The 72,089-nt window shown below is 36.9% G+C and overlaps 2 protein-coding genes and 2 long non-coding RNA genes across 5 annotated transcripts in view; 2 read left to right on the top strand and 2 right to left on the bottom strand.

Annotated features, from left to right (window-relative positions):
- LOC147761449 (uncharacterized) overlaps nucleotides 1-2,553 on the top strand; it is a 4,409-nt gene extending 1,856 nt beyond the window's left edge. The window contains exon 2 of the long non-coding RNA XR_015334409.1: nucleotides 2,322-2,553. This is a non-coding gene — a long non-coding RNA (uncharacterized LOC147761449). The remainder of the gene's footprint in view (nucleotides 1-2,321) is intronic.
- Nucleotides 2,554-5,279: 2,726 nt separating this feature from the next.
- Nucleotides 5,280-28,402, bottom strand: LOC106177856 (uncharacterized). 2 transcript variants are annotated; one of them, XM_087013738.1, is made up of 6 exons: nucleotides 28,288-28,402; nucleotides 24,393-24,477; nucleotides 9,228-14,019; nucleotides 8,750-9,008; nucleotides 7,901-8,150; nucleotides 5,280-7,457 (listed from the first exon to the last, which is right to left on the bottom strand). In XM_087013738.1, exons 3-5 carry the CDS (start codon nucleotides 13,276-13,278, stop codon nucleotides 7,901-7,903), a joined length of 4,560 nt encoding a protein of 1,519 aa, XP_086869864.1. In that variant the 5' UTR covers nucleotides 13,279-14,019; nucleotides 24,393-24,477; nucleotides 28,288-28,402; the 3' UTR covers nucleotides 5,280-7,457. The 2 variants fall into 2 exon arrangements, with proteins under 2 accessions (XP_086869864.1, XP_086869865.1); XM_087013739.1 differs by lacking the exons at nucleotides 24,393-24,477; nucleotides 28,288-28,402 and having other exon boundaries at nucleotides 9,228-19,129.
- A 6,495-nt stretch (nucleotides 28,403-34,897) lies between these two features.
- Nucleotides 34,898-36,063, top strand: LOC147761448 (uncharacterized). The gene is made up of 3 exons (XR_015334808.1): nucleotides 34,898-35,100; nucleotides 35,322-35,551; nucleotides 35,711-36,063. It is a non-coding gene; the product is annotated as an uncharacterized LOC147761448 (long non-coding RNA).
- Nucleotides 36,064-44,419: 8,356 nt separating this feature from the next.
- On the bottom strand, nucleotides 44,420-45,878 carry LOC106166304 (uncharacterized). Its single transcript, XM_013544831.2, has 3 exons — nucleotides 45,364-45,878; nucleotides 44,825-45,092; nucleotides 44,420-44,666 (listed from the first exon to the last, which is right to left on the bottom strand). Exons 1-3 carry the CDS (start codon nucleotides 45,794-45,796, stop codon nucleotides 44,426-44,428), a joined length of 942 nt encoding a protein of 313 aa, XP_013400285.2. The 5' UTR covers nucleotides 45,797-45,878; the 3' UTR covers nucleotides 44,420-44,425.
- Between the last annotated feature and the right edge of the window lie 26,211 nt (nucleotides 45,879-72,089).

The raw sequence follows: 72,089 nt of genomic DNA, 5'->3' as shown, positions 1-72,089 counted from the left end.
AACTTTCAAAAAAGAAACACAGGACTAAAATGCAGCCTGAGTTAGAAAAGCAGTCTAATTGGCTTCTTTTTCTGGAAGTTATACATTTTAGTGTAATATTCATTATCTTTTTGGCATATTCATTGTGGGACTCGGAGCTCCCATGGACATGAAGCCAAATGGTAATCATATTTTCTACATGTCCATCCTATTTATATTCAATAAACAAAAATTGGTGATAATTATTCTCTAATTTATTATGTAATGTTACATCAAAATTGACAACAATCTTTTTGCACTGCTACTGCAAACATTATGAAAAGAAAACTGTGCCACTTATTATAATTTTAACCTTACAAGTACGATTTTTAGGATTGGCCTTCAGCTCATGAGAAAACCAGCTCTATTGGATTATCATGTTTATTGTATTTATGCATTTTTTGTGAAATTTTCATTTTTCTCATTCTGGCACTTTCTAAGTATAAACTTGAACTCTGATGGGCCTGGAGCCTTATGCTTTTACTTTCGTCTGTGTGACCTGTTGTGCATAAGTTGATGTTGACTGTGCAGTTAAACATAATGTATTATTGCATCAGGATTGGTAGTCTCCTATTTTGGGCATTATGGTTTTGTGCTTTTCTTAAGGTGTGACTTATGGGCCTGAAGACCTTTGAGTGGGTCAGTCTGTAAATTACCCTTGGGTATCACTAGATTAATTTCAGTGTTATAAAGTCATTTGCTTTAATAGGCCATTAAATGAGATTACGTAAAGCACACTCGTTGATATTTCCCTGTAAACTCCCAAAGGTAAAGCTCTCTGCTAGATTAATAATAAGGAAGCAGTGATAATTATGCAGGTAAATTTTGTTTAATATTTAAATATATATATATATATATATCAAACTGGAAGATTAAAAGTTTGAATAGCATCTTCATTGGAATTATATTTACCTCAAGCTCTGCCAAGGAGGTTATATTTTCACCCCTGTTTGTCTGTCATCCACATAACACAAAAAAGTTATGGACCGATTTTGCAGAAATTTTCAGGAACTGTCGGAAGTGGGCCAAAGAGGACAATGATTAATTTTTGGTGGTGGTCCGGATCAATAATCAATCAATTATCAATAATAATCAACAATTGCTGCCTTGGCAGAGGTCTGCACTCTCAAAGTGCTTTTCTAGTTTTGTTGTTTTCCTTTATAATTTTTTCTCAAACACTTGCATTTGTGACTTTTAACTCTCATCTGCCTGGGGCTCTGCACATTTTCTGTATTTCTACATAAGCAGTTGTATTGTTTTTTATGTCTTTAAACATTATGTAATATTATTTTATGCACTGTCATCATTTTTCAAATATTGAGACTTTCATAATGTGAATTTGAACTCTTATGGTCCTGAAACTGTAATCTTATTGAAGGGGTGGATTGAGACCATCTTCTGGGTCTTCCGGAAGACAGTCAGGTTATTAAGTTTATATTGACCGGTATCTATTTTTTTCTGTTGGAAGACCATCAAAATGGAGGATGGATCAACATAGATACTTTGTAATACTGTCAGAAAATATCTCTGGGTCTGCTCCTGTTATTGACCATGTTACCTGTTGTGCAAGATTAAAATTCAGTGTTGACTGACAGTGCTATTATAAGCATTATTTATTATTGCATCAAAATGGACAAAATGACCTTTTTTGCATCTTTATTTTCTGTTTTTTGTCTGTACATTTGACAGCTTTGCTGCCTTGTTTATATATGTAACTAGAAAAGCACTCCGAGAGCGCAGACCTCCGCCAAGGCATTGATTTTATTATTATTTTTGATTATTGATTGATTATTGATCCGGATCACCACCAAAAAATAATCGTATTTTCCTTGGCCCACTTCTGACAGTTCCTGAAAATTTCATTAAAATCGGTCCATAACTTGAGTTATGTTGATGACAGACAGACAAGCAGGGGTGAAAACATAACCTCCAATATCTTTTAACCTTGAGCGTGTATACGTGGGTTTTGCCAGCTTCAGTTTCCTAACAGCTGGTAAATAACTAGTCAAGTTGAAGAAAAATATGTAGTATGAAAATTATTTACGAGATTAACTTGCAAAACTGATATTCTTAATTGATTTTATGTATCTTTTGTAACTGTGTTATCATCTCAATAATATTAATAAGGGCTCTACCTAGAATACGTGATTGTTCTCACAGATATATGACTAACAAACGCTGCAGACAGAATTACATGTATATCGACTATGGTACTATCGAATATATCGTGAGCGAAACACAAAGAAGTCATCATATATGTCTTATATAATGATCACTAAAAACAATGTTTTCTTTCATTTCAGGTAGGCGGGGTTATTGGGAAGGTCCCCTTAACGCCTTGCAGCGTGCGCCGTTGACGACATCAACCACGTGACCTGTGCTTTATAACCGCTCTAACATATTTTACTACGTGCCTGGACGACATTTCCGATGAATAGACAAATGCAAATTTAAAACTTAATCTTATTCTTCAAATTTCTCACAAATACTCTTCAAAATTTTGTCAGCGCTTAAGAAATAAAGCATAACACCTGTCCCAAGTTGTCTTTTTATCTTGCATATTAATGAAAACGTATTGATGAATGTTTAGGGCATTTAAAACATGTTCATGCTCACATTGTGTTTTGGTTGTTGTATTTCATAACAATCAAGCGTCAACTCGTTTTTAGTAACACATGCAATTACAGATTCTAAGTTAAGTTTAGTTCGAGGGTCATCATAAAGATGGTGCCACAACTGGAAATAGCATTAGAGCTAAGGGTACAATATATTAATCATCATCATTTTTGGAAGATTTTCAGTGCCAGCCCAAAAATAACAACTTCAGTTCCCCCATTCTTAATTTTACAGAATTAAGTTTCAAATTTTAACAACTTTCACAAGTGATCAGCATCTTCTCAAAGATGGACCCGTCTTTATGGTGAATCAGTTTTCACGTAATTTAACTTTTTGAGCAATTTCAAAACAAACAGATTCAGAACTTTGCTTATCTTGAGTCTTAAAGTTTATATTAGCTTTGTTATTTATATGTTGAGTTGGTTCCGCACGGTGTAACTGTCCTGTTTATCTAGAGCGTTCCTCACAACCTGATTCTGCACCCCCGTTTCTGAATTATGGACCCTGTTGATGAAGGTTACACCATTTATCGACCCGTTTAATTATTTTTGAATTTCACTTTTGTTCTAGATAAATATACTGTTTTATTGACTATGTCAAGCAAAACACGACTGCAAACAGGTTGCCAACATTTTTCATCCCAATATATATTTTGCTGAAATCCAGATGACGTCATATTTAAAGTCGGTGACCACTATCATCTTGTCGGTCACCACTGTCACTTTCGCGCGCATTGAGAAAAAAAAAACTGCACCATTTTCTTTCTGACCAGCCAGTCTTTAAAATCCTATTTCTTCACGAGGGTCTGGCTTTGAACGACGTCCTGAAATCGTGAAACCTTGTACGAATTACCATCGAACGTTTTGAAGGAAGACTCTTAATTATCTTTTTCTTTCATCGAGCCTTGAGGGTATTGCCTCAGAATAAAAAAGTAGTCAAACTTGTTGAATTTATCAGTTTTCAAAGTTCTTCACGTTCTCACGTGCTTTTTGGGGCTTTCGTTTTCCTGAGTCTCTCGTCTTTGCACATTGCATCAGATGGCATGTACAAGTCACAATCTACCCCGGCATCAGCACTAACACAATCTACTCAACTTTACGATTTTTAACAAAGTATGCAACATTGTCCTTCATGAGGGTAAATTAAAAAATTACAGCAGTATAATTTAAATGCAGTGCTGAATGTACGTACTGAACTTACATGTATACATGTACTGTAGTGTATCTGTGGCGGGCTGACGTACAACCTTTCTAAACGTAACTCAACGTGACTGGCGGGTCGCACCTTGGCTCAGTAAGACCCTGCTTAACTTGGTTGTGACAACAATGGACTTCAGTCATGCGCTCAAGACATGTTCTCGACCGTTTCATCACGGTCTGTATTCTCAACCGCCGGAGGTAGATTTGTCGCTGAACATGTAGTTGACGTCCTTAAAAGCAAAGAATAATGTTTTCTTTTTCGAATTTTTTTAAAACAAACTATAGCTCTCGCAGTACTAGTGTTTGTGGTCTCAGTTTTCCAATGCAAAGGTGTCCAGGGAAAGTGTGGACCACGAGTGCTATAATATTTGTTTTCCATGACCCTCTGTTCTTCAACTATTTAAAACATGTTAAAATGTGTTAATTATCTATTTAACGTAGGGCTGGATTTAGTCTCCATTGCAACCCCCAGAGCAGTGAAATAGGTCAACTTGACAAACATCTTATTATTTGATAATGTGATTTGAGCGCTTCGTCGGTAAAATATATTCAATTTTGGACTCAAGAATTATCAGCAGCTTCATTTAAGGTTGTTATGGTAAATGTAGATAAACAGTCCGATTATAGAATTTTTCCATCGACCTTTTCGCTTAAATTTCAGTTGAGCTAGTCACATAGAAATCGCAGTATAGGTTTCAGACATGCAAAAAAGAGAAAAGCAAAAACATATAATTGTATACAATATATTAGTCCTTTATTAACACTGACAGTCAATGTGACTAAAATAAGAAACAGCTTATCCAAATCATTTAAAATACTTTCAATGGCGAATATATAAAACACAATTCTCTTTGATCCCAAAAATCATATTTCCACTGACCAATGATAAAATTACTAATAACCCCAGCCATTTTACAATATAAAACAAAACTACCCACTTCTATCACACATCTCGCTTGACTTAGAAGTGCGACACTTTTTTTATTAATAGACTGATAAAAGACCGTATTTATAAATTTATAATTAAGCCTACTACTTATTTTCATGCTCTGAAAGTCAGAATAAAATGCAAATACGGATTTATATATATATATATATATATATATATATATATATATATATATATATATATATATATATATATATATATAATTGTATTTCATTTTGTAATGTAACTATTATGTCAAAATAATATGCTACTATGCGCAACTGAACATGTACATTAACATCTTATTGTGAATCAATTTAAATAAAAACATATACAAGTATATAAATAGGCCGTAACAGTGTGCACGGAAACCAGGAAAATGTGACTATGTACTTTCCAAATTATACATCTGGTTGTTTTCCGGCTGATAATACATGTGAATATCAGTTTTACAAGTCGATGCTCTGTTTACAAAGTCAGCATGCAAGAGGGCACTTTATGTGGCACGATTTTAACTACTGCGTCACAATGTGTTCAGTCGATAATATAACGTACATGTATATGTTCAAACTCGTTATACAGTGTATATAGTACCACCACTGTCATAGTCAGATGATACAGTTATGTACATTCAAAACGTAGGCCTATTATATACATGTAGTATATATCTAATCGTTTATAACAGTGTTGTGATACTGATTACAAAGAATAATATGCAACAAATAACCAAACAGTCCTCTCTAAATTTTTCAGCTCAAAATTAACTCATGTATCTTTCAATCGTTATATTGCTCGCATACTTCAAATAAATTGTCACTACTTGTGTAGGTACACTTGAACTTACATTCTTATACTTCATGCGGTAATTTAGCTACTGATAAAATGTATATGTGCATTACTCAGTCCACTAGTTACTGGTTCTCACTTAAAATGCACTCCGCTATAAACACTCCAACAACGTGGAACAGGGTCTAATACACACTGCATGTCTTAGAGCTGGTAAGATACATGTAACTTCAGTAGTCGGGACAGGCTGAGGCGAATTGCGGAGGGGGCGGGGGGGGGGCGGGGGGGAGGGGTATCAATTTCTACTGTGTGCCACGTCTGCGCCTTGAAATACCACGCACAATATTAAATTATGCCGATACTTTTTATTGAGAGCAAATTAGTTTTTTTTATTACTTTGAAGCTTAGATCTTAGTTTGAAGGGTCATCATGGAAAAACTGGATTCCCCCCCCCCCCATCCCGGACCCCCCCTTTGAATCCAGTCTCTACTACTTAAAATGAAAATATTTGTGTAAACGCTAGTTTCATTATTTCTTAATCTTAGTAAAGCCTGTGTCCTTGCTAGGCTTAAAGTGGATGTCCTCTACTTAATGAGGTGCCAAAACTTTTTTAAAACTTAAGCCTTTGACTTAAGTTTTTTTTTTAAATTGTCCCCTGCAATCTTAAGCAAACGGCGTGGGCCAAACCTTATAATCTCAAAATTTATGGCATTATAACCCCTCTATATAAAATACATGGAGTATGTGAGGTTAGAAAAATAAGCTAGCATAGTTTATAAACGGAGTATAAGAAAATGCTATCTAAATACTGTTCGTCCATGCCCGTGGTTACATGGCCTTTTAAAACACACAAAACATACAGTATATAACACAAATATCAATCCCTCTGTTAAACAATATATATTAACTTAAGTGATGGGAATGTGATTTTTTTTCACAATTTTATTCGACGCACTGATCCGAAAGACATTAATTTAGCAGAAAAATAGTTATTGGAGTTCACTCTGTTTAAATTGCAAACACACTTGACAAAAATTACCCCATTTCACTAATTTGCTGCAAGAGATTCATTACAAATTTTAAATGACTGTACAATATATACACGGTACATGTATGGCATTATCTGCTAACAAAATGCTATTTTGTTGTATACATATTATATACATATTATACAGAGTGAACTTCAGTCTACCTGTAGTATCAATTCTGTTATGTCTACAGATATATACATATTATATACAGTAAACTTCAGTCTACCTGTAGCATCAATTCTGTTATGTCTACAGATATATACATATTATATACAGTAAACTTCAGTCTACCTGTAGCATCAGTTCTGTCATGTCTACAGATATATACATATTATACACAGTAAATTTCAGTCTACCTGTAGCATCAATTCTGTTATGTCTACAGATATATACATATTATATACAGTAAATTTCAGTCTACCTGTAGCATCAATTCTGATATGTCTACAGATATATACATATTATATACAGTAAATTTCAGTCTACCTGTAGCATCAATTCTGTTATGTCTACAGATATATACATATTATACACAGTAAATTTCAGTCTACCTGTAGCATCAATTCTGTTATGTCTACAGATATATACATATTATATACAGTAAATTTCAGTCTACCTGTAGCATCAATTCTGTTATGTCTACAGATATATACATATTATATACAGTAAATTTCAGTCTACCTGTAGCATCAATTCTGATATGTCTACAGACATATACATATTATATACAGTAAACTTCAGTCTACCTGTACAGTGCCAGTAGGTTGTAGTGTCACGGTAGGTTGACGCAGTAGGTGACTGCAATGATAGGCTTGTTGTGTCCATCCCCGTAACGGTATAGGTACTGTAGGTAAAACTGTAGTGAAGACTGCAGCGCCCCTACAAAACAGAATAAAATGGTATATTCTGATACATTAACAGCTGCCTATATCTAACTAGAAAATGCTCAGTGATCTCATTTATCATATATTATATTTGACTTGCTTTAGAATGCACTCTTTGTTAGCTGTCCACTTTGAAATGTCTTATCTGCTGCTCAACAATATCTTACCAACAAAACATTTTCTTTAGTAGGATGTAAGCCCTGCGAAGTAGCAGTGTTAATAATACATCAGCCTTCTGACCAGCTTATTGTTTTAAGCTAGATCTACTTGATATTATACAAGAGGACACATTAGTAGTGTTCTTCTCCTTTTTATTATTACTGGAGTTGGATGACTTTAAAAAATCACTTAAGGAAACAGTATATACAGGGATTAACAACAACAACAACAACAACAACAACAACAACAACAACAAAGTCTTCAATACCAAAATCCCACCTAGTATAATTCTTTCAGCCTTGTAGTCTCATCATACAGAGCATCCCGGAATTCACCAAAGGCGCGTCCTGCCTCCTGGCTATTCTTGTTTTCCCTTAACTTCTTCACTAGTGCTGATACTCTCCACGACTTGTCTGGTTCACTCATCACTGCATCAATATCTGGTTGTGATAGAACATCTTTTGACTGTAATCTCTGCAGGTGTTTTCTGAAGTCATCTTCTGATAGCATCACGGCCATGTCAGGTAATCTGAAATATCGAACGTTTATTGTTGGATCAGTTTTTTTGATGTTAATAATAATTCATTTGTGTTTTTCCCCTTGAAAATATCAATGTGTCTTGCATAACATTTATGTAGTACAAATTATGACAATAAGGCGATCAAAAGACATGGACAATGAATCAATTTAAATTGTGTAATCCCTTATGATAAACTTCAGTTTATTCCACAACACTGAATAATAATTCAGGGGAATACTCAAAATGGAATAGTTTTTTTTATAATTAATTGTTGCAAATATTACTTTAAATACTTGGTTCTCCAAAATGTGTCAAACTGCTTAAGTCATTCCACAATTATTTTTCAAGTTGCATGTACTCATTAACAGGATTTTATGTCAATGTTGAAAAGGATTTTAGGGGCCATCCAATAGCAGTTGCAACCTGAATTGAAATATTTATCAGGGAATTTTATGTTATTTATTTGACAACAATCACTGGACTTATTTTAGAAAGCAGATAAAACAACTTACCACAGCTCAGGTAGAAACATATATACATCTATATGGTGGAATATAGACCGAGTATATCAATTTAAAGTAAATTGGTATTAAACACTCTTGCTTTACCTCAAACGTTGAACAGTTTCAACATGGCCATTGTCATGAAGAGCACCACAGAATATGTAGAAAGCGGAATCATGCTTTCTCCGAAGAAATCCAATAAGTCTATCTTCTTCTCCCAAAACCAGGTCTGCCTTCTCTTCCTCTGTTAATACACGAGCTTTAACGAGGCGACAGAGTATATTAGTACGGCTGCCTCGAACATCATCCACAAGCTGTACGAGATGTTTCTCAAGGGACGTGTAGTGAAGGTCTGTCATTTTCCCTTCAAATATGGAAAGAGAAAAGAATGCTTTTAAAACGCCATATGTATGACAAACGGTCATATGGTGATATTCGTATGTGTACAGTCTGTTCTTAAATCTTACTCTCTGTTCTGCTCTTTGGGTAAAGGTAACACCAAATTATACATGCCTTATGCGTGGTAAAAGTGTACAGTGTAAATGATAAGCATTAATAATAATAAGTATCAATATATATTCACCTCTAGTCACTGGATAGTAGTAGTCTGCAGAAGCCATGCACTCTGGTTCTTCCTCTGGACACGGGTGGTAAGGAACTGGTGCTTTTAAGGGAACACTCAGGAGAGATACAGGGGTGTCAAACAGCGTTGGTGGATTGTTCTTTTCGTGGATACAGTGCGGACACACCAGGAATTCATCCCAAGGAGAACCAGGGCATTCTTTTTCTGCCACAGAGAGAAGATCCCGAAATATATCCAAACTGTACTTCTTCAATTGAATGGGATGATTGCCACGTATGGAGAGTCGAATAACTCCATTGGGTGGCGCACCGATAACTTCTCTTTCAAAACAAATTCGAAATTGGTTGTCAAGCTTTGCATAGAAACCATCTTTCCAGTCTCTTCGCGATGCCTTGAACTGCCCCAAGTGGCCATGGAGATGCACTGCCGCCATTTCATACAGTCCAGTGGGACAGGTGACTGGAAAATGAACCTCTAATGATATCTGAAAGTCATCTCTGGATGGAACAGCAGGCCAACTGGAAGAAATACCTTCAGGTCGATCTTCTTTCAAAAGCCATGGGAAATGGTATTGATCTCCATTAGCATCTTCCACAATGTAACAAACCTCAAAGTCTTCAAACAACTCTAATATGGCGTCAAGACCATGTTTTCCAAAGTTGAATCTCCGCCACAAACATTCCAACATGGTCCTACTGATGATTCCTCTTTGCAACACATCGTTCTTGGCAGATTCAAATTTCTCCCAGCTGAATTTCTTGTTGAAAGGGTCGCTATTATATTCAAGTATGGAATCTATATCATGACGAAGAACTGCCTTCAAGATATCAATGAAAACATCTTGTCTGTGGAATATAAAGGTCTTTAACACTGGCTTATCTCTAAACCAAAGAACAGCACCGGTGGCATGCAAAAAACTCACTACGTCTTTAACTCTTTGAGCATCATCACCTCCCTGCATTTGTGATTGTGTCATCTCCGCCAGGGAATCCAGTGTTAGGTAAGGATCTTGTTCATTATGCTTTGCTGTCTCAATGTGCTCCACCTTCTGCAGCCAAGACTCTGGCAATATGTAATTCTTTTCTCTCGCTTTTCTTATTAGCTCTTCCTCAAGCTCGGCTATTCCACTGGCATTTTTCGAACTGATAACAAATACATGTTTGGCAACACGTGGTGGTGTCTCATTCAGCCTCACAATTCGAGCCACCTTTTCTTTGTATGGATTTTGACCGGATTCTTTGCTTTTGCTTCTCTTTTCTAATTCTTCAAACCTTGTTCTAAAGTAGGATGCCATATCACTTAAGTGGGAACTTAGGGCAGATAAAAGCTCCCTCGTGCTTGTGTCTACTTCTTCTTTGCTTAGGCAATCAGCATGTGTACCCACAAGAAGTATAGCTGAATCCGGTGCCCTGATGTAAACGTTATCTATCCAGCTTCCGACTGCTTCTTGGTACTTAGAAGACAATGTCTGAAGATTAAACACTATCAGTGTTATTGCTTCTTTGGTGACGAAGAAGTTATGTGCAACTTTATAAACTTCATGGCCCCCAAAATCATTGATGTTGAGAAAAACATCTTCCTTTGGTGACCACGCAATCTGCTCCATGACGTGGGTTCTGTCTGCCTTTGTCGTCAAGAAAGGCCTGCCAGATGTCAAGGTTTTTACCAAACTAGTCTTCCCTGCACATGTTTCACCAATAACTTGTACTTGTAGTCTAAACGATGATGTTGCCTTGGTTTTGACTAAATCATCAAAATACCTCTTGACAGCTGATGCCCCTCTGTCTGCTACTTCTTGTGGTGGTTGTATTAGTTTGTTTACTCTCAAATCAAAAATCTCGAGTTGAGACAGGAAACGTACATCAGGGGGCAGCTGGTCCAATTTATTTATATGCAAATAACAACGTCTGAGCACTTGTAGTTGTTTAATCCCTGGTGGGACTTGGCTGATTCTATTACTGTCAAGTTTGAGGGTCTCCAGGTTCACCAGCTCACACAATGACAGTGGGAATTCTTTCAACTGGTTCTGAGACAGGTTCAATTCCTTCAGATTCTTTAGTTGTGTTATCTGAGGTGGCACTGTACTGATGCTGTTGTTGCAGAGGTTAAGGGTCTCCAGTGTTACCAGCTCACACACAAAAACTGGGAATTCTTTCAACTGGTTCGAAGAAAATATTAATTCCTTCAGGTGCTTAAGTTGTGTTATCTGAGGTGGCACTGTAGAGATGTTGGTCTTTACGATCGCAAGGGTCTCCAGTGTCACAAGCTCACAGATTGACATTGGAAATTCTTCCAACTGGTTGATATGCAGATCCAATTTCTTCAGATTCTTTAGTTGTTTTATCTGAGGTGGCACTGTAGTGATGTTATCTTCAGCGAGTTCAAGGGTCTCTAGTGTCACCAGCTCACACACGGACATTGGGAATTCTTTCAACTGGTTCGCAGACAGGATTAATTCCTTCAGGTTCTTAAGTTGTGTTATCTGAGGTGGCACTGTAGTGATGTTGGATTTTGAGAGGTGAAGGGTCTCTAGTGCCATCAGCTTACACACTGACATTGGAAATTCTTTCAACTGGTTCAGAGACAGGCTCAACCGCTTTAGATTCTTAAGTTGTGTTATCTGAGGTGGCACTGTAGTGATGTTGGATTTTGAGAGGTGAAGGGTCTCCAGTGCCATCAGCTTACACACTGACATTGGAAATTCTTTCAACGGGTTCAGAGACAGGTCCAACCACTTTAGATTCTTTAGTTGTGTTATCTGAGGTAACACTGTAGTGACCCTGTTGCCCCAGAGTTCAAGGGTCTCCAGTGTCACCAGCTCACATACTGACATTGGAAATTCTATCAACCGGTTGTTACACAGGTTCAATTTCTTTAGCTTCTTAAGTTGTGCTATCTGAGGTGGCACTGTAGTGATGAAGTTGTCCCAGATGTCAAGGGTCTCCAGTGTCACCAGCTCACACACTGACATTGGAAATTCTATCAACTGGTTGTTACACAGGTGCAATGCCCTCAGATTCTTAAGTTGTGTTATCTGAGATGGCACTGTCATGCTGTATGAACTAGTGAGGTCAAGGGTCTCCAGTGTCACCAGCTCACACACTGACATTGGGAATTCTTCCAACAGGTTGTTACACAGGTTCAGTTTCTTCAGATTCTTAAGTTGTGTCATCTGAGGTGGCACTGTAGTGATGGTTGTTTGAGAGAGGTCAAGGATCTCTAGTGTCAGCAGCTCACACACTGACATTGGAAATTCTTTTAGCTGGTTCCCAGACAGGTTCAATTCCCTTAGATTTTTAAGTTGTGTTATCTGAGGTGGCACTGTGGTAATATTGGACTTAAAAAGCTTAAGTGTCTTGAGTGTTTTCAGCCTCAACAGTGACAGTGGAAATTCCTCTAACTGGTTATTAGACAGGTCTATTGCACTAAGCTCTATGAACTGTTTTATCTGTTGTGGGATTGTAGTAATATTGGCACCCGCTAAATTAAGGTTTTCCAAGGTTTTCATCTCTAAAATTGTAAAAGGGAATACTTGTAAAGGATTTTTGGAGAGGTCTAATTTTTTCAAGTTGCACAGTCTTTTTAAATTTGGGCTGACTGTAGTTATTTTGTTGTTCTTTAGATTGAGTTCTCCCAACTGCAGGAGGCTGCATACTGGTGGTGGTATCTCTGTCAGCTGGTTTCCGGATAAGTTAAGCTTTCTCAAATGTTTGGGCAGTGTTATTTCCGGGGGCATTAAAGCAATACCGCAATTGGACATGTTTAGCTCTTCAAGTGTCTCCAGACTAAATATTGTGATAATGTGTTCTTCCTCCATAAGATGATTTTTGGAAACATCAAGTGTCGTAAGATTCATACAACGTTTTATGCTATCTGGAAGTCTGCACCCCAGTCCCCTAAGGTTAAGTTCTGTCCATGTTTCTACCTGGTCCGTGCCTGGTCCTTGGTAACTGGGATCTTCATCCAGTTTATAAAGAATATCTAGTTTTTCCTGGTCTCCATATTGCCTTTGGTAACAGGTAATGCACATTTTGCTTAAAAATGAACCCATTTTCTATTTTATTGGGTAATCTCCAAATACTTTACTGCCTGTTTTGGGAAACAATGCTTTTTGGGGAATATTTCATACTTATGATAGATAGGTAAATGTATTTTTGCAGCACCGGCTACCATGTGCTAAACATGCCACACCATTCAATGAATGCCGATAAATTGCATTACGTGTAGTAGTGGAAAAAAGAGCCTGTACAAGGGCAATGCAAATTCTACGTTGTGTTTCAAGATAATTGTATTTATTGTGTTTGTAAGTGTTGTTCACGGTGAAGAAACATGCACCCTGTCGAACCCTAGCACAAGGCAGCAGCATGTCGACTGTTCTCTACTAGCACATAAACGTTCCGCTATGTTGACTGTCTCCTTGCCGTTGGCTGAGAGTTGATTTCTTTACTGTTCTCTGTTAGAAAGAAAAGGAACTAGGTAATATATCAAATGTCTCTCTGCATTTCACACAAAGATATGACGAATACCTTTCTGCACATGGGTGAGTGTTGGTTCCTTCACTGTTCTCTAATAGCACACAAGAGTGCCAGTATGTGGACTGACTCCCTGCACAGGGCCGAATGTTGGTTCCTTTATTGCTCTCACTAGCACACACAGCTACTGTTATGTCTACTTTCTCCCTGCAGTGGGCTGAATCTTGGTTCCTTTCCTGTTTTTAACTAGCAAAAGAAGTATTGGTATGTCGACTGTCTCCCTGTACTGAGCTGGGTTGAATCTTGGTTCCTTTACTGTTCTGTATCCCAAAAAAAGGGTAATAATCTAACTTGAAGTAATCATTGGTCCTAATATTTTGTTGGAAAACTTTTGAAGTTATAATAAGAGGGTCCCGTTGGGTATTTTTGTTATTAGTGAAAACCACTCACTCTACCTAGTATGGTCTGTCTTTGAAATGTACCCATTCGGATTATCACCACGGAAGACTAAGTAACTGGTCTTAAGTGAAGTATCTGGGTTCAAGCACACAAGCCTCAACAGCTGCTTCTTCTCGTGATTTTCACAAAAAGGCCTGGGGAACAGAAGAACTTAGTGCACATGTCCAGTAGGATAATATTGAAACCAGAAGGGAACTGTATCCATTATTCTAAAACAATGGGCAAGTTGATGAAGCAATATGTCGTGATCAAGAGTATCGGAAGCTGCTATTAATCAAGGAGTACTATAACCATGCATTTTTGACCATTCAAGGCTAAAATTATAGTTCTGTAAATTAAAAGGGCTGTGTCTTAACTGTGTCTTGGTCTATCATCAGATACAGGCTACCCAGTTACCCTTTTGTCATCAGATACCAACTACCCATTTACCCTTTTGTCATTAGATACTGACTACCCAGTTACCATTTTGTCATCAGATGCTGACTACCCAGTTACCCTTTTGTCATTAGATACTGACTTCCCAGTTACCTTTTTGTCATCAGATACCGACTACCCAGTTACCCTTTTGTCATCAGATACCGACTACCCAGTTACCCTTTTGTCATTAGATACTGACTACCCAGTTACCTTTTTGTCATCAGATACCAACAACCCAATTACCCTTTTGTCATTAGATTCTGGCTACCCAGTTACCCTTTTGTCATTAGATACTGACTACCCAGTTACCATTTTGTCATCAGATGCCGACTACCCAGTTACCCTTTTGTCATCAGATACCAACTACCTAGTTACCCTTTTGTCATAAGATACTGACTACCCAGTTACCCTTTTGTCATTAGATACTGACTACCCAGTTACCATTTTGTCATCAGATGCCGACTACCCAGTTACCCTTTTGTCATCAGATACCAACTACCTAGTTACCCTTTTGTCATAAGATACTGACTACCCAGTTACCTTTTTGTCATCAGATACCGACTACCCAGTTTCCCTTTTGTCATCAGATACCAACTACCCAGTTACCATTTTGTCATCAGATGCCGACTACCCAGTTACCCTTTTGTCATCAGATACCAACTACCTAGTTACCCTTTTGTCATAAGATACCGACTACCCAGTTACCCTTTTGTCATCAGATGCCGACTACCCAGTTACCCTTTTGTCATCAGATACCAACTACCTAGTTACCCTTTTGTCATTAGATACTGACTACCCAGTTACACTTTAGTCATTAGATACTGACTACCCAATTACCATGTTGTCATTAGATACTGACTACCCAGTTACCCTTTTGCCATTAGATACCAACTACCCGGTTACCCTTTTGTCATCAGATACCAACTACCTAGTTACCCTTTTGTCATTAGATACTGACTACCCAGTTACACTTTAGTCATTAGATACTGACTACCCAATTACCATGTTGTCATTAGATACTGACTACCCAGTTACCCTTTTGCCATTAGATACCAATTACCCAGTTACCCTTTTTTCATTAGATACTGTCTACCCAGTTACCCTTTTGTCATTAGATAATGACCACCCAGTTACCATTTTGTCATTAGATAATGACCACCCAGTTACCATTTTGTCATCAGATGCCGACTACCCAGTTACCCTTTTTTCATCAGATACCAACTACCCAGTTACCCTTTTGTCATCAGATACCAACTACCCAGTTACCCTTTTTTCATTAGATACTGACTACCCAGTTACCCTTTTGTCATTAGATACAAAATACCTAGTTACCCTTTTGTCATCAGATACCAACCACCCAGTTATCATTTTGTCATCAGATGCTGACTACCCAGTTACCCTTTTGTCATCAGATACCAACTACCTAGTTACCCTTTTGTCATTAGATACTGACTACCCAGTTACCTTTTTGTCATCAGATACCGACTACCCAATTACCTTTTTGTCATTAGATACTGGCTACCCAGTTACCCTTTTGTCATTAGATACCAACTACTTAGTTACCCTTTTGTCATTAGATACTGACTACCCAGTTACCATTTTGTCATCAGATACCAACTACCCAGTTACCCTTTTGTCATTAGATACTGACTACCCAGTTACCTTTTTGTCATCAGATACCGACTACCCAATTACCCTTTTGTCATCAAATACCGACTACCCAATTACCCTTTTGTCTTTAGATACTCTCTACCTAGTTACCCTTTTGTCATTAGATATTGACTACCCAGTTACCATTTTGTCATCAGATACTGACTACCCAGTTACCATTTTGTCATCAGATACCAACTACCTAGTTACCCTTTTGTCATAAGATACCAACTACCTAGTTACCCTTTTGTCATCAGAAACCAACTACCCAGTTACCATTTTGTCATTAAATACTGACTACCCAATAACCCTTTGTCATTTGATACTGGCTACCCAAGTACCCTTTTGTCATTAGATACTGACTACCCAGTTACTCTTTTGTCATCAGATACCGACTACCCAGTTACTATTTTGTCATTAGATACCGACTACTTAGTTACCCTTTTGTCATCAGATACCAACTACCTAGTTACCCTTTTTTCATCAGATACCGACCACCCAGTTACCCTTTTGTCATCAGATACCGACTACCTAGTTACCCTTTTGTCATAAGATACTGACTACCCAGTTACTATTTTGTCATCAGATACCAACTACCTAGTTACCCTTTTGTCTTCAGATACCAACTACCTAGTTACCCTTTTTCATCAGATACCGACCACCCAGTTACCCTTTTGTCATCAGATACCGACTACCTAGTTACCCTTTTGTCATTAGATACTGACAACCCAGTTACCCTTTTGTCATCAGATACCAACTACCTAGTTACCCTTTCGTCATCAGATACTGACTACCCAGTTACCATTTTGTCATCAGATACCGACTACCCAGTTACCCATTTGTCATCAGATACTGACTACCCAGTTACCCTTTTGTCATCAGATACCCATTACCCAATTACCCTTTTGTCATTAGACACTGACTACCCAGTTACCTTTTTGTCATCAGATACCAACTACCCAGTTACCCTTTTGTCATTAGATACTGACTACCCAGTTACCCTTTTCTCATTAGATATTGACTACCCAATAACCCTTTTGTCATTTGATACTGGCTACCCAAGTACCCTTTTCATTAGATACTGACTACCCAGTTACCCTTTTGTCATTAGATACTGACTACCCAGTTACCATTTTGTCATCAGATACCAACTACCTAGTTACCATTTTGCCATCAGATACCAACTACCTAGTTACCCTTTTGTCATCAGATACCAACTACCTAGTTACTCTTGTTTCATCAGATACCGACCACCCAGTTACCCTTTTGTCATTAGATACTGACTACCCAGTTACCCTTTAGTCATTAGATACTGACTACCCAGTCACCCTTTTGTCATCAGATACCGACTACCCAGTTACCCTTTTGTCATCAGATACCGACTACCCAGTTACCCTTTTGTCATTAGATACTGACTACCTAGTTACCATGTTGTCATCAGATACCAACTACCCAGTTACCCTTTTGTCATCAGATACCGACTACCCAGTTACCCTTTTGTCATCAGATACCGACTACCCAATTACCCTTTTGTCATTAGATACTGGCTACCCAGTTACCCTTTTGTCATTAGATACCAACTACTTAGTTACCCTTTTGTCATTAGATACTGACTGCCCAGTTACCTTTTTGTCATCAGATACCGACTGCCCAATTACCCTTTTGTCATTAGATACTGGCTACCCAGTTACCCTTTTGTCATTAGATACTGGCTACCCAGTTACCCTTTTGTCATCAGATACTGACTACCCATAGTCTGAAGCACTGTAATTTTTTCTTTAAATATCCCTAGAAGTTAAAAAAACTAGTGATTTTTTCACTTAAGCTTGTTCCCGTCTAGCGGCCTTCAACCAGTGGCCTTCAAAACTTTACGACTGTTGTACAATCAAAAGAAATAACTGATCTTTCACAGTGAATCCTTGGTTACATACCATTACCAGTCTCCCACTATCTTCCACCTGGACGGGCAAATTCATATAACTTCCATGAGACATCTCGATCACGGTGGAGAAAAGACTAACAATGTGTGGTTACTTAATTGTCACAAAATTTAAACCAGATTGGCCTGGCCCTCACATACAAGTCTACTAGTAAAGAAACATCTGTTAAAATGATAGATACCCGGTACGTAAGGAGATAATCACCTCCTGACTATCCTTTAATCTGCCCTCCTTTCAATCACAGATAAACAATTATTAGACAAGGGTGATGCGGTATCTATCGATCTGGGGTCCCATCGATGTGAGTAATACAAAAGCCGATGTTTGTTTTAAATATTTGGGCTTATAAGAATTTTACATACGCGTATACCTGAAATGACAGCGATTGTAAAAAAAAAATGAATAAATTAACTTTAAACTGAAAGGTCCACTGAACCGAGTACACATAATGTAGTGTTTTACATGCAACTAGAACTTCATGTACATAGGCACAATGTTTGACCACTTTGTCTCTTTCCTGACATTCTACAGGGATAGTCCATGCACATGTGCTCATAATACTATGATTCATCCTTAATAATTTCACATGGTACCATTCCTAATTATTTAGAAAAAAATATGAATACTAATTCATCTATGGTAATACCTTTAACACCTATGTGCAATCAGAAATATTCTCATGTACATTTATTTTCGTATATATTTCTAGAGCTATAGCCTCAAGACATGCCAATTATGCAAACCAGATGACGTCACTTATGCACATGATTACCGAGATAACCTTTTGTTTAAAGTGCCTTCCTTGGTCAGCCATATAATAAAACTGATTTTAAAGAAAAACAAAATTACCAGCACGTTAATATGGTCTCAGTTTTTTCCGTCATTAAAGTTCCCAACCAAAAACAATCTCTGATACACTGACTTACGTAGAATAGTTAGTGTCATTACATTCTGTCCAAAAAAAAAAAAAAATAATAATAAAATAATAATAATAATAAAAATAAGTTAATTGGTTTCCATCTATGGACCTTGGTGTTTCAACCAAACTAACAATTTCAGAATCATTGTGAACGTGACAGTTCAGTTGACCTGGTCAATATACATGTAGGACCCTACTGACCAAGAGAAATAAATTGTAATTTACTCTCCACAATGACGCTGGCATTGAATTCTCGATTGCGTAGTAAAACAGTAGACAGTAAAACATTTATGGTGATAAACGTTCACGATGAGAGTAGCAGTATGAAGAAATGACCTTTCCAAATGGAAGAGGATGATGACTTTATCAAGGCAAAAAAACTCGGCAAACAAACATTTGACATTTGGCCTAAACTGCATGTGAATAAATGGTGAATAAACATTAGAAAGCTACAGACCGCCGTTACTGTCACTATAACACCATTTTTATGCACTGGTGACAGAGAGTGAAAAGTTCTGGCTTTTTGTATTATCCGATCCATGCCTTTCTATAGTAAGCAGAGTTTCATCCACGAAGATTTGAGTATTGAAACTTTTTGGATCAATAACCCTTTTAGATAATATTTGCACGTTTTTAATGCTAACAAAATTAGTCTGCACCAAAGGAGTATTACGAATTGCATGTTTATTTTTACTGATGCACTTTGTCCTCAACTTCAAGTATATTTTACAATACCTTATAAAGAAGGTTTTCCAAATTACTTTCTAAGAAAATGCTGTTTTGTCGTGCTTTGTGTAAAACTTGGACATAATAAGGGAAGGACACGAAACGTGGGGCAAGATCAAAGGTTAATTGGCTTCTTCGCGAAACCATGTTCGTTCGGATCACGTGACTTCCCGTACAGGTAGCAAGCATATCGCAGTTGTCGATGACTTTTTGTGTCATTTGTGCAGGTATTTCACGATGACGTGAGTCAATCCTTGGAGTGGATGAGACAAGAAACTAATAAAGATTAAGTATGATTACAATTTGTTTTATCAATTCGGAAGCTATGATAGAATTTGATATGTTTGTTCATGGATGAATTCAAAATGCCGTATGTGGTAAAGGCAATCTTGTTTGTTGTCGTTAAATGAGCATTCAAATTTGTACAATTGTAGTGTGGTAAACTTGTTTTTAGCTATGATCCGATTGGAAATATTTCTGATGTCAAAATTTTCTCTTTATGTGAGAAATTAGCCTGAGATGTGGCAATAATGAAACCTTCAATCGTGTCTAGAATTAAAATGACGCAATTTCTCTCCGATTGCTTAGGCTCGCTAACATTTCTTTAAGGCTGTTTTTTTATGCACCCTTTAAATAAAGATGACACCAACAATGCTGTTTACTTTATGTATAGATTCATGCTACTGGCTAAAATATGTGCGATTTTTTGGATGATAATTTAAATTTTCTACTCTTGTGAACTGTATATGTATGTTTATTTTACTGGCTAACGTCTTCTTGAATTTAGGGATGCTAATTAATATTTTTTTTACCCTCAATATCGGTTCCTGTTGCAATATGACAAAACACATGCATTTGTGACACACAAAATCGCACCCGGGATGCATTTAATAACCTTTTATAAAAGTTGACATCAACAAGTTTATGAACTGTATATAAATGTTCATTTTACCGGCAATTGTCTGCTCAAATTTGTGAATGTTAATTGATAATTTCTTTACTCTCAATATCGGCTTTCGTTGGAAAATGGCACCACACATGAATCGGCCGATACATTGCTTTAAAACCAGTTATATATCAGCTCAACATATATCAATACAATCTTGGAAATGATAACAAGTAAAGACAATAGTATAGAGCCCGTTTTAATGAGGTAACAGGAAATAGATTCTGAAACCCCGCAACAAATTTCCACGTGTTGATACAAGCCTATGTGCTAGCAACTGCAAGATGGCCGCAATACTGCATCATAGCAACCACGAGGGAACGCGAGAAAATTGCTTTATCCATGCAACAGAACAAAAGATTTCGAGGAGGCACAGCGCGCTACCTTGATAATAAGCTGTTCAGGCTCCCGTGGAGCCAACAAAACAGCTTATCTGACAATGGGCGAATGTTTACCCGAACGCACAAAGCTTCAGAGGAAGATGCCGCGTTTCATGTCCTTTCCTTTTTATGTCCAAGTGTAAAACTTTTTCCCTGTCAGCATATTTCCCAGCTTATCATAGATGTAACTGGATTGAGATTTTGTTAAAGAGAAAAAATTACAAACACAGCCAACTAAAATATTGACCTGCATAAAAGACGTCATGCAGGGTTTTTCCTATAAAAGCCCGGATAAAGCACGAAAGTAGCTGCAAGCTATTTATTTTGTTATTAAAAACCATTCTAGACAATTTCTGAAACGATGGGCAAGATACTCGCTTCCTGACAAGTTGCACATTTTCTAGTTTAACAAAATTACACTAGATAGCTTGGATAATTTGACATGGTGCAGTGAAAGCAACAAAGGTTTAACATTTTTTAAATTAAATTAATAAATCAAAATTCATTAATATTTTTTGTGTCAGAACAGATAAGGCTGGTATTTAATTTTTCGTGATTTATGTTGATAGACTGATTTGACTGATCAGGACATTAAGTTCTTCCACTCGCTTACTTTTCATAAATTACATACAAAAATATGATTGGACTCGTGTATTGAAGATCACTGTTAGTCAACGGGAGCTCTATTGACCAATAACTGTAGATGACCTTAAGTAAGTTTTACATTAACCTTTCACCTTACTAACATTCAATACATTGAAACGACATTGATATTTGCGACATGCCTTAATTGACACAGTCTCGCCGGGCTTCAAAATGGCGGTAAGGCGACCCCCTCGTTACTCTCATCTCACAGTACCAGGGTTCTCTGATTAAACTGATACTGCCAAATTGAACTATTTCACATATGATCAATAAATAGAGTCCATAAAGTTATAGACTTGTGTGGATTCTTTTCTCTATAGCTACTTATATTCGTCTGATCTTACCATCCAATATTTCATCCGCTTGCAGTCAGACTTCATTAGTGAATGAGGTTGTGACAGGTATGATAACCTATCACCCCCTCTGGTGTGCTATTTGGTCAGATCCCCCCTCTTGCCTGCCCTGAGCTAACCAACCTCTACCTACCACTCCCTAGGGGTAACAATGACTGAATTTGCCCTAATTATACTTAGAATTAATCTTCTTTATCTACTTTTAATTACATATCAACAATCCTATTTTGTTTCCTTAGACTACCATATATATATATATATATATATATATATATATATATCATATTTTTGTATATATTCCTAGAGCCATAGTCCCAAAACATGTCAGTTATGCAAACCAGATCACGTCACTAATGCAAATGATTACCGAGCGAGATTGTACCTTTTTGTTTTAAGTGCCTTCACTCAGTGTTTCCTTGGACAACCATATAATAAAACTGATTTTAAAGAGCAACTAAATTACCAGCACGTTAGTATGGTCTCAGTTTTTTCTGTCATAAAACTTTCCAACCAAAAACAATATCTGTTACACTGACTGATCTAGAATAGTTAGTGCCATTACATTCTGTCAAAAAGACACCATGAGTTAATTGGTTTCCACCTATGGACCTTGATGTTTCAACAAAACTCACAATTTCAGAATCTGAACGTGATACTTCAGTTAAACTGGTCAATATAAGACCCTACTGACCAAGAGAAATACATTGTAATTTACCCTTAACAATGACGCTGGCATTGAATTCCCTATTGCGTAGTAAAAAAAGTAGACAGTAAAAAAATCATGAACTTTCTCGATGAAGAGTACCAGTTTGAAGAAATGCCCTCTCCAAATGGAAGAGGATGATTACTTTATCCCCTAGTGACTTTATCAAGGCAAACAAACCAGGCAAAATGAAATATCAGTTTTGCAAGTGACTCATTTCGTAAGATTAAGCTGGCAAATAAAGGCACGTCTGGGTAAATATGACATATGACCCAAACTGCATGTGAATAAACGGTGAATAAACATTAGAAAGCTACAGACTGTCGTTACTGTCACTATAAAACTGTTTCTAATGCACTGGTGACAGAAAATGAAAAGTTCTGGCTTTTTGTTTTATCCGATTCATGCCCCTCTATAGTAAGCAGAGTTTGGCCCATGAAGATTTGAGTAACGAAACTTTAAAAAATAATAACCCTTTTAGATGCTAACAAAAATTAGTCTGCACCAAAGGAGTATTACGAATTGCATGTTAATTTTACTGCTGTATTTTGTCCTCAACTTCAAGTATATTTTACATGTGCAATGCCTCGTAAAGAAAGTTTACCAAATTACTTTCTAAGTTTTGTCGTATTTCTTGTAAAGAACTATATTTTCTAACTTATCGTTGATGTAACTGAATTGAGATTTTGTAAATGATAAAACATTGCAAACACAGCCAACTAAAATATTGACCTGCATAAAAGACGTTACGCGGGGTTTTCCTTTAAAAGCCGTGAGGAAGCACAAAAGTAGCTGCAAGCTATTCATTGTGTTATTAAAAATCATTCTAAACAATATCTGAAACGATGGTTGATACTGACAAGTTGCACATTTTCTACTTAAGCAAAATTACACTAGATAGCTTGGAGAATGTGAGATGGTGCATCGAAAACAACAAAGGTTTAACATATAGTTCGTTTATTTTTTGTCTCAAAACAGATAAGAATAGTTATTACTTTTTCGGTGATTTAAGTTGATAGACCGATGCAACTGATGGGAGAAAAGTCCAACTCGCTTACTTTTAATAACTTACATGTAAAAATATGGATGGGCTTGTATATTGAGAACCACTGTCAGTCAACGTAGCTCTATTGACCAATACTTATAGATGACCTTAAGTAAGTTTCACAATAACCTTTCACCTAACTTACATTCACTACATTAAAATGTATTGACATTTGCTACATGCCTTAATTGACACAGGCTCCCCGGGGTTCAAAATGGCGGTAAGGTGACCCCCTTGTTACTCTCATATCACAGTACCAGGGTTCTCTGATAAAACTGATACTGCCAAATTAAACTCTTTTGCATATGATCAATAAACAGAGGGTAGGTCCATAAGGTAATTTCTACGGGGATCTACATATTCCGATATAAGTTTTTAAATATTGGTGATCTGATTTCAAAAGTAAAATACTTGTAAAGGTTTCCCCAAATTGGCACAGCCGTTTTTGCAAATGACATGTTGACTTGAGGACATTAATGCAAATAAGTATTTTTTACTACTTTCACTTACCTTGTTGGTTTATTGCTTGACAACTAGGGGGATTTCAGCCTTGTCTTTCTTTGTGTGTCCTTGGGCGCCAAACAAATTTTTTCAACTAGGAAGAAATTAATTAAAAAAGTTAAAATGCAGATATGTATGGCCTTTCGTCATTGTTTGATCCACTCTACATTGCAGATTTGGAGATTTACATTTTGATTCAAACACAATGAGTTAAATTGTTCATTTCTCTTCAGTTAGTTTTCGTCCAGCAACATTAGATATTCAACCAGAATTCACAGTTTCGTACAAGCCGTTGTAAAACAAGAAATTTAATAGGCCCTCCACAATGACTTTTCAGTTACATGGACGAGCAGCTGTCTGTGAAACTTTCATAAGACATCTCGGTCCCGTTGGACGATAGACACATACGTGTGTGTGTGTGTGTGTTTTTAGCGTTGCATGATTTAAACCATACCTCACATCAGGTCTACACACGTGAGGAATAGACCCTTCAGAATGATAGAGACTTAAAATGATTATCACACCGAGACTGCTTTTTCAACTGATTTAAGGCCTGCCTGCCGATATCCTACTTTCCGAACATAATGAAACATTTATTTGTCAGTGTGTGTTATCTATCGTTAGAGGACGGTACGATCTGGTAAATGTGTCCAAAGGGGAAAAGTGAGTGATGGGGGTAACACATGAACAAGACTGCAATATGCAATGTATAGTAAGAACAGTACTAGTTTGTCAAAATCGCATAAGGCCCAAAGACGGGTTTTCGTTTTATATCGATTGTGTGTGTGTGTGTGTGTGTGTGTGTGTGTGTGTTTTGGGGGGGGGGGAGGGTAGGAGGCACTTATCAGTCTGCGGTCGTATCGACGTGGATTATATAAAAATTGATATAATTTGTTAAAAAATTGACCTCCTTGATATTACATTTAAAATGTTTACTGAAGGATGACCATAGTTCTTTTTGTGAACTACACACACTGGACAAAAGAAGTGTCACCCCTACTGAGCCAATACTATGGGGGAGATAAATGACTGTGGAATGATATGCTCCTGGTATCATTTTATTAACATCAAATTTCACAAAAAATCACAAAATGAGAACAAAATATACACTCTACCAAAATATGCAGTTTCAAGTCCAAAATTAGTACTTAGTGGCATAGCCACGTGACCTAATAATAGGTGCCAGTCTACGAAGCAAGGTTTCATATAATTGTCTGATGCGTTCAGGGCTAATGCTGGCCCAAGCATGAAACACTGAATATAACAGAGTTTCTCTGCTGGTTAGACGGGCATTTGTAAAAAGTTTTGACATATCATTCCACACATTTTCTATTATGTTTGCATCCGGACTCTGGGCAGGCCACATCACCCTGCGAATGTCCTGTTGGTCAAACCAATCATCAACTGCTCTGGGCCTGTGACAAGGAGCATTGTCATCCTGGTCAACAAATGGATAATTCCTGTCACCAAACATGTTAGTAATAGATGGTAGCAAGCCTGACTCCAAAACATCGATATATTTCTAGTGATTCATGTTTCCATTAACCACTATCAATTCGCCCAAGCAATGGATGCTGATGCAGCCCCACACCATGACGAATATGCTGCTCCGGGTTCGAAAATTAAGTGCATGTGGTTCAAATGCTTTACCAGCAGTTTGCCAGCATAGTACCCGTCTGTCATCAGAGGTCAGACCAAAGCGACACTCATCAGAAAAAAATATATAGGACCAATTGTCATGAACTGTCCAGTTCAAGATCCTGTTGACCCTAGTTTACTCTACGTTGCCTGTTTTGTAACGATATAAGAGGTTTCAGTCTTGCTACCCTGCTGTACACTCTCTGAGCATGTAACTGACGCCTAGCAATTTTCACAGACACATTCTTATGTGTGAAATTGTTCCCCTGTGTTGTCAACTGACAAGCAGTGTCGAACTTTGACAACCTGGACATCAAAATCAGTCGTCGGTCTTCACGGCCAGTATTTTTTCTTGGGCGACCCATCAGAGGCAATTTGTCTCTTGATCCAGTGTTTCTATACCGAGATCAGACCCTCTGCACGGTTCTGACTGAACAATTCAATTGTATCGATATTCTGACATTGCTTATATTCCGCCTCTTCAGGTTAATAACTTGCACCTATAACCGTTAGATAATTGCTTGTATCTTGCCATATTGGAAGAAGACAGGAATAACATTTCCTGTACATGTACAAGACCAACAATACAATTCCATGGTATAGCGGTTTTATACTCATTAGTCACATTATAAGTAGACCAGGCATTATAAGTACCCAAGATCTGCCTACTTTTATTACTCTGAGTTAGGGGGTGACACTTCTTTTGTCCAGTGTGTGTAGTTCCTATTGATCCGATTGATTCAAATGGGCAGTATTCGACTAATTCCACTCATCTATATAGGGGAGGGTGGGGCTAGTCCGCCCTCGGGGCAAATCTGCACACCCCCATATCTCGAAAGTGAAACGATGAATCACGCCCTCCGCCATTTTGAGAAGTCACATTATATGTGGAAGCGCGCATAAGTAAAAATCGCGGCCTGTAAAACCATGTAGTGTTTCTTGTTTCTTATTACATGGTAAGTAAATTATCAGACTCTATTTATTGTCTAATTTTGTCGACAGAGTTTAGATTTGCAGTAAGTAATCTATATGTATATTATACAGGGGGTATGGTCTTATCTGCGGCATATTATTGGTTTGCATACGTATTACCGATATTATGCAATCACGTATTTAAGGAAAAAAGTCCTATTGGGGCAAGACCGCTACTATTGCAAGGGACTATTTCTCTCCAGGGCGGACTTGCACATAAAACCTCTTGTTAAACATATTTTCTGATGAAAGTTAACGTTTTTTTAATGTTTTATTTTTAACGGGTATTCTCTGAGTATTGGCATGGTGATATTACAGTGGCAGATTTAGAAGGGAGCGGGTCAGGGGGGTCCTGACCCCCTCTCGATTTCTGGTCCCCTCTTGAAATTAGTATTCTGACTAGCTATACCATAGTTCTAAACCGTACCAAATGGCACCGTTCGCCCTCTAAAGTACCAAGAATTTTCGGGCCCCGAACCCTACGCCAAGTGTGTAGGGGGAAGGGGGGGGGCTTTGCATCAGCAGACCCCGCCCCCCCCCCCTTCAAATAAACTGATGGATATAGAAAAACTGGCCAAAAGAATTTAGATGATTTGTTGTTGATAATTGATTTGTTGTTGATAATTTTAGTGAACATTTTGATATTTTGGTCAAAACTGCTGTGTTTTCATTGGCGCTGTCGTCTTTAACATTAGTTATATTTTTGAAAAGTTACCATAGGCAAACAATACTGAGGAGTCGTTAAAGAGTGGCTGCTTAAGTTGCTGCTGTTACTCCCGGTCTTACTGATTAAAATGCACAATGTTGGACAAAAGCTCATTTTCTTGTGGATTTTAGTATGTGTGTGGACTTGCCCCGGGGTGAGGCAAGTTCGCACACGTGGACTAGACTTGTTAAAACCTAATTTACTCTCATATAATTTACAGTGGACGCCTGATACTTATCCATAATAAAGGCATTTAAATAACCTTCCTTCTGACAAATTTCTAGGAGCCTGACGATAATAGTATTCTCTTATGCCAATTTTTATGAAAATGGTGTGGATTAGCCCCACCCTCCCCTACCTATTTTGTTTGGCCTCATGGAATTGTGGTTTAAGCTGAAGGTGTTGGCAGCATCACCGAATGCTAAAACTAATACCTAGGTGTATGTAAAATAAGAATTATTCTCATGTTAAGTTATTTCCAGAGCTTTTTGTGGAAGAACAGGTTTTTAAGACGCCTTCAATGCAAAGAACCTCACGTCACATATGCTAATGAATACGAAGATGAGCCTTTTAACGACTTCCACTCACCTGATTATTTCATCTTGTGACCTCTTCTTTGACCATGGGATTTTGTATTTCCTCAAGCTGCCATACATATAATGAGAATAGGGTATTAACGAACTCAGTCACGTTAGGATGGCCATAATATTTTCTTTGTGAAATGTAAAAAAAAAATAAAATAATAATAATAATACTCCTGATATACTACCCGATGTAGAATAAGATTAAATAAGGAAGTAAATTTAGATTCGCTATAAGTTACTTTATACCCATCCACATCTATGGATCTTGGCATTTTAAGCAAAGTTCAGAATCAGGACCCTCCACTGTGATGTCTGGCTCATAAAAATACCCACACACACAATGAATCTTCGGTTACAGACCGGTTAAAAAGAATTCCGAAACATTTCAATAACGTTTCTTTATCACGGTGGGGGGAAAACATTGCTACGTGGTTTTTAGTCTCATAATTAACATGAAGCTCATCAGCCACTCACACAGACGTCTGCACGCGAAGAAATGAATGCCTTTTTAAAATGACACACATCAAGGTAAGGCGTTGATCTTGTATCAAGGACATTTGATAACCCATTTTCCAGGTCCGCAAACAAAATGAAGCATTAATTTGGTAAGTGACCCAGCCTGTCATTATGATACCCTCCATTTGCACGCATACTACAGCTGTGTAGTGTACTTAAGGATAAATTTGTGTGTGTCTAAGGAGTGGTTGGGGTGCTGTGACATATGACCCGAAAAACATGCCGAAATACAACATTCAGCAGGGCAAGTAGGTAATCCATCATATTCTGTATGGATGGGAGGGGGGGGGGCACGCTCTTTTCACATAAAATAATATATATATATATATATATATATATATATATATATATATATATATATATATATATATATATATATATTTTTTTTTTTTAATTCCCTGGGAATTGACCAACTACCAGACTGAGACTTATGCCCATCAAACAAACAAGGTTATATATCAGCCCGAGCTTACAGAAAAAATTCCATGTTTGTTGGATATGCGCCTGCATGACCACATTAAGACTATTTGAACCTATGGATTAAACTACCTCAGTTAGTTGTTTAAAATACTTGCACTTTGTATTGGAAAGGAGAGCAAAATTGTCGATTTTAATCGCAATGGTTTATTAGACAAAACTTATCACAATATTTTATGTTAATGATGAAGTATTATAATAATCCGCCTCTATGCCTCCGTAGCGATTTAGACGTAACGATTTAGACAGCGAATCTGGAAGGTTACACTAACGCGTTATCCTAACTAAAGTATCCAACGGTGTCCGCATTTCGAGCTCAATTCTGAATTTGGTTTATAACTAAATTTGCGCGGTTCCGGACATATGTAATCTAAATCAGCTGCCCTATATCCAAAAGCATTGCCTTAATTACAGTGCTAAAAATCTGATACCGGTGCAAGAATTACCCCTGCACCAGAAACGGAATGTCACTTCACTGTGGCAGAGTGTACAAATAACTTATTCCCCTATTAACAAACTATATGAGTATGCATGCATAGATAAATGAAGCATTTAACATATAACCAGAACTACTAGTAAAAATGACTCAGGCTTTAATTTTTAAAATCTTATGTACCTACCAGTGTCCATGGACTTGTGATTGAAGATAAATAACATGGCACCGTTACTAAATGATAAAATAATGGTGTATGTAAAATCAGAAATTTTCACATGTCAGGCTGTTTCCATAGCTTTATTACAGGCCTTGAATATGCCATTCATGCAAAGAAATAACGTCAACTACATGTATGCTAATATATACCGAGATGAGCAATTTTAGCGGCTTTCACTCACCTGATTATTTCACCTTGTGAATTCTTCTTTGACCTTGCGATTTTGTGTTACCTCTGACTACAAAATAACGAGAAAGTGAATTTTAAACAGTTATGAAATTAACAGTGCGCACGAATGGTTTGAATATTTGTACGTTATAACAGTTTCCGTCCAAAAAGTATTTGTGTTTCTGCACAAAAAAGTTATGAGAATTACATTTTCTTTTAAATCACGAGTTAAAACAATGGGGGTTTGTGTCACTACATGTACCAATACAGGTAAAATCCGACTGGCAATGTTGGCACTACCACTAGAATTCACAATTTCTGCTGTGAGCACACCGAATTTACACCCACCTCGCCAGGCTCTCACATGCTGTACCAGTCTGCACGTGAAGAAGCGCACCTTTAAAATGGCAGATCTAGACGCAGAAGATAATCATCTCACCACCTTGTGAAAGTACCAAGGACTCTGATGTACTATTTTATCGACCTCAGCAAACAAACTGATACTGTAATTTGGCCAGACTGTCAGTACGCTATCTCTTGTTTGTTTACTTATGCTGGGGAGTGCGTGATCATTTCAGAAAAATTGTAGCTCTCCTGGGATTCGATAAACTATCATACTAGTATTTCTTACTACTATTAGACTTATATCTAGCAAATGGAGACAGTTGTGATTACGTTACTACAAGGTTATCTATAAGTTCTATTTAAGAATGCCATTAAACGTGATGGTTACGTGATGTAGAATAAAATTAAATAAGTAAGTTAAAATCAATATATGGGGTTTGGCGTCTTAACCAGACTTCATTTTTAGAATCCTTCTTTGTGAAAAAGTCTAGTTAATAAAATAACTAACCCTCTTTAATGAATCTTCGGTTATTTAAATAAACAGCTTCTTGTAAAAATTCAAAGACGTTTCTTAAACACGATGAAGATAATGCACTATGAATTATCTTAATTCACAACATGATCATCATATGTCACGTACACGTTTGCAAGCAAAGAAACGGAAACGCCTTTTAAATGTCAGACATAAAAGTGAGGCGATCATGATCTTGTAACATGGACAGATGATAACCTAACTCCCAAACAAAAAAAAATCCATTCGAAATGACACGGACACTGTGTCAAGGTCCACATATAACTTAAAGCCCTATTAACAAACTGAGTGCACATGGTAAGATAGTTTACATACAACCGAGTACATGAAGATAGGCATTGGGATTTTATTTTTGTGTGTGTTCACAGTACTGTGATTTAAGCTTAATAAAATGGCACCATTACTAGATATCAATAGGTATAATCGTAAATATTCCCATGTAAAGCTATTTTTCTATCTTTTTAAATTGAAGTTACAAAGTAAACAGTATGTTAGTATAATCTATATATGTTCCGTCAGGAAAGTTCCCTCCCGAAAATGATTTCTGATAGACGTACTGTATATTTATTGGGTGGCGGTTTCACACAGAGGGTTTTGCTATAAGGGAGAGGGGGGGGGGGAAGAAGACTTTTTCCATTTAAGGCAAGGACAATTTAAGTGTAAGGCATACGAGGCCTAAGTAAATGGATATGTGTGCGAGTGATAAAAAGGGTACAGGACGAACATCGGTTCATTTGTCTTGTTACTGTTGTTATTTTAATTAATTAATTTTTTCGGAACCTTAGGGGAGGGGAACACATACGGTATCTCAAGCTGCCCCCTGCCTCCGCACTTGCCTAGGTACTTTTCCGGGCAATAATCTCAACATTGTCATTTCGGGATAGTGTGTGAGCAGAGGAGAGGTATAACATTGTTGGAAATGTACAGGTACTGTAGTTTATATAGAATGTTTTAAATCATGACCAATGGCGTTGAATGACTTATTTTAGCTTCATGTTGTAATGATAGACTGTTGACTGTTAAACTCTTTCATGCTTGCAAGCCGAAGGGAATGGATTTTAAATGCTAGTATCTGCAATCAGAAATACATGTGCACTGAAAACATTCCGACAAGCTTATGTTTTCTGACATAAAGTGCTACTTATATTTGAAGCAACTCGCTCCCAATCTCTTTAACATCAATATTGCAGCACCAGCTAGAGTGAAATGTGAAAACAAAATGAAATTGGAGCTGGGGTGGGGCTGGGGTGAAGCTGTGGCCGTGACAACAGCTGCTTACCAGGGGCGGATGGAGACCGTCTTCTTGGTCTTCCGATAGATGGTCAGAGATTTCCAAGCTTACATTGACGTGTATCTATTTTTTTTCCGTAGGAAGACTGTCAGAAAAATGGAGGATGGCTCAAGAAAGATAATTTGGAAGACTGTCAGAAAATATCTCGGCCAGAGATTTCCAAGTTTACATTGACGTGCATCTAATTTATTCTGTAGAAAGACGGTCAGAAAAATGGAGGATGGCTCATGAATAATAATTTGGAAGATTGTCAGAAAATATCTCTGGATCTACCCAGCTATTAGCTGTGATATTACCCCCCAATGATGTCGTACACCCCACTCTGTAAAAAAAGTGTTTAGCTCGTAAGTGAACGTTAAATGAAACAGATTTTCGCAGGGGCAGATAACGTTATCTAAGATGAAGTAGGAAAATTTAATTCACTTGTTTATTGAGTTTGTGATTTAAAAGAAAAAGTATTTAAGCTCGTGGTGTGAATTAAGCAATTTTATACGGTGATACAGATATCTTAATTTTGAATCCGGAATACATGCAGCAAGGAAAAATAATTACACCTAATAAAATATATAACATGTTACATCTTATGTAATAGACATTCCATACGGCGAAGCTTGGATGCTTTGAAAAGGCACATTTATGATTATCATATGAGGTCTATAGAAGGGATCGTCAAATCACGGCTGTTATAGTAAAGCGGACCATTTCTTAAGGGGTTCAGAAATGGGGCAGAGTGGGGATCTCTTTGCTCCCTTGTTAGTCCTAGGTATTGGTCGCTCTAAAGAGCTGTGAGATATAAGTGTAAAAGTGGGTGTAATATTGTAGGAAATACATGATTTTATGAATCACATATCACCACAAAGTGTTTGTTGTAGTATTGTCACACTGTTTTCTGGGGTAGAAACGGGGCAACCCCTCCACCCCCCTCCCACTTTTCAAAACAAACTTCAACTCCCATTATAGACGTAAAACGTGAGAGGCGCAGAAAAGTCAAACTTTTAAAATAGTATCAGTTCAGATAGTTTGCGTGAGAGAAATCAAAAAGAACTAGACTGCAACTGGCTAAAGCCAGTGGCGGAGGATTCCTCTGCAAAATAGGTGTGGAAATGCTCTTACAAGGTCATGTGAAGGTCATGAGTTAAATTTGACCCCGTATTCTGAAAGAACATGTGCGAATTGGGGGGGGGGGGGGGGTTCAACAAAATATCACTTTTAGCCCACTTCAATATTTCTCCATGAAATAGCCGAATGTCCTTGAAATGAGGGTCAAGGTCAAATTTGACATTTGATTTGGGGGTATTGGGTATATGTTTGGGGTAGTTTTCTATAGCATATTATCACAAAAAATCAGGATTTCATGGAGAAATTGACAAAGTCACTATTTCTGTGAAATTATTAAAATTAAAAAATCTACATTAAAAAAACTAATCAGTCAATTGTCAATATTATTAGCGACTGCACTGGATATATATCTAGGGCAACTTTTTACATCATCTTTGTGGCTCTGTGACATCTGGTTTACCCCCCGCCGAGTGTCAACCACCTGGAGCATATTTTGCTATAGGTTTACCTTGACTTGACCTACTTTCCTAAAATTAGGTCACTTGATATAAAATTATTGTGTGACCTCATCTTTGAAAGGATTTGTCAAATTGTTGAAAATTCTAAGAGATATTGCATTTTAAAATTTGCAAAATTTTCACTTTAAAAGACTCTGTGACCTTGAAAATTAGGTCAAGGTCAAAAAAATTGGGTGGACCGGAATAACTTTCCATAGGCTATCAGTATGAATTTTTTTCAGAATTTTAGAAAGAAATTTTTTGACGAAAAATAATAATAAGAACAGGAAAAACAATAGTATTTCCCTATGGGAAATCCTAATAACATGAAAAACAATAGTATTCCCCTATGGGGAATCCTAATTAAACTTCGTCATTTCGATCTGCTTAGTGGAAATTCGAAAGGCGGTAGTTTAAGAGGCAGACGCAAATGTCTGCTACAGAAGAAACCAATCTAGTCGATTTTACGATTTTTTACAACGTATACAACATTGTCCTTCATGAGGATGAATTAAAAAAAATAGTGCAGCATAATTTTAATGTACTGCTGCATGTACGTACTGTACTTATACATGTACTGTAGTGTTACTGTGGCGGGGTGACGTACAGCCTTTCTAAACGTAACTCATCGTGATTCGCGGGTCGCACCGTGGCTCAGGCCCTGCTTAACTTGGTTGTGAACATATAGCCAGAGACAACAAATTCAATGGACTTAAGTCATGTGCTCAAGAGATGCTCTTGACCGTTCCCTCACGGTCTGTATTCTCAACTGTCGGATGTAGACTTGTCGCTCTACATGTAGATGACGTCCTTAAAAACAACTGAGAATGTTTTGTTTTTCAAAAAAATTAAAACAGACTATAGCTCTCGCAGTCCTAGTGGATGTGGTCTCAGTTTTCCAATGCAAAGATGTCCAAAAGTGTGGACCATGAGTGCAGTAATGTTTTTTTAATGACCTTCTGTTCTTTTACTATTTAACATGTTTATTGTGGATTCAGCGCAGGGCTGGTTTTAGTCTCCATTGCAACCCCCAGAGCAGTGAAATAGGCCAACTTCACAAACATCTAATTAATGGGGAATGCCAGCTTTGAGGGTCTGCCGCTAGATGGCGTGGGGGTGAAAGCAGTCCTTCTAAAATCTCGCAGAATCTCGCTCACGGCTTTACACCACAGTTTAACATGGAGCGTGTGCACGCGTCGCTGACAGTGAACCAACTCAAACGCAATTTACTTGAATGTGGTGCCATAACATCTGGATGAAAATGTGAATTGACTGAAAGGTATGTGTTTTCTTTTCATTTAGTGCTTGAAAAACACGAATGCTAACTATTTTCCTTGAAAAAATCAAAGATTAGTCGAGGTGTGTGTGTCAAATCTGACATGTTATGTACATGTAGACTACTGTAGGTACGAGTAGGCCTACGCTCATATTTTTTTTAGTAGCACGAAAGACGAAGATTTTTAATACTTAGTAAATGTACTTATTTATTTTCTTTATAAGGTTACCCAAAGAAGGCCCATATATTGGGGGCAAAGCCTGAAACTGTCGATTTCAGGACCCCAGGACAGCCAACTTCAAGAGCAGGATAAAATGATTACTTCAGGAATCTTACCTATCACTTCACATCAACGGCAAAGATTGATGTAGCCACCCTAATACAGGCGGCTGTGATGGACAACAACTATTGCCAAGTGCCATGAAAAGAATAAAGCATGGATAGAGGGAATGATGTAAGTGAAAACAGAGGTCTAATATTAAGAATCAGGCCCAAATATGATAAAGAATTATCAAACTAGGTGATGTGTGACATCATAGAATTATAATATTGTATCTAAACTATTTAATGCTGTAACCATCTACCATGCTTTAATGGGATATGAATATTTCAGGTTGAGGAACAAACAGCGAAGGACACTGAGCATAGCAAGTTATAACAAGGAAAGAGCGCGATCTGACACAAGGAGAGACAATAGGGGATCACTGCTTCCAGATTTGGAGAGATAATGGCAGCTACAGAGAAGAAGTATATGAACAAACTGTATGAATCGTTGTTGTGTCCAAAACCATTGCAAACACATTACAGTTGGACCCGGTGTAACATGAAAATGTGACTCCCATGAAAATGTGACTCCCCAGTCAGATTTTCATTATGAAAATGTGACTCCCCAGTCAGATTTTCATAATGAAAATCTGACTCCCCCCATGAAAATTTGACTCCCCCTCCACAAAAGTTCATAAATCTTATTTTATTTGAGTATATGACTGTGATCTTGTAGTATGTAAAAAGGAGGATAGACTGGCACATTTTTTGTAGTTTGCAGTGAAAATTTTAATGAAAAAATAAGAAAATTAAAAATGAGCACATAATGAAAATCTGACTCCCCCATGAAAATTTGACTCCCCCATCATAAAACTTTATAAATCTTATTTTATGTTGGGTACATGTCTGTGATCTTGTAGTATGTAAAATGGAGGATACATTGGCACATTTGTTGTAGTTTGAAGGTGAAAATTTTAATGAAAAATAAAGAAAATTAAAAATGTGCACAAAATGAAAATCTGACTCCCCCGTGAAAATTTGACTCCCCCATCATAAAACTTCATAAACCTTATTTTATTTTGGGTATATGTCTCTGATCTTGTAGTAAGTAAAATAGTTGATACATTGGCACATTTTTTGTAGTTTGCAGTGGAAATTTTAATGAAAAAATGAGAAAATTAAAAATTTGCACATAATGAAAATCTGACTCCCCCATGAAAATTTGACTCCCCCTCCACAAAACTTCATAAAACTTATTTTATTTTGAGTATGTCTGTGATCTTGTATAATGTACAATGGAGGATACATTGGCACATTTTTTGTAGTTTGCAGGTGAAAAATTATGTGAAAAAGTAAGAAAATTAAAAATGAGCAAATAATGAAAATCTGACTCCCCCATGAAAATATGACTGCCTCTCCACAAAACTTCATAAATCTTATTTTATTTTGAGTATGTGACTGTGATCTTGTAGTATGTGAAATGGAGGATACATTGGCGCTTTTTTGTAATTTGCAGGTGAAAATTTTCATGAAAAAATAAGAAAATTAAAAATGTCCACTTAATCGCCTATTCTCACCCCTATGAAAAAGTTATTTAATATTTGATGATCATTTCAACACCTTTTCTTTTAGGATACTTTATGAAAAATATGTTGGAAATATTTAAAGGTTTGATGATAAAATAGTGAAAGCATGAAAAAGAAATCATGAAGATCTTTATTTTTACACCCATGAGATTTGGACTCCCATGGAGAAAAGGACCTATTTTATATTCAGTCACCATACCACTGTTTTCCACATAGTTTGCATAGAGATGGATATTTTGTCATTATTTGAAAGTTTGATGATGAAAATTTTGGTCAATATTTTTAAAACAAGTATCCATCTTTATTCTTGTAGGTTTTGCACTCCCATTTCAAAACACTACATTTTTAACACAAGAAATTGGCCCCATCGCCTTTTTATTTAATTCTTCTTATATAGCATACCCAACAAAACACTTGCTTTTGTTTTCCCATTATTTTCCCCAAAGCTGGATGAAAGATGGGCTTAATTAAGCAAAAAGGATAATAAGTATGCATTCTTGTGCCCATAGGACTTTGACGACCCATCTTACAAATCAAATGTTTCATATTTAATATTTTTTCCTTTAAGCTACGACATATGAATAAGCTACCACCAAGCATGTCACAGTCTTATCACATTTGAAAGTTTGGTGGTGAAAACTTTTGTCAAAATTGAGTATGTTTTCGAAAGGAATTCATCTTACTACCTGTAGGATTACCTTGTCAAAATGTTTCATATTTCATTTTTAGCATTAGAAAATTTCAGTGCTCCAGGTCCTACCTGTGGCAGTACAAGAATGCAAATTTATTATCCATTTTTCATTTATTTTCACGCAGTATTTTACCATAAAACTTTTAAATATTTCCAATAAAGTATCATAAAAGAAAAGTTGTCAGAATGATCATCAAACATCAAATAAATAGCTTTTTATAGGGGAGCCATTGGGTGTTAGAAAACAAATCCTTAATTTTTATTATTTTCATGTGTTTTATTACTTTTTTCTCTCAATTTTTTAACCACGTGCACATTTTCAATTTTCTTATTTTTTCATTAAAATTTTCACTGCAAACTACAAAAAAATGTGCCAATGTATCATCCATTTTCCATACTACAAGATCACAGTCGTATACTCAAAATAAAATAAGATTTATGAAGTTTTGTGGAGGGGGAGTCATATTTTCATGGGGGAGTCAGATTTTCATTATGTGCACATTTTTAATTTTCTCATTTTTTCATTAAAATTTTCACTGCAAACTACAAAAAATATGCCAATGTATCAACCATTTTACATGCTACAGGATCACAGTCATATACTCAAAATAAAATAAGATTTATGAAGTTTTGTGGTGGGGGAGTCAAATTTTCATGGGGGAGTCAGATTTTCATTATGTGCACATTTTTAATTTTATCATTTTTTCATTAAAATTTTCACTGCAAACTACAAAAAATGTGCCAATGTATCAACCATTTTACATGCTACAAGATCACAGTTATATACTCAAAATAAAATAAGATTTATGAAGTTTTGTGGAGGGGGAGTCAAATTTTCATGGTGGAGTCAGATTTTCATTAGGTGCTCATTTTTAATTTTCTTATTTTTTCATTAAAATTCTCACTGCAAACTACAAATAATGTGCCAATGTATCAACCATTTTACATACTACAAGATCACAGTCATATACTAAATTAATTAGAGATTAATGAATGTTTTTTTGTAGGGGAGTCAAATTTTCATAGGGGAACCACATTTTCAATATGTGCACATTTTTAATTTTCTTTTTTTTATGAAAATTTTCACTTGCAAACTACAAAAAAGTGCCAATGTATCATCCATTATGCATATTACAAAATCATAGTCATTTACTCAAATAAAATGAGATTAATGAATGTTTTTTTTTTTGGGGGGGGGGTCAAAATTTCATAGGGGGAGTCAGATTTTCATTATGAAAATCTGACTGGGGAGTCAGATTTTCATAATGAAAATCTGACTGGGGAGTCACATTTTAGGGGAGTCAGATTTTCATGGTACACCGGACCTGATTTCCCCTTTTTGGAATGTGTATCTCGTGCACGCATCTGGGCCTAAAGAAAACCCGCAAATACTATATTCAGTTAGAAGGCCAGATGTTCATTACAAATCGCCCATTCTGCTATTTTGTTGCGTTTACATTCAAAGATCTGTTTGTGGGGTTGATCCATTCTGACACTGGATATTTTTCTACATGCATTTTGCCCAGGATAACTTTATTTAATGAAAAACACTATAGGAAGTATGTGTCAGCTAGTTTATAGAAAGTACCCCTGTATGAGATGGTTTTAGCTGCAATCACAATTTTGAAGTGCCATTTAAAAAAAATGTTTTAACTAAAATGAAATAATTTGGTGGTGCAATCTTTAAAGCATTTTTAGTGCAATGAAATAATTTTATGATGCTATATTATTTACAATACAGAACAAATATGATTAAGCTGTTTTTTTTTCATTTTTTACAGTAATTAAATAATTTGGTGGTGCTATATTCTTTACAAAAAGTACTTATGTGTTTATGCCATTTTTAATAATATTTAACTATAATGAAAAAAAACCTATGATGCTATTTTGTAAAGTATTTTTAGTGGGATGAAATAATTTAATAGTTGTATTTACAGCAAATAATTTGGTTTTTCTGCTTTTTGAAGAATTTTTCATTCTTCTGCTTTTTAAAGAATGGTGGTTCTATTCAAGTAAAATAATTCATAAGTACTATTTTGTAAAAAGGAACAAAAAACTGTGTTCATTTGTAAAATGTTTGCTTTCTTTAAATTTTATTTCTTAAACTGTTACAAAAAGTTTTCCATACCTACAGTAATCCATTGGCTGAGAAATTGCAGCTATATATTAAGAAAGGTTATTGCACAAATAAATTATCTAAGTATTACATGCTTTCATGGTTCTTACTATGGACTGAATAATAATTTTTTTTAAATGAAATATTTGGTTTTGCTGCTTTTTAATGAATTTTCAGAGCGATGAAATAATATGGTGTTTCTATTCAAGTAAAACAATTCAGAAGTGCTATCTTGTAAAAAAGAAAAAAAAAACTGTTCATTTATAAAATGTTTTCTTTCTTTAAATTTTATTTCTTAAACTGTTACAAAAATATTTCCAAACCTGCATTATTTCATTGGCTGAGAAATTGCACCTATACATGCACAAATAAATTATCTAACTATACCTAGTTTTATGATTCTTAAGATGGACTGAATAATTATTTTAAATAAAAATAATTACTTAATTAACATTACCGGCCATGCTCAATACATCAATAAAAAAGGATATTACTTAATAACACAACCTTACAGTATGCGGGTAGTAGGCTACCGGCGCTTATGTATATTTACTGACAACTCTTCTGAAATTGCGGACATAAGAAAACGCACTTTATTTGATAAATCATACTTCCTAGGGGCACTTTCTTGCTATGGAGCTCTCTTTCCAAAACTTTATAAGTTTTCCCAAGATCAATTAACCTTTCTACGTGTATTCTCTTTGAGGCAACTCGTCTATCTTTAGGGGCCTAATTACTGTGCCTGGGTCAAGCTGTAACTGTCCCTTTAACATGGAAGGTGTGTTGACATGGGCAACCCTTCACTTCAAACGAAGCCCTGAATCCTCAGGAAAATTATGCCCACCTTGCCGACTTTGACATTCAGGTACACAACAATACTGAGGCATGTTTATTAAGGCCAGTGCCACAGTCCAACACATGTTATTTCTAAAATGGCGACTGTGGAAGGACTGAATTCACACTAGCGACACCTGGCGCCAAGCGGGCTGGTATACCCCATTGATAATGTGATCTGAGCGCTTCGTCGGTAAAATATATCCAATTTTGGACTCAAGTATTATCAGCAGCTTCATTAAAGCTTGTTATGGTAAATGTAGATAAACAGTCCGATTATAGATTTTTTCCATCAACCTTTTCGCTTAAATTTCAGTTGAGCTAGTCACATAGAAATTGCAGTATAGGGTTCAGACATGCAAAAAAGAGAAAAGCAAAAACATATAATTGTATACAATACATTAGTCCTTTATTAACACTGACAGTCAATGTGACTAAAATAAGAAACAGCTTATCCAAATCATTTAAAATACTTTCAATGGCGAATATATAAAATAAAATTCACTTTAATCCCCAAAATCATATTTCCACTGACCAATGATAAAATTCGTTTATACTTAAAACCCCTGCCATTTTATTTAAAAAAACGAAACTACCCACTTCTATCACACATCTTGACTTAGAAGTGCGGCACTTTTTCTATTTCTAGACTGATAAAAGACCGTATTTATAAATTTATAATTAAGCCTACTACTTATTTTCATGCTCTGAAAGTCAGAATAAAATGCACATACGGATTTATATATATATATATATATATATATATATATATATATATATATATATATATATATATATATATATATATAATTGTATTTCATTTTGTAATGTAACTATTATGTCAAAATAATATGCGACTCCGCGCAACTAAACATGTACATTAACATCTTATTGTGTATCAATTTAAGTAAAACATATACAAGTATATAAATAGGCCATAACAGTGTGCACGAAACCAGAAAAATGTGACTCCGTACTTTCCAAATTTATATATCTGGTTGTTTTCCGGCTGATAATACATGTGAGTATCAGTTTACAAGTCGCCCTGTTCACAAAAGTCACCAAACAATATGCCACTGTATGCGGTTCTATTTTAACTACTACAACGGTACATCACGTTTACTATAACATAATGTAAAATTCGTTATACGTGCCAGTACCAGCTGTGCCATCAAAGTCATTAATGCAAATATTTGTGTAAACGCTAACTTCATTATTTCTTAATTTTACTATAACAGCTATCCTTGCAAGGCTTACTGAGGATCTCCTCTTAATGCGGTGTAAATCTGGACCAAGTTTTCTTAAAACTGATACTTTTGACTTAAATCCTTTTTTGAAATTGTCGCCTACAATCTAATGCAAACGGCGTGAGGGAAACCTAATAACCTGAAAAGTTATGGAGTCTACTAAAATGAATATGTCAAACACAAAAAAATCTCTATATAAAATACATAGGGTATTTGAGGTTAGAAAAATAAGCTAGCATAGGTTTTAAAAGCAGTATAAGAAAAAGCTACGTAAATACCTATTTCCATACCAGTGGCTTCATGGCTTTTTGACTTTATAAAACACACAAAACGACATATTTAACTAAAGTGATGGGAATTTGATTTACTTCATTATTTTCTTCCAAGCATTGTTTGCAAACATTAATTAAGCAGAAAAACTAGTGATTGGAGCCCACTCTGTTCAAATTGCAAATACAGTTGAAAAAATTACCCTCTTTTACCATTTGCTGAAAGAGAGTCATCACGGATTTTAAATGACACTACATAAAATCTGGCTATATTGATCCCTGAGATAACAAATGTTTTCGATGTATACAGTTCAGAGCATGTGTACAATCCCAAGTCAAAAGTGGAGAATCAGTCAAGCTGAACTTTCGAGTATTCACAATTTAGCGGCGTTTTAAGTATTTATATCTAAATAACTCTGATACTGCAAGTTGGATAATTTAGTGCTTGGATCAGCAAAGGCAAATGATATTAACATTATATCGGTTTGTTTCATTTGCTTCTTATCTGCTAACAAAAATGCAATTTTGTTGTATACAGATATATTATATACAGTAAACTTCTGGCTACCTGCACTATCATTTCTGTTTTCAACAGCTATTTACATATTATAAATAGTAGACTGTATTCTTCTTGTAGCATCAATTATGTTATGTCTACGGATATTATATACAGTGAACTCCAGTCTACCTGTAGCATCGATTCTGTATATCTACAGATATATAGATCTACATATTATATATAGAAATCCTCAGTCCACTTGTAGTATCAATTCTGCTTTGTCTATAGATATATACATATTATATACAGTAAACTTCAGTTTACCTGTAGTATCAATTCTGTTATGTCTACAGATATATACATATTATATACAGTGAACTTCAGTTTACCTGTAGTATCAATTCTGTCATGTCTACAGATATATACATATTATATACAGTAAACTTCAGTCTACCTGTAGTATCAATTCTGTTATGTCTACAGATATATACATATTATATACAGTGAACTTCAGTTTACCTGTAGTATCAATTCTGTTATGTCTACAGATATATACATATTATATACAGTGAATGTCAGTCTACCTGTAGTATCAATTCTGTTATGTCTACAGATATATACATATTATATACAGTAAACTTCAGTTTACCTGTAGTATCAATTCTGTTATGTCTACAGATATATACATATTATATACAGTGAACTTCAGTTTACCTGTAGCTGCAATATTTGTCTTATGTCTACAGATATCATGTATACATATTATATACAGTGAACTTCAGTTTACCTGTAGTATCAATTCTGTTATGTCTACAGATATATACATATTATATACAGTAAATTGCAGTCTACCTGTAGTATCAATTCTGTTATGTCTACAGATATATACATATTATATACAGTGAACTTCAGTTTACCTGTAGCTGCAATATTTGTCTTATGTCTACAGATATCATGTATACATATTATATACAGTAAATTTCAGTCTACCTGTAGCATCAATTCTGTTATGTCTACAGATATATACATATTATATACAGTGAACTTCAGTTTACCTGTATATCAATTCTGTTATGTCTACAGATATATACATATTATATACAGTGAACTTCAGTTTACCTGTCAATTCTGTTATGTCTACAGATATAAACATATTATATACAGTGAACTTCAGTTTACCTGTATATCAATTCTGTTATGTCTACAGATATATACATATTATATACAGTGAACTTCAGTTTACCTGTCCATTCTGTTATGTCTACAGATATAAACATATTATATACAGTGAACTTCAGTTTACCTGTATATCAATTCTGTTATGTCTACAGATATAAACATATCATATACAGTGAATTTCAGTCTACCTGTAGTGTTATGTTGGCGCCGTAGTTGACTGTGATGTCATGTCCGTGAGACTTTGGCGAAGACAGCAGCTCACCTATGAAACAGGATAAAATGCGATATACAAAATACAACATACAATATGATTCTAATAATACAATATATATATATATATATATATATATATATATATATATATATATATATATATATATATATATATTGATATGTAAAAAGTTGCGCGCGTTTGTGATCATTCTATTCTTCTAGAAACCTTTACAGGGCCTATAGCAAAAACAGTCATCTCTTTATACTGCAGCATAGTACAATAATATATACAGTTAAAACATTGTACAATATATACATGTATGACATTGTACAACATATACGCGGCAGTTGTTCATGAGTGGGGTGGTCTTCGTTTGTGGGATATCTGCATGTACATTGATATAAATGCGTCAAATTTACATTTACATAATTACTTCCATTTGCTTTCCTCGTCATATATGGCGGCCCTTAATTCCTTGAAGCCACGTTCTGCCTCGTAGTCACGCTTGCCCTCCCGTAATTTCCTCAGCAGTGTCGATACTTTCTGCATCTTCATCGGTTCCCGCCACACGTGTTTCATGTTCTGGTGTGTTATCACATTTTGCTCCACAAGCCTATGCAATATCCCACTGAGTGCATCTTCTGGAAGCTCCATGGCCAAGTCGGGCAACCTAATTCAAAATTAAATAAGAAAATATCAACACCCCGTGTACAACTATAAGCCAAATGTTAATGATATAAATGCAGCGGGTGTCAGTTAACACCAGTAACATTTTGTGAACTGTAATTCAATTTTAAAAGCTTGATGAAGTTCATTTTGCAGACTTGCCTCAGAAGCCGAGCTGTCTGCGCATGCCCGTTATCATGGAGAGCACCACAGAACTGGTAGAAAGCAAAATCGTTTTTTCCCTTCAGGTAACTCTGAAGTCTGTTCCCTTGATCCGGTTCCTGGATTGCTGTGATTTCTTCCTCTGTAAAAATCCCACCTCTGTGGAGTCGACTGAGTATCTTAAGAAGGCAGCCAAACCTGCGGATGTTCTTCAAAATCAGGGGAGCATGTTTTTCTAGGGACACGCAGTGCAAAGCTGTCATTTCTCCTTCAAAACAGAAAAAACCGAATAATTAAGCCCATTATCATATTTTATATTCAAACAAAATGATAAAAATAGCTCTGTGTAAAAAGTTGCTACGTTAAATACATATTAAATACATAGAATATTGCCATTTAGTAGTGCTACCACACTGATATAAATGTTTTCATATGTTTTTGAATACAAAAACATATGAAAGATCAAAGAATACAAAATTCATACGGGTTAAAACATAACAAAAAATAAAGCACACAGAATAGTAACATGTCATATTTACCGGCAGTCACCGGATAGTAGAAGTCTGCAGAAGCCATAAACTCTGGTTCTTCCTCTGGACACGGGTGGTAAGGAACTGGTGCCTCAAGGGGAACACTCAGGAGATATAGAGGGGTGTCAAACAGCGTCGGTGGATTGTTGTCTTCGTGCACACAGTGTGGACACACCAGGAATTCATCCCAAGGAGATCCGGGACATTCTTTTTCTGTCAGGGATAGAAGATCTTCAAATATCGTCAGGCTGTGTTTCTTCACTTGGATGGGATCATCTCCACGTATGGAAAGTCGAATAACTCCATTGGGTGATGCATCAGAAACCTTTCTTTCCAAACAAAGATGACACTGGTTGTCAAGCTTTGCATAGAAACCATCTTTCCAGTCTCGTCTTGATGCCTTGAACTGCCCCAAGTAGCCATGGAGATGCACCGCCGCCATTTCATACAGTCCAGTGGGACAAGTGACTGGAAAATGAACTTCAGTGGAAATATGTGACTCATCTCTGGATGGAACAATGGGCCAACTGGAATACATGTCTTCAGGTTGAGCGTCTTTTAAAAGCCATGGGAAATGGTACCTATCTTCATCAGCTTCTTTTACAACGTAACAAACCTCGAAATTTTCAAGCAACTCTAACATGGCGTCATAACCCTGTTTTCCCAAGTTGAATCTCCGCCACAAACATTCCAACATGGTTCTACTGATGATACCTCTTTGCAGCACATCCTTCTTGGCATAGTCAAATTTCGCCTTGGTGAACTCTTTGTTGAAAGGGTCGGTATCATATTTAAGTATGGAATCAATATCATGACGAAGAACTACCTTCAAGATATCAATGAAAACATCTTGTCTGTGGAATATGAAGGTCTTTAACAATGGCTTATCTCTGAACCAAAGAACAGCACCTGTGGCATACAAGAAACTCAGCACGTCTTCAATTCTTTGAACATCATCACTTTCCTGCATTTGCGATGGTATCAACTCTGCCATGTTGGTAAGAGAATCCAGTGTTAGGTAAGGATCTTGTTCAATGTTCTTTGCTGTCTCTATGTGCTCCACCTTCTGCAGCCAAGACTCTGGCAATATGTAATTCTTTTCTCTCGCTTTTCTTATAAGTGTTTCCTCAAGCTCAGCTATTCCACTGGTAGTTTTCGAACTGATGACAAATACATGTTTGGCAACACGTGGTGGTGTCTGAATTAGACTCTTAATTCGAGCCACCTTGTCTTTGTATGCCTCTCGACCTGATTCTTTGCTTTTGTTTCTCTTTTCTAATTTCTCAAGTCTTGTTCTAAAATCGGATGCCATATCACTTAAGTGGGAACTTACGGCAGATAAAAGCTCCCGCGTAATTGTGTCTATGTAGAGCCGCATTTTGCAACCGACCGCATTTTGCAACCGGTTGCAAAATGCGTTCAGTTGCAAAAAGCGGTCCTAGTAAGTAGAGCCGCATTTTGCAACTGAACGCATTTTGCAACTGCAATGCATTTTGCAACCAAAGAAAATCGTGAAAACGCATTTTGCAACCGCAACGCATTTTGCAACCAGGATTTTTTTCTAAGTCCCTGAAACAGCTTGAAGTACGAGACAGGTAGAATTGGAGTGAGGACGGGTTTGCTTCGACTATGTATGCTGAAACTGGCCAGGCTGCCCCTGGGGTGGACGAAAATATAAAACTTATTGCACATTGTAATTTCGTAGACTATTAGAGTTAGGAACTCTAAACGTTAATAAACATTTTGTTAGGCATGTGCATGGAATTTCGGATTTTTTGTTTTTGTTTTTGTTTTTTTTTTAAATTGGGGGTGTGGCCGTCCCTAGGGGTGGTTGATTGAACTTTTTTACTTCGTATTTTTCTCATATCTACCCTTATATCTTCAGAATTAGGAAATAAAAACGTTGGGGATTAATACACTATCGTAAGAAATGTGCACGGGCACTTCGGAAATTTATTGTGACATGGGTGTGGTTGTCCCTGGGGTGGTTGATTCTAATTTTACAACGTATTATCTGCTATCTGCCCATGTATCGGCCATTTGAGTTAAAGCATGAAACGTAGCTACAGTATAATTTGGGATGTTGAATGGCATGTAATTTTTTTGACTTAGGGTGTGGTCCTCGGGGTGGTTGAAAATAATTAGACGTTGTAATTTCTGCCATCTACCTTTAGACCATATAAGTTAGGAACGGAAGGCTATGGGAATTGAAAACATGTCTTTAGGGATATGGATCCCTCTGGGGTATTGATGGGTGTGGCCGTCCCTGGGGGTGGTTGATTCTATTTTTTTGCACCGTTACTTCTACTATCTACCCTTAGAGTTAGGAACATGAAATGTTGGGGATTGATAATGAATGTACATGGGTCTTTGAGGAATTTAGAGAACAGCAGCGGCGCACATAGCACTAAACGGACTTACAGTCGTAGGCATGAATATAGGTCAAGGAATCCAGTTAAAGCTGTCCTTTTGACCCATGCCAACCATAAGGCCCTACACACTCAGGAATCCTGGCGTTCAACTAGCCGTTGTGTCTTAATACAAAACAAATATGTTAATTAATCATAAATAGTAATTAGCATGTGTGTTGCTCTACAGAGACTATGCCTGAAAGTATGGGGTCTTGCATGTGTTTTTAATTAACTTGACCTATATTCAAGCATACCGCTGAAGGTCTGTTATTAAGTGCCGTCTGCTGCGTTCTTTGCATTCCCCTTCCTTCTTAACTCGAAGACAGCTTTCAGATTCACACATCCTACTAGCTGCGTCGGTCCAACTCTGCAGGGGATCTCACTTAAGTGCAATCAGTGGAATCAGCTTAATTGTCTGACATACCACCAATCACCCCATCCCCTGAGGGACAGTCACACCCAAAGTCACTCTAAAATTCCCCTGTACCCATGCACCAAAGACTCGTGCTCCTAACTCGAACGGACGAGAAGGAGATGAAAGAAATTACGGTGAAAATATTACAGTCAAGTAACTATCCCAAGGGACGGGCACTCTCCAAGTGACCAAAAAATTCCGTTGTGCCCAAGCACATCTCTAACGATCTCAACCACCCCCAGGGACAACTACACCCCAAGTCACAAAAAATCTGGAGTGCCTACGCACATTACTTACGATGGTATTAATCCCCAACGCTTTTATTTCCTAATTCTAAAGATGTAAAATTACAATCAACCACCCCTTGGGACGGCCACACCCCTATGTGCATGCCTAACAATATCTTTTTTACTCCCTGACGTTTCAACCTCCTAACTCTAATGGTTTAGGAAATTGCAATGTGAAATAAGTTTTATATTATCGTCCACCCCAGGGGCAGCCTGGCCAGTTTTAGCATACAGTGCTTAGTCGAAGCAAACCCGTCCCCACTCCAATTCTACCCGTAGCCTACCTGTCTCGTACTTCAAGCTGTTTCAGGGACTAAGAAAAAAATCCTGGTTGCAAAATGCGTTGCAGTTGCAAAATGCGTTTTCACGATTTTCTTTGGTTGCAAAATGCGTTGCAGTTGCAAAATGCGTTCAGTTGCAAAATGCGGCTCTACTTAGTAGGACCGCATTTTGCAACTGAACGCATTTTGCAACCGGTTGCAAAATGCGGTCGGTTGCAAAATGCGGCTCTACAGCTACTTCTTCTATGTTTAGGCAATCAGCATGTGTACCCACAAGAAGTATAGCTGAATCTGGTGCCCTGCTGTAAACGTTAGCTATCCAGCTTCCGACTGCTTCTTTGTATTTACAAGACCCTGCCTGAAGGTTGAACACTATCAGTGTGATTGCTTCTTTGGTGACGAAGAAGTTATGTGCAACTTTATAAACTTCATGCCCCCCAAAATCATTGATGCTGAGAAAAACATCCTCCTTTGGTGACCACGTGATCTGCTCCATGACGTGGGTTCTGTCTGCCTTTGTCGTCAAGAAAGGCCTACCAGATGTCAAGGTTTTCACCAAACTCGTCTTCCCTGCACATGTCTCACCAATAACTTGTACTTGTAGTCTAAACGATGATGTTGCCTTGGTTTTGACTAAATCATCAAAATACCGCTGAATAGCCTCCGCCCCTCTGTCTGCTACTTCCTGTGGTGGCTGTTTTAGTTCGTTTTTTTCCAAACCAAATTTCTTGAGTTTAGACAGGAGACGTACATCAGGGGGAAGCTGGTCCAATTTATTGTGACCCAAATAACAATATGTGAGCATTTGTAGTTGTTTAATCCCTGGTGGGACTTGGCTGATTCTATTGTACTCAAGTTTGAGGATCTCCATGTTCACCAGCTCACACAATGGAAGTGGGAATTCTTTCAACTGGTTGTCAGACAGGTCCAATTCCTTCAGATTCTTAAGTTGTGTTATCTGAGGTGGCATTGTAGTGATGCTGTTGCTTTGGAGATCAAGGGTCACCAGTGTCTCCAGCTTACACACTGACATTGGAAATTCTGTCAACTGATTCGAAGACAGGTGCAACTTCTTCAGATTCTTAAGTTGTGTTATCTGAGGCGGCACTGTAGTGATGCTGTTGCTCTGGAGGTTAAGTTTTTCCAGTTCTACCAGCTTACACACTGACATTGGAAATTCTTTCAAATGGTTCCCAGACAGGATCAATTCCGTCAGATTCTTAAGTTGTGTTATCTGAGGCGGCACTGTAGTGATGCTGTTGCTCCGGAGGTTAAGGGTCTCCAGTTCTACCAGCTTACACACTGGCATTGGAAATTCTTTCAACTGGTTCCCATACAGGATCAATTCCTTCAGATTCTTAAGTTGTGTTATCTGAGGTGGCATTGTAGTGATGCTGTTGCTTTGGAGATCAAGGGTCACCAGTGTCTCCAGCTTACACACTGACATTGGAAATTCTGTCAACTGATTCGAAGACAGGTGCAACTTCTTCAGATTCTTAAGTTGTGTTATCTGAGGCGGCACTGTAGTGATGCTGTTGCTCTGGAGGTTAAGTTTCTCCAGTTCTACCAGCTTACACACTGACATTGGAAATTCTTTCAAATGGTTCCCAGACAGGATCAATTCCGTCAGATTCTTAAGTTGTGTTATCTGAGGCGGCACTGTAGTGATGCTGTTGCTCCGGAGGTTAAGGGTCTCCAGTTCTACCAGCTTACACACTGGCATTGGAAATTCTTTCAACTGGTTTCCACGCAGGATTAATTTCTTTAGATTCTTAAGTTGTGTTATCTGAGGTGGCAGTGTAGTGATGCTGATTCTCCAAAGGTCAAGGGTTTCCAGTGTCACCAGCTCGCACACTGACATTGGAAATTCTTTGAACTGGTTCCATGAAAGGTCCAATTTCTTCAGATTCTTTAGTTGTGTTATCTGATGTGGCACTGTAGTGATGTTACTCTGAGAGAGTTCAAGGGTCTCCAGTGTCACCAGCTCACACACGGACATTGGAAATTCTTTCAAATAGTTCCCAGTCAGGTTCAATTCCGTCAGATTTTTTAGTTGTGTTATCTGAGGTGGCACTGTAGTGATGTTACATTGAGAGAGTTCAAGGGTCTCCAGTGTCACCAGCTCACACACTGACATTGGAAAATCTTTCAACTGGTTCCCAGTCAGGTTCAATTCCTTCATATTGTTTAGTTGTGTTATCTGAGGTGGCACTGTTCTGAAGTAACTTTCAGAGAGGTCAAGGGTCTCCAGGGTCACCAGCTTACACATTGACATTGGAAATTCTTTCAACTGGTTTCCACGCAGGATTAATTTTTTCAGATTCTTAAGTTGTGTTATCTGAGGTGGCACTGTAGTGATGCTGATTCTCCAGAGGTTAAGGGTCTCCAGTGTCACCAGCTCACACACTGACAATGGCAATTCTTTCAACCGGTTCCCAGACAGGTCCAGTTTCTTCAGATTCTTAAGTTGTGTTATCTGAGGCGGCACTGAAGTGATGCTGTTGCTCCCGAGGTTAAGGGTCACCAGTGTCACCAGCTCACACACTGACAATGGCAATTCTTTCAACCGGTTCCCAGACAGGTCCAATACCTTCAGATTTTTAAGTTGTTTTGTCTGAGGTGGCACTGTAGTGATTTCATTTTGAGAGACGTCAAGGGTCTCCAATGTCAACAGGTCACACACTGACACTGGGAATTCTGTAAACTGATTCGCAGACAGGTGCAACTTCTTCAGATTCTTAAGTTGTGTTATCTGATGCGGCACTGTAGTGATACTGTTGCTCCGGAGGTTAAGGGTCTCTAGTTTCACCAGCTTACACAATGACATTGGAAATTCTTTCAAATGGTTCTCACACAGGATCAATTCCTTCAGATTCTTAAGTTGTGTTATCTGAGGCGGAACTGTAGTGATGCTGTTGCTCCCGAGTTTAAGGGTCTCCAGTCTCACCAGCTTACACACTGACATTGGAAATTCTTTCAACTGGTTCCAAGAAAGGTCCAATTCCTTCAGATTCTTAAGTTGAGTAATCTGAGGCAGCACTGTAGTGATGCTGATTCTCCGCAGGTTAAGGGTCTCCAGTGTCACCAGCTCACACACTGACATTGGAAATTCTTTCAACTGGTTCCAAGAAAGGTTCAATTCCTTCAGATTCTTTAGTTGTGTTATCAGAGGTGGCACTGTAGTGATGTTACTTTGAGAGAGGTCAAGGGTCTCCAATGTCACCAGGTTACACACTGACATTGGAAATTCTTTAAACTGGTTCTTAGACAGGTACAATTTCTTCAGATTCTTAAGTTGTGTTATCTGAGGTGGCACTGTAGTGATATTACTTTGAGTTAGGTCAATGGTCTCCAGTGTCACCAACTCACACACTGAGATTGGGAATTCTTTCAACTGGTTCCCACACAGGATCAATTCCTTCAGATTCTTTAGTTGTGTTATCAGAGGTGGCACTGTAGTGATGTTACTTTGAGAGAAGTTAAGGGTCTCCAGTGTCACCAGCTCACAGATTGGCATTGGTAAGTCTTTGAACTGGTTCCCAGACAGGTCCAATTCCTTCAGATTCTTAAGTTGTGTTATCTGAGGCGGCACTGCAGTGATGTTACTTTGAGAGAGGTCAAAGGTCTCCAGTGTCAGCAGCTGACACACTGACATTGGGAATTCTGTAAACTGATTCGCAGACAGGTGCAACTTCTTCAGATTCTTAAGTTGTGTTATCTGAGGAGGCACTGTAGTGAAGCTGTTGCTCCGGAGGTTAAGGGTCTCTAGTTTCACCAGCTTACACAATGGCATTGGAAATTCTTTCAAATGGTTCCCACACAGGATCAATTCCTTCAGATTCTTAAGTTGTGTTATCTGAGGCGGAACTGTAGTGATGCTGTTGCTCCAGAGGTTAAGGGTCTCCAGTTCTACCAGCTTACACACTGACATTGGAAATTCTTTCAACTGGTTCCCACCCAGGATCAATTTCTTCAGATTCTTAAGTTGTGCTATCTGAGTTGGCACTGAAGTGATGCTGTTATTTAAGAGGTCAAGGGTCTCTAGTGTCACCAGCTTACAAATTGACATTGGAAATTCTTTCAACTGGTTTCCGCAAAGGTTCAATTCCTTCAGATTCTTTAGTTGTGCTATCAGAGGTGGCACTGACGTGAAGTTAGCTCTTGAGAGGTCAAGGGTCTCCAGTGCTACCAGCCTACACACTGACATTGGAAATACTTTCAACTGGTTCAAAGATAGGTTCAATTCCTTTAAATTCTCAAGTTGTTTTATCCCAGGGTGCACGGTAGTGATGTTGCTATTGGAGAGGTCAAGGGTCTCCAGGGTCAGCAGCTTACATATCGACGTTGGAAATTCTCCCAACCGGTTCCAAGAAATGTTCAATTCCCTCAGATTCTTAAGTTTGGTTATCTTAGGTGGCACTGTGGTTATATTGGCGTTAGAGAGCTTTACCGCCTTGAGTGTTTCCAGCTCCAACAGTGACAGTGGAAATTCCTCTAACTGGTTATTAGACAGGTCTATTTCACTAATGTCTGTAAACTGGTTTATCTGTTGTGGGATTGTAGTAACATTGGCACTCGCCAAATTAAGATTTTCCAATGTTTTCATCTCTAATATTGTAAATGGGAATTCTTCTAAAGGATTTCTGGAGATGTCTAGCTTTTTCAAGTTGCACAGTCTTTTTAAATGTGGGCTGACGGTAGTTATTTTGTTGTTCTTTAGATTGAGTTCTCCCAACTGCAGGAGGCTACATACTGGTAGTGGTATCTCTGTCAGATGGTTTCCTGATAAGTTAAGCTTTCTCAAATGTTTGGGCTCGGTTATATCCAGAGGAATTGAAGAAATTCTGCAATTTGACATGTTTAGCTCTTCAAGTGTCTCCAGATTAAAGATTGTGATAATTTGTTCTTCCCCCATTAGATGGTTTTTGGAAACATTAAGTGTCGTAAGTTTCGTACAACGTAGTAAGCTATTTGGTAGTCTGCATGCTAGTCCTCTAAGGTTAAGTTCTGTCCATGTTTCTACCTGGTCTGTGCCTGGTCCTTGGTAACTGGGATCTTCATCCAATTTATTGAGGATATCTAGTTTTTCCTGGTCTCCATATTGGTCCTGGTGTTCATATTGCCTTTGGTGGCATAATCGGCTTAAAATTGAACCCATTTTCTATTGCATTTGATAGTATTCAAATATTTCACTGACAATTATGGGAAGCAATGCTTTTTGGCGAATATTTTATACTTATGGGAGATAGGTAAATATATTTTTGAAGCACCGACCACCATCCACTCAAAATGCCACATTATCTAATGAATGTCTATAAATTGCATTGCGTACAAATTCTACGCTGTGTTTCAAGATCATTGTGTTTATGGTGTTTTTAAGTGTTGCTCACCCTGGCGAACCCTAGCACAAGGTACCAGCATGTCGACTGTTTTCTACTAGCACACAAATATACCACTATGTCGACTGTCTCCTTGCCGTTGGCTGAGATTGGATTTCTTTACTGTTCTCTGTTAGCAAGTAAAGGAAATAGGTAATATATCAAATGTCCCGCTGCACTTCACACAAAGGTATGTCGACTACCTTTCCGCACCTGGATGAGTGTTGGTTATTTTACTGTTCTCTAGTAGCACAGAAGTGTTCCAGTATGTGGACTGACTTCTGGCCGAGTGCTCGTTCCTTTATTGTTCTCACTTTCACACAAAAGTATTGGTATGTTGACTGTCTCCCTGCACTTGGATGAATCTTGGTTCCTTTACCGTTTTTTACTAGAACACAAAGTTGCTGATGTGTCTACTGACTCCCTGGGCTGATTCTTGGTTCCTTTACTGTTCTGTTCCAGGACAAAAAAGGTACCAATCAATGAGTCCTTATACGCTATTAGGTTATCATTAGTCCTTATACGCTATTAGGAAACTTTTTAAAGTTATTATAACAGGGTTCCGTTGGGTATTTCATTATCCGTGAAAGCCATAGGTTTGTGTAGGTTTTTTGTTTATAGTTACTTATATTTGTCTGGTCTTACCAGCCAAAATTTCGTCTGCCTGCAATCAGACTGCAACAGGGAATGATGTTGTGATAGGTATGACAACCTAACACCTCCTCTGGTGTGCTATTTGGTTAGACCCCCCCTTAACTCCCACTCCATTAGGAGTGGCAGGTAGAGGAAGATAAATTAATATATTATTATAAATTATTTATTTAAAAAATTAATATATTCCTACGCTACATGTAAATCAAATCTCTGAGTGCAGTCAATTATGAGAAAGGCCAGAGGGTGTTCCTAGAAACTAATTGTTTTTATTTTTCTCAGATTAGTTAATTTATAAAATTTTCACATTTGGTGTTTGCTGTCGTACTTAACTATCAATATTGAGATACTCTCACCGGATTTTTTTAATATATAATGCTACTTAAAAGCTACTTAAGGTTCACCTTATTCCGCCAGCATTTGGCTGTACAGACTGTGGGGGTAGTCAAGGGAAAATGCATTAGTTTTTAGTCTAACACTGTTCAATTAAAACCTAATAGGAGAGCACCTCTAAATAAAAAAGAAGTCTGCACCATTTTCAAATATTGACACTCCAATTTGTAAAATACAATACTTGTAAGGGTATCCCTACACCTGAGTAGTCATTTTTGCAAACAACAGGCTCCCCTGAGGGCATTAATGCTAATTAGAAGTTTTTTTACTACTTTCACTCGCCTTCTTAAAATTCATAGAAGTTTCAAAAACTAGTGATCATTTCATTTCACCTAACTAAGCTAGTTCCCATCCAGCCACCTTTAAACAGAATTCTCCGTTTCAAAAATCTACGTCTGTTGTACAATCAAAAGAAAAATCTGACCCTTCACAGTGAATCCTTGGTTACATAGATGACCAGTCCCGCACTAAACTTCCACCTGGATGAGCAAATTCCTATAACTTCCATGAGACATTTCGATCACGGTGGAGAAAAGACTCTAACAATGTGTGGTTACTTATTTGTCACATAATTTAAACCAGATTGGCCTGGCCCTCACATACAGGTCTACTTGTGATGAAACATCCCTTAAAATGATAGATACCCGGTACGTGAGGAGATAATCACCTCGTGACTACCATTTTCAAATCTTCCTTCCAATACCCTTCTTTCGATCACAGATAAACAATTATTAGACAAGGGGGGGGGGGGGGGGGGGGGCGGACAATGCGCTTTCTATTAATTTGTTCTACTATCGATGTGGGTAATACGAATACCGATGTTGTTTGTTTTAAATATTTGGGTTTATAAGAATTTAACATACACGGTATACCTGAAATGACATGATTCTAAAAGAACAGAAATCTCATTTGACTGGTAAGCTCCACTGGACTGAGTACACACAATGAACATGCAACTATAACTTCATGTACATAGGCACAATGTTTGACCACTTTGTCTCCTTTGTGACATACTACAGGGATAGTACATGTACTTGTGCTCACAATACTAGGATTAATGCTTAATAAATTAAATGGTACCATATCTAAATTAAAAAAAACCCCACTGTATGTATAATCAGAAATATTCTTATCTACAGTTATTTTCGTATATATTTCTAGAGCCGTGGCCTCAAGACGTGCCAATAATGTAAACCAGATGACGTCACTAATGCAAATGATTACCGAGATTACCTTTTGTTTAATGTGCCTTTACTCAGTGTTTCCTTAAAGAGCCATATGATACAACTGATTTTAAAGAGCAACAAAATAACCAGCACGTTAGTATGGTCTCAATTTTTTTCCGTCATAAAACTTTCCAACAAAAAACAATATCTGTAACACTGATTGATGTAGAATAGTTAGTGCCATTATATATAATTCTGTTGTTGTTGTTGTTGTTATTTTATGTTTCGTATAATATTCATACTAATTTACACTCACTGAAAACTAAAGTTATTATTTTTATTATTGTGATGAAATCATTTTACATTCATTATTATTGCAACAAGACTGAACATTTTTATTTTATAAGAAAACTCGAAATTTAATAATGAATATGTACATTGCTTCCTTTGGCAAAATATTTAATTAAGGTGTTTGTTTTTTTTTTGCCTAGGGCTGCAGCAAGCACATGGTACTAAATAAATGCTGGGAATTTCTTTTGCAATATGGAATCAATTTCAAATGAAATAGTTGCAAGAAAACAGCTACAATTGTCATTATCAAGTGTAACCTAAGTGAAGATCTTTCTACTCTAAATTAAAAATTTATTCTGTAACTTTTTAATAAGTGCAATGTTTTGCAAGGAAAGCCGTAAATGGGATACTTTCACAAATGCCAGTATGTACAATCTTTTACTAACTCACACATTACTACTAAGTCTTTTTGGGTATTTAAAACAGTTTTAAGTCATTTGTTTTTGTTTTTTTTTCAGTAATGAATACCTCATCATTCGAACTGGATCTCCTTCGTTTAAATGGATAAATCGAGCCTTTTAAATGAGTTTTAAATACTGTTTAAAATATCTAAAATCATTCGAAAGTAGATGATAAGTCATTATAATCATCACTGAATGCTGCCAATTCATTAGTATTTACAAAACCTACAAACTAAAGTTAATGAAACTTATACAACTTTTTAAATGCATTTATCAGCTGATCAAGGTCACCACGTCGCCGGAAAGGGGGTCAACATTTGCAACTTTTTTTCTACACGTTTCTATTCCTTTGTCAGCCTCTCGATCCTTTTTGATACATAGTGTGCAGCATATCATTTGAAATGTAATTTTTTTGTGATGTAGAAGACATATATGTTCTCCACCACATGCATGGCATAGAGGCATAAGAACCTGAGTCAATTTCACAGCACTAATAGTTCTTCCACGTTCTTTAGAAAGTACAAGTTTTCGTTTTAATTAAAAAAAATTTGGACACCCTACCAAACTGCCATGTTGCCATTGCGCGATTGACAGAAACGTATTATTCTCATCTAAATCGTTAACTTTAGTCAACTAATCTGAAATATCCGAAAGGCTAATAATAATACTTCCATGGTTTAATAACTTTACTTGCTGTCAAAAATATCCAACAATAATCACGAGCATAAAATTCCCGCAGACAACACTTTCTCCCCGACTTTTCATCAAATGCGCATGTGTACAACTTTTCGGAGTGACTTACAACAAGTCGGAGGCAGTTGTAAATTTACATGCATATTTACAAGAGTTTGTAACTTACAAAAATTCAAGAATGCCTACTTACAAGAATGATCGGACTTACGTGAAAAGTTACAAGAATTTGTAAGTAACAACCTTTCGAGAATACGGCCCCTGGTCAATAGCACCCTTCTGACCAAGAGAAATACATTGTAAGTTATCCTTTACAATGACGCTGACACTGAATCCTCGATTGCGTAGTAAAACAATAGACCAGGGGCGGATTGAGGATGTCTTCTGGGTCTTCCGGAAGACGGTCCGATGTTCAAGTTTACATTGATGGGTATTTAATTTTTGTCGGAAGACGGCCAAAAATAGAGGATGGATTTACAAAGATACTTTGGAAGACTGTCAGAAAATTTATCTGGATCCGCCCCTGTAGACAGTAAAACATATATGGTCATAAACGTTCTCGATGGAGAGTGGCAGTCTGAATTCTAGACAATTTGTGAATCGATGGACATGATACTCGCTACTGACAAGTTGCACATTTTCTTCTTTAGCAAAACTACACTTGATAGCTTGGGAAATGTGAGATGGTACATTAATTTTTAATTAATGAATTGAAATTCGTTTATATTTTTTTGTGTCAAAACAGATAAGGCTAGTAATTATTTTTTCGGTGATTTGAGTCGATAGAATGATGTTACTGATGTTAGAAAAGTCCCACTTGCACATACCTTTCTTCCACTCGCTTACTTTTCATAAATTACATATAAAAATAAGGAGTGGCTTGTATACTGAGAATCACTGTTAGTCAACGGGAGCTCTAGTGACCAATACTTATAGATGACCTTAAGTAAATTTTACAATAACCTTTCGCCTAACTAACATTTACTACATTAAAATGGCATTGACATTTGTTACATGCCTTGACACAGACTCCCCGGGCTTCAAAATGGCGGTAAGGTGACCCCCTCGTTACTGTCACCTTACAGTACAAAGGTTCTCTGATTAAACTGAAACTGCCAAATTGAACTATTTCACATATGAACAATAAACATAGGATGGGTCAATAAGGTTATATTTCACTGGGATCTGCTTATTCCAATGTAAGTTTTAAATATTGGTGATCTGATTTCTAAGGTAAAATACTTGCAAGGGTATCCCCAAATCGGTACAGTCATTTTTGCAAACGACATATTTCCCTGAGGACATTTATGCAAATAAGTATTTTTTACTACCGTCACCTTGTTGGTTTATCGCTTGACTTCTAGGGGAATTTCCGCCTTGTGTTTCTTTGAGTATCCTTGGGCTGCTATACAATTTTTCTACCTAGGAAGAAGCAAATTTAAAATGTTAAAAATGTAGGTATGTATGGCCTTCCGCCATTGTCTGAACCACTATACATTGCAGGCTAAGATATTTACATTTTTGTTTCAGACCAGACCACAATGAGTTAAATTGTTCATTTCACTTAAGTTACAATGTAGTTTCCGTCCAGCAATCTTGGAGTTTCAGCCAGAATTCACAGTTTCATACTCGCTGTTGTTAAAAGTCAGCTGTGCAAAACAAGAAAAATAATAGGCCATCCACAAAGAATTTTAGCTACAGTACATGGACTAGCGGCTTTCTGTAAAACTTACACTTAAACGTACAGTTATTCCACAAGTACATGTACAGTGTAGGCAACTGTGAAATCAATCCTTCAAGCCTGACAGGAAGTGGTTTATGTTTCCAAAGGGGAAATGGGAGGGAGAGGAGGTGACACATGACCAAGACTGTATGACAATATGTAATATACAGGGAGACTGGTTGCTTATAAAGGGGGATGGGGTTAGCTTTTTATCAACCCAAAATGTTAGTAACTTGTATAACAATGTCTGAACATGCCCTAGGAATGAGCAATTAAATTACACTTGGAAGTAATCTTCTTTAATTACATATCAAACTATCCTGTTTTCTGTTTCTTTAGGCTGCCGCACTAACACACACACACACACACACACACACACACACACACAAGTCACAGGCCCAGACCAAATCTAGTTCTATGCCTAAGAAGCCCAGACCCCATCTTAATTAGGGCCTTGCTGGGCCCAGTCTTCATGGTGTCTTTGCATTGTTAACAGCATAATAGGCAAGTTAATTGACCCCAGCAGGCAAACGACATTGATTCTACGTTGATTCAACGTTGATCCACCAAAATTAACGTTGATTCAACGGTGAATCAATGTCGTTTGTCTGCTGGGGACCAAGTTAATAGGCCAAGCTGCCAGTTCGTTTGTATAGTATGAGTAGGGGATGACTTAGATCAAGGCACATATTAAGATGTGTGGCCAATGAGACATAGTTGTTTTTCATTACCCGTGATTCGTAAAATACATCTGAGAATGATACTTTTAAAGATGTTTATGATGTTTAAAGAAAAGGCGTGGGCTGCCATTTGTTAGTGTGTTATATGAAGGAGTCAATTTCAAAAAGTTACAAAGTAGGATTAAAATGGGTTAAAATGATAGTAGACAGTTTTTAAATATGCTATTAAGTACGTGACTTGGCATAGACTCTCCAGTATGTCACATACAGGTACACGGTATACAGTATGTAAAAATGTCAGGGACTGTCAAAACTTCGTGAAAATGTCACTTCACCTGGTCAAGGTCCACAGATATCTTTAATCATGTTCACGAACTGAGCATACATACAGTAGATACCAGTAAATAATATACTAAACATATAACCATAATTACTAGGATATAGGATTCGGGCTCTTATGCTTATTCTCTTTTGTGACCTACATGCACATTCGAAACATTCTGAATGGATATAAATCCCCGTCACACTATAGGCGGAATTATTAAGAATGGCTTCTGAAATACAATTCTTTTTGCATTCCAGGATATTCGAAGAGCATTCTAAAAACATTATAAAAATTCTGAGTGCATTCCAAATATTTTTACCCATTCTTGTGGCCGGCTCGAATGTTTTTGTCATGTCAAAAACTTTCGAAGTGCATTCCAAAAGGAAATTTATCGCAATATTTCTACAGTATTCCAACTACATTCGAGCTGCATTTGAGAGGTAATATACCTGGAATGTGCAAGAATCATTCCAGGCGGGTTCGATGTGCATTCTTAGTATTCCAGAGGCATTCTTACAAAGCCGTAATATTTTATGATAATTTGAAATTCCCTCCCGAATATGGTACGAATTTTTAAATTTAGTAATTCCGGCTTAATTCCTACTAATTTCAAATAAGTTTGACGGGGGCTTTAAGCCACTTGTCAGTTCGAATATTCCTCTAATGTGATCAGAATGTTTCGAATGCTGTCGGAATGCCGTGAGAATATTTAGAATGCAGTCATAGTGCAGTTAGAATTCTGTTCAAATGCCATTCGATAAATTTCCACTTGGAATGCACTTCGAAAGTTTTTGACATGACAAAAACATTCGGGATGCCACTAGAATGGGTAAAAATATTTAGAATGCACCCGGGATTTTTAGAATGCTCTTCGAATAGCCAGGAGCGCACAAAGAATTGTCTTTCCGACGGCATTCTTGCTCATTCCGCTTCTAGTGTGACGGGGGCATTAAGAGAATTTTGGAAATAATAAAATGAAAAGATTCCCTGCATTGCTTGGCTCGTACCTACTGTGTATACAGGTAAAACTGATCCGCAGATTGTTCGTCGGTTAACTGATTAAATCATTCGGCACCTGATAAGGCATCAGGAGATACTTGTTCAATTGTTCGTTAAGAGAGACGGCCACAACTACGATCTTTCCTCTGTAATTAAAACCTTCTGATTTTGTGTGTTAAATAGGTGAGACAGGTATTTTCGACTTCTTCCCAGACGATAATTGCACTGTTTACCGTGTCTTACACTAGAATATCTACAAATTTTCCGACAGGTAAAAAAATGTCATACTTTCGGTCTGACAAGTGTGAAAATTTTGTCAAACTGAAACAAAACCGTCAGACCAAAATTAAATTATAGCAAGAGGCCAAATTATTTGATTTTTAAATGTTTTCATGCGTATTTTTATCGTTTTCAATCATAGGCAATAGAATCATTCAAATAAAGTGTTTTCCATACATTTTATACTTTTCAAAGTATTTAAGACAGTTAAAAATCCGTAATTAAATACTAAGCATAGTTTACAAATACGTTGTGAGATTATTTTTATTATCTATTTTATGTCTTTACCATACATGTATTATGCACCAATAGCTTACAGAAAGGCTTTTCTGCATTTTTTAAATAACGCTATATGTCCATTAAATTTTCCCATTCACTTGTCATTGAGTTCAGAAATGAATAATTTTTTATTTTGCCGATAACGCGTTCAACAAGAGCCGATGTACTTTCTTCTTCGTATGTCTCTGTTGATCTTGATAATATGAGCCCCGTTTGTATACATCAGTAATACGGGACTGGATACATAATAATAATAATAATAATAATAATAATAATAATAATAATAATAATAATAATTTTCTTCACGTCTCACGTTAAACAAGGCAGCAAAGCTGTCAAATGTACAGACAAAAAACAGAAAATAAAGATGCAAAATAGGTCATTTTGTCAATTTTGATGCAATAATAAATAATGCTTATAATAGCACTGTCAGTCAACACTGAATTTTAATCATGCACAGCAGGTAACATGGTCAATAACAGGAGCGGACCCAGAGATATTTTCTGACAGTATTCCAAAGTATCTATGTTGATCCATCCTCCATTTTGATGGTCTTCCAACAGAAAAAATAGATACCGGTCAATATAAACTTTAAAACCTGTCTTCCGGAAGACCCAGAAGATGGTCTCAATCCACTCCTTCAATAAGATTACTTAGTACAGTTTCAGGACCATGAGAGTTCAAATTCACATGATGAAAGTCCCAATATTTGAAAAATGATGACAGTGCATAAAATAATATTACATAATGTTTAAATACATAAAAACCAATTCAACTGCTTATGTGGAAATACAGAAAATGTGCAGAGCCTCAGGCAGATGGGAGTTAAAAGTCACAAATGCCTGTGTTTGAAAAAAATTAAAAAGGAAAACAACAAAACTATAAAAGCACTCCGAGAGCGCAGACCTTTGCCAAGGCAGCAATTTTTGATTATTATTGATTATTGATCCGGACCACCACCAAAAACTAATCATCCTCCTTGACCCACTTCTGACAGTTCCTGAAAATTTCATCAAAATCAGTCCATAACTTTTTGAGTTATGTTGATGACAGACAAACGGGTGAAAACATAACCTCCTTGGCAGAGGTAAATATAATTCCGATGAAGCTGCTATTCAAACTTTTAATCTTTGAGTTTGATATATATATATATATAACTTATTTGCAATATTAAACAAAATTTACCTGCATAATTATCACTGCTTCCTTATTATTAATCTAGCTGGGAGCTTTACCTTTGCGACATTACATGGAAATATCAACAAGTGTGCTTTATGTAATCTCATTTAATGACCTATTAATTAGGCAAATGACTTTATAACTCTGAACTTAGCCTAGTGATACCCAAGGGAAATTTACAGACTGACCCTTTCAAAGGTCTTCAGGCCCATAAGTCATACCTTAAGAAAAACACAAAACAATAATGCACAAAATAGGAGACTACCTATTCTGATGCAATAATACATTATGTTTAACAGCACAGTCAACATCAAAATTTTACTAAGCACAACAGGTAACACCGACGAAACTAAAAGCATAAGGCTTATATGCGGAATCTGGTTTAAGTGGTGCATTTATCTCTATCTTTAATTGTATCTAAGTATCTTTCCTTCACACATTTGTTCTTGTATTGACAATAAACTTGTAATTTGGACTTGGTGTTGATTATGTCTCTCTTCCATTCTTGTGTTATTCTGTCCCTGATTCTTTCCCTAAACCGCTGGATAAAGTTTTTATCATATCTTTGGCCTAGCCACACATCACCAAAGCCATTCTCAAAAAGTATTTGTCTCACACCTTTGCACCATAACTTGTTTTCCTGCTTTATCTCTGTAAGATTGGATGTGTTTAAAATTTGTAATTTTCTATTTCATCCAGGTAGGCCTGTTTCAACGAACTATTATCTTCCGAAATTAATATTTTTTTGCCAAAATTTTATAAGTTGTGTTTGGATTTTAAAGGATGCTGGTAGCCTACCGAGTTCTCCTTTGACAGCTTGGTTTGGACTTTTAGAATGTACACCTACAGGGTAGGAGTTCTTTACAAAAGCGTAAATGGATTTTTTCTACCGGAGATTTGTCGGTGATTCTTGAACAGCATATGTAGCCACCGGTATGATCAGAGTGTCACATAGTTTTTCTTTAAACAAGGACGATATACTACTACAGAGTGGCATATAGCTTTTCAGACTAAAGAGAGCTTTCTGTGCCCTTTCGTATAAGTTCAATTGAGCAGCTGCGAAATTAACTGATCTTGTAAAGAGAATACCAAGATACATGTAGCTGGGAACGATTGTTAACTGACTGTTATAGAGAAAACATTTTTCTTTGCACCGCACCTGGTTGTTCAGTACCTTTCCCTTGCTATTGAAGATACTAATTTTTGTTTTTGAAAGATTTATAGAGAGTCTCCATGTAAAACAGTAAGCTTCAGTACGATTAAGACTGTACTGTAAACCAGAGACATTAGTTGACAGCAGCACAAGATCGTCCGCGTAGAAGAGACCTGTGACGGGTTTGTTGTTTATTATGGGAGAATCGCTTTTGACATCATCAATGAGCTTTAACATGTCACCCACAAATATATTAAATAAAAAGGGACTGAGAGTGTCTCCCTGCTTGACACCTTTCATCGTTGGAAAACAATTAGTTAAGCCACTGGAATTGATCGAATGTTTGCATAGAACACTCCCCCTACGTTGAGTTTTAATCATTTATAGAGGAGACCTTTCCTCCACACATTATCAAAAGCTTTACTCATATCTACAAAGCAGGCATATAAACGTTTCCTAGATCTTGTTAACTTTGCGACTATAGATTTCAGGAATAAGTTATTGGAGGTGATATGTCCTTCCATGAAACCAGTTTGGTTGGGCTAAGGGACACTCTGTTGTGAGCATATCTTTTTCAGTCTTGAAAGCAGAATAGAATTATACAGTTTTCCTACACAACTTGATATAGAGATACCGCGGTAATTGTCTACATTACTGGGATCACCAGATTTATGGAGGGGAACAATGAAACTTTTATTCCATATTTTTGGGGATTGATTACTCAAAAATACTGCATTGAATAGTTTATGCAATACTTGTACTATGGTTGCCGTACTCGCTTTCAGCATTTCATTGGTGATTCTATCTTCACCCGAAGATTTGCCTGTCCCTAGAGTCTTGAGTTGCTTAAGTATTTCAGCCTGTGTTATTTCATGATCTAAACTGTCAAAATTTGCATTTTCAGCCTCTTAAACTGGCAACTGAGACTCAAGCATTTGTTTAAAGTTGTCGTCGTATTTGCCTAAGTCAGCACTGTTGCTAAGTTTTTAAAAATGTTCAAAAAAAGTTAGCGGATCTACATGCTCTGTAGAATTTGATTTATTTTTACTAGTGTTTAGATCTTGTACAGTTTGCCAAAAAGACTTTGGATCTTTCCCTTCCATATTTTGAAGTTTTTCAAGGAGGCTCGCCTTGTATTCATAATATAATTATAGCTATTAGCTGTGATATGGAATTGGGGAAGAAATACAACAATTGTTCATACGCTTAACTAGGGTGGGAAAGTTTTACAATATCCACTGAAAGCTAAAAGAGAAAAGACAAAAGAAAATGAATAGGGCTTATAAAATATAACAAATCTAAAGGCGATATACTTAAATAAGTATTTTTGTATCCATGACTGCACTATTCTTGCAATATCCATGTAACATGATCATGTTTAGTAGAAGGGAAAAGCTAATAACTATATATATATTTACTTGTCTGTCCTTCTTAAGATGCGCTATCAGTTGTAGTGCCCTAAGTATAAGTGAACTCCAATATTCGAGATGTGTGAAGGGTGGGGTTGATAAGACCATTTTCTTCAGAAGACTTACAAATAGATAAATGTGAAACTCCAAGATAATTAAATAAACAGTAGGTATAAATGGTAACTTCAGTGATAACTAAAAAATTGAATAGGTGATGAGGAAGGCGGAGTTTGAATTTTTTGGACTGAGCAGGTTTATAATGATATGCAAGTCAATCTGTGAGCAAGATTATCTACACTAGAACTGGTACTTACCCTGAACAGTGAAAAGACTGACAGGGAATAATACATAAGTCTGAAACTAAGAGTAGCTACAATGTAACTGAATCGGCATAAGAGGTGCCCAAGTGGTCCAATAAGTATCGGAAATTGTGTCCGTCTATACATGTCATCAGGTGACTGGAGATTCTATACGCAAGGACCCTTATTAACGAGATTATGTCAACAGCAACTGCTAAATCAGTAGAGAAAATGACTTACCGCATTCATGTAACAGTAGGCAGATGTATGGCTAGTCCCTGCTTGAACCTGTACAGAATCTTTCGTGTCATAAAATGTTGTAAACGTGCCGTAACGCTACTGAATATCGAGTGAACTGCTGGAAAGGTCTCATCGAAGGAAAAGCCGAAGCTGACTTCCGTTTTTCCATTTTCATTCCTAAAATGAAAATCAGAAAAACGAACTGACTTCCGTTTTTCCATTTGAATCGAAAATTGAATAATGAACACTTTTCCATTCTTTTTCTATTCAACATTGGAAAACAAGAAAACGGTCGATATTTATATGTTCTATCACATCGGGGATCTGTCGGTATTACATTTTAAAGTAAAATCTAAAAAACGCGGGTAATTTCCGTTTTTTCATTTTTCATTGACGAAATGGAAATTACTTTGTCCCGCTATACACGAAGTGGGGGGGGGGGGGGGGCGGCAAAGTGATTTCCATGTCGTCATGAAATTAAAAAAACGGCCGTTTTTCATTTCCATTTGATAGTAATGGCCAACATGTAATGGGAAACAAAACTCAATTTTTTTTTTTTTTTTTTCATTTAAAATGAAAAATGGAAAAACGCTTATTGCCCTCGTTTTCTATGTTTCACCATAAAATGCAAAATACAACATCAACAGATCCCCAATGTGAAAGAAAATATGAACATCGACCGTTTTCGTGCTTTCTTATGTTTAAAAGGTAAAATATATTATAAAATGCCCTTTTATCTCTGTCTTTGAGAAAATGACAGAATAAAAAACTGTTCATTATTCAATTTTCGCTTCAAATAGTACAACGGAAGTCCGTTCGTTTTTCTGATTTTTATTTTGTAAATGAAAATAGAAAAACGGAGGTGGATGTTTCGATACTCCTTTTCTTCACAGAAGAAGAAATGGACGTATTTTCTATTTTTTTCACTCTCTAGACATGTGAAATAAGTGGATGTTTCTATTTTCTATCACGTTTGGAAATCTGTCTTTTTGTTTTTGTTTTTATTATATCATAAGAAAGTGAAAAAAAAGAAAAATAATCTAGTTTTTCCATTTTGAAAGGAAAAATCGAAAATCGAGGTTGAATTTTTATTTCATTTTCACCATTTATCAAACGAAAACGAAGGCCGTTTTTTTTATTTTCTGACGAAATGGAAATCACTGATCTCCAGAACAAAAAGTTGTTAGTGCCAGGCCACAAGGGGGAAGATAGGGATCAAATCCTGGAGGAAGCTGATTTGGGAAACCTGAAGACCAAATTCAAGAGACGAAGGGGTAGTTATAAGGCTTGTGGCCAGGCACTTACAACTTTTTGTTGACGGTGAACCGGGAACCAGTCCTGGATGCGTTAGTTCCTTTTTCCACCGTTTGTTTTGAGACTATCCCTGGTATTGCGTCATCTCGCGCAAAGCATGTCGGTATCTCAAAATGATAAACTCGACATGCCAAATGATAAAAGAATGTTCCTATGCAGCTAGGAAGGTTACTCTTGAAGATGTCATTGTGCTTCCCACATGCTGCCCATCCTGCTTTTATCCTTCGTTGGATTTCTTTCTCCAGTGTTCGATCACTAAGGCTGAACCGTTGCCCAAGGTATATATACTCTTCTACTGCTTCTATCTCTTTGGTATTGACCTTCACTGTGCAAGGGGTGGTTAGTGGTCCAAACATCACCTTTGTCTTGCTGGTGTTAATCTTTAGCCCACTTTTTGCGCTTTCATCTGCTAACGCCTGTAGCATTTCTTCGAGGTCTTTTGCATCATCTGCTACTATTATGATGTCGTCTGCAAATCTAAGGTGATTGAGCCTGGTACCGTCTATGTTTATGCCCTTGTCCTGCCAGTCTAGATCCCTGAATATACGTTCCAATGCTGCTGTGAACAGTTTAGGAGAGATTGTATCTCCTTGGCGTACACCTTTCTTGATCCTGATCTTATTGGTGGTCTTGTGTAGTTTGACTGTTACAGAGCTATCGGTGTATATGTCTCTGAGGACGTCTACATATCCATCTTCGATCCCTAGATCTTGCAGGGATGCCAGTATATACTGGGTTTCTACTGAGTCGAAGGCTTTTTCTATAATCAACGAATGCTACGCATAGTGGAATATCATACTCGAGACATTTCTCTTTGAGCTGGTTGACAGTGTGCATATGATCAGTAGTGGTGTACTGGCCTCTGAAACCTGCTTGTTCCTGAAGCGAATGTATCCGGAACATAAAAATAAATGAGTTAAACTACTAAAAATTAACCCCCCTTGACAAGTAAGATTGAAACACGATTTGTAAATAAACAGGGCTCCGCTAACAGTCAGGTGATGCTATTGTAATTCACAAAGAGAGAGGTATACAACCCAAATACCTAGGGTATTGTGGTATACCGTGTGGTTCGCAAACACTTAGTAGATTGACTTCGCCTTTTACTGAAGTGAACTGTATTTAAATGTGCAGCAGTCAGCATTAAATGAATGACACTATAATAATATGAGCGGTTAGTATTGTAGTAGGCTCTAAATCTATATTGTCTGCACGTTAGTCAACTGTAGTAGTGACCTATTTGTTCTTAAACGCCACTTCGAGTATTTTTGATTTCTCTAAACCCCAGCCCTTTATTCCTAAATGATCGCCTTGGTTTACAACAAGCAAACCAGGCAGCCAGTGTAAATAAACAATTTGTTTACAGCATAGCCTTTCGTAGCCGCAACTATCACTGCACAACATTTGTCAGATTCAAAGCTAAACAATGGTATTTTTCTCTTCGTCTTTAAAAATATGAGTATTTTCTCTTTCACGTAAAAATTATCACCATTTTTCTAATTCAAAAATGCTTAATCAGAATTTTCAAATCAATAGACCTTTGTTCTCGAGTGTTTACCTTTGAACAGTACAGAACATTCTAGAATGCTGACCAAGCACTCAATGCACTAGAACAAACTTCAGTGCAAGCGCACTATTACCCATAGGATGAGACGCGACTGAAAATCAAAACAGACAAGATAGGATTTTCAAAAAAAAACAAAAAAAACAAAACAAAACAAAACAAAAAAAAAAAACGCCGTAATAAAAAATCTAAATACACAGGAAAAATACTTAGAGCCCCCTTAAAAATGTAAGAAAAAATATTTAAATTAACATTTACATTATTGTAATTTTAAAATGGCAATGGAATCTTGATTTAAGGAAACTATGCAATATCCTCCTAAACTATTGACTAATTGTTGCCTCAAATCTAGGTTACCTATTTATCTTTTCTGTTAGATATTAAAAGTGCATTTTGGGAATTCTTTCACAAGACTTACTGTTTTCTTTTTCGTGAGTTTTTGAAAATAATGTTGTTGGACGTACGTCTGGATTCTGTCACCCACCCACCCACCCCCAGTTTCAGAGGTCAATGTAATTTCATCTTTGATATCTATTATTAATACAGCAAAACATACTGAGCCCTGAATTTTAGGGTACGCTCCATTTCATCTACGCCAATTATTTCACCAGACCTGTAAACTTATTACTCTTGTAACTTTAATAAGAATTGTTGTGTCTGCGCTGGGATATGTGCTCTGTTCTTTTATTTCGCCTTGTCAGCCTTCATACTTAAACACACACACACACACACACACACACACACACACAAATTGCTTGTTTCGATGCATGTTATTCATGTATGTCTGTGAAGGTGCAGTTAAGTCAAAGTGATCACATCCTGTATTCTGCCAGTTCAACACGATTCTCCGAAAGTCTGCAGGAAACATGAGTTCGATAAGCACTAACACATGTCAAGCTTCTGCTGTATATCTTTTGTTTTTTAATTGTCTTACTAAGTTATAATTACAGAATCAAGTTTCCAAGCCCCTATAAAACCTGTTTTTACCTATTCATCTTATTTCTTCGGAAAACCGCGTCATTAAGTACCGGATGTATGACGATATTCACAACAAATACATTCGCACAGCACGAATGTATTCTTTACCCAAAAAATCATATTTTGTTTTAAGCACGTAAAACGACAAGAAAAGTTTGCCAGGTCAGTTGGCTTTGTGTCTGAAATTACAGTGTTGTAATTAACAAGTCGGAAATGATAAATATTAAAAAAGTGAGGCATTTGAAAGTTTTAATTAATTACCGTATTACTTTCTGCTAAAAGCTGCGTAAACCTGATAACAGGAACTGGCTTCAAATAAGGACTAGAAAACAAAAAAATGAAACCCGTTCACAACACGTGCCACTTTCTGTAAACCCGGATTTTGCGGTTAATGACAAAACAGGATCTCATGCTGGCTCATTTAAACGCAATATGAAGCGAAAGCAGAAGACATAATGTGTCTTTTCATTAAATACGCAATTAGGATGTACATGTATGTGTTTAAAGTTTTGTTTAATACAATATCGCTTAGACTAACACTTGAAGATATTTAAAATATAGCTAAATTGCCAGAATTGTTTGTTTTCAGTTCGTTTTAAGTTTTTACTACGCTGACGTGAATTATTGAACCCTTCAACGTTATCAAATGTTTTAAAATGATAAACAAAATAGATGAATAAAGACAATCATGTATATTCTTTGTTGATAATTTTTACATATGCGTCTCCTATGTGGGGCCGTCATAGGTAGACACAAATTATAGTTGCTTAACGACACAATGTACACAAAGAAGCAAATGCACATTCACTTAGCTGCGAGCGTAACACAAACAACCCCAGTACTATTAAATAACCAAAATACCAAATTACAGTTTGCATCTATCAAACTATGGTGTAAAATTATTCAAATGTCTGATGATACATTAATGAAACAAGCATATATGCATAAGATAAATAGTTTCAAGTTGCTGACACCTTATGTTCCACCCACAGTCCACACTTTCAGACCAGCTTGTATGTCATGGTCTGAGGGGATCCGAAAACTCCTTTTCACATTTGGCCTTGGGAATGTGTGGCTTAGCCAATCACCTCCAAAAAACCTCACCACAATTTTCAAACAAAGACAAACTGACCACTTTACCCAAATATGCAATAGCAAACTTCAAGCCAACAGTAAACTGTCTCTCTTCCGTATACTTAACCAAAAGTGTGAAAGGGCAACTTATGTTGATATAATAACAAATTACGACAACCCTTGCTAAACTACGACTTGGCGACCATAAACTCCACATCCAAACTGGGCGGCACACCAGGCCAAAAACTGAAAGGTGCGACAGAATCTGTCACCTGTGCACCCAAGGGGTAATTGAAGATGAATACCATTTTATATTCCAATGTCCAATGGACAAAGCAGACCGAGTCACTTTTTTTTAGAAAAACCTCAATCCTTACAGCTGATAGAAGGTCACCTAACAGTCAATTATGCCATGTATTTAACAGTTCCAACAAACATACTTTCGTGTCCCTCTCCAACTTTATAATAAAATCATTCAAGAAAAGAAGTGAAGTGGTTGCTCTGCTTGGTAACTCTAAGCATGTTAGTAGGCTTGTTAAGGACCAAAAATTGGCCAAACGCTGCATTTTGTAGTACAAATGTCTAACTTGGCATAAATGTTCCTTGGCCCAAAATAATTTTTTTTTGTCCAAAGAGACACGCTCCATCGATGCATAAATTAGCATAAATTATGCAATTTAGGTGCCAAAATATACAATATTTCATATTTCCATTAATTGTTGGCCTAGGAACATGTATAGATTATCAAACCCGACTAAATTAGGAACAAGAAACCCATTTTTGATATTATGGAAGCAATTGGTGGCCATTTTGTGC

The sequence above is a fragment of the Lingula anatina genome, chromosome 5 (genome assembly GCF_051362555.1).
Source record: "Lingula anatina isolate TDL-2025a chromosome 5, LinAna3.0, whole genome shotgun sequence".
In the NCBI taxonomy this organism is placed as follows: Eukaryota; Metazoa; Brachiopoda; class Lingulata; order Lingulida; family Lingulidae; genus Lingula; species Lingula anatina.
This window is presented reverse-complemented; position numbering and strand designations above follow the sequence as displayed.

What these genes read in the sequence shown, in the direction of transcription:
- LOC106177856 (XM_087013738.1), bottom strand. Translation starts at nt 13,278, where the DNA reads ATGGGTTCATTTTTAAGCAAAATGTGCATTACCTGTTACCAAAGGCAA. An exon ending in CTACTATCCAGTGACTAGAG is followed by an intron (nt 9,009 to 9,227) that starts GTGAATATATAT and finishes CCATATTTGAAG; the next exon opens with GGAAAATGACAGACCTTCAC. An exon ending in GAAACTGTTCAACGTTTGAG is followed by an intron (nt 8,151 to 8,749) that starts GTAAAGCAAGAG and finishes TCGATATTTCAG; the next exon opens with ATTACCTGACATGGCCGTGA.
- LOC106166304 (XM_013544831.2), bottom strand. Translation starts at nt 45,796, where the DNA reads ATGGCGGCGGTGCATCTCCATGGCTACTTGGGGCAGTTCAAGGCATCA. An exon ending in CTACTATCCGGTGACTGCCG is followed by an intron (nt 45,093 to 45,363) that starts GTAAATATGACA and finishes TCTGTTTTGAAG; the next exon opens with GAGAAATGACAGCTTTGCAC. An exon ending in CAGACAGCTCGGCTTCTGAG is followed by an intron (nt 44,667 to 44,824) that starts GCAAGTCTGCAA and finishes ATTTTGAATTAG; the next exon opens with GTTGCCCGACTTGGCCATGG.